We start from the raw sequence: 64,830 nt of genomic DNA on the forward strand, positions 1-64,830 counted from the left end.
ACAAGACTCCACAAGGTCAGAGAAAAAACAATTATTGAAAAAGAAACAACAACTAGAGAGTTTTATGTTGAACAATTCCTAGAGCTTACAAGGGCTGGGGAGACATTCGCATTCTGACTCTTCAGAATAGAAGAACCTTGTTACACATCTAAGGCATCCAGTGGAAATACTAGAATTAGGCCTAGAGAAAAGGTCACTCCAGACTTGCTCTATCAAATCTAATTGCCTGCCAAACAAAACTAATACTCTAAAAAGTAAGACATTCAACAACATAATATTCACAATGTCCAGCATCTAATAAAAAATTATTAGACATGTCAAGGAGCAGGAAAATGTGAACCATAGCAGTAGAAAAAATCAGCTAATAGGAAAAAAAAAAAAAAAAAAGGCAGGGCATGGTGGCTCACACCTATAATCCTAGCACTTTGGGAGGCTGAGGTGGGAGGATCACCTGAGGTCAACAGTTCAAGATCAGCCTGGTCAACATGGCAAAATCCCATCTCTACTAAAAATACAAAAATTAGCCAGCCGTGGTGGCATGCACTTCTAATCCTTGCTACTAGGGAGGCTGAGGCAGGAGAATCACTTGAACCCAGGGGGTGGAGGTTGCAGTGAGCCAAGATTGTGCTACTGCACTCCACCCTAGGTAACAGAGTGAGACTCCATCTCAAAAACAAAAACAAAAGACCCAGGATGACAAAGATGATGGAATTGCAGACAATAATGCAAACAGTTAATAAGACTATATACAGCTATACAAAGGAAAACGTGAACATGTGAAGAGAAAATATTAAAATAAATTGACCTTCTTTTAATTTTTTTTTTTTTTTTTTGAGATGGAGTTTTGCTCTTGTTGCCCAGGCTGCAGTGCAATGGCAGGATCTCGGCTCACTGCAACCTCCGCATCCCGGGTTCAAGCAATTCTCCTGCCTCAGCCTCCTGAGTAGCTGGGATTACAGGCATGCACCACCACACCCAGCTAATTTTGCATGTTTTTTTATTATTATTATTATTTTTTTAGTAGAGATAGGGTTTCTCCATGTTGGTCAGGCTGGTCTCGAACTCCCAACCTCAGGTGATCCACCTGCCTCACCCTCCCAAAGTGCTGGGATTAGAGGCATTAGCCACCATGCCTGGTCATAAATTGAACTTCTAGAGATGAAAAATAGAATATCTGAAATGAAAATGTTACTTACTGGGGATACAGGAGATTAGACACTACAGGAGAAAAGATTAGTGAACTTGAAGACTTAGCAAATCATACTGCCATGTCTTCAAGTTCACTGAAGACCTAAGGAAAAGAAAATAAATAAAAAAGATGAACAGAGTTTCAGTGACCTGTGGGAAAATGTCAAGCAATCTAACTTACATGTAATAGGAGTCTACAAAAAGGAAGAGGGCAAGAAAAATATTCCAAGAAGTAATGGCCAATTTTTGTTTTTTAATTATTATTATTATTATTTTGTATTGAGACAGAGTCTCACTCTGTCACCCAGGCTGGAGGGTAGTGATGCAATCATGGCTCACTGCAGCCTCGATTCAGGCTCACTTCAGGCTCAAGTGATCCCTCCCACTTCAGCCCCCCAAGTAGCTGGGATTACAGGTACACAACACCATGGCTGGCTAATTATTTATTTATTTATTTATTTTGTAGAGTTGGGGTTTCACCATGTTGCCCAGGTTGGTCTCAAACTGCTGGGCTCAGGTGATCCGCCTACCTTAGCCTCCCAAAGTGCTGGGATAAACTTTTTTTTTTTTTTTTTTTTTTTTTTTTTGAGACGGAGTCTGGCTCTGTCGCCCAGGCTGGAGTGCAGTGGCGCGATCTCGGCTCACTGCAAGCTCCGCCTCCCAGGTTTACGCCATTCTCCTGCCTCAGCCTCCGGAGTAGCTGGGACTACAGGCGCCCGCCGTCTGGCCCGGCTAATTTTTTGTATTTTTTTTTAGTAGAGACGGGGTTTCACCGTGTTAGCCAGGATGGTCTCGATCTCCTGACCTCGTGATCCACCCGTCTCGGCCTCCCAAAGTGCTGGGACTACAGGCTTGAGCCACCACGCCCGGCCGATAAACTTTTTAAAATGTGATGAAACTATAACCTCATAGATTCAAAAATCTCAACAATTCTGAAGCAGAATAACAGAAAGCAAATCATCCCAAGGCACGTCGTAATAAGGATGCTGAAAATCAGAGATAAAGGTAAAAGTTTACAAGCAGCTAGAAAGATGACAATTAATTTCTCATTATAAACAATGCCAACCTGGCTGGGTGCAGTGGCTCACACCTGTAATTCCAGCATTTTGGGAGGCTAAGGCAAGAGGATTGCTTGAGCTCAGGAGTTGGAGACTAACCTGGGCAACATAGAGAAATCTCACCTCTACTAAAATTAAAAAATATTGGCTGGGTGTGGTGGCTCATGCCTGTAAGCCCAGCAGTTTGGAAGGCTGAGGCAGGCGGATCACCTGAGGTCAGCAGTTTGAGACCAGTGTGGCCAACATGGTGAAACCCCGTCTCTACCAAAAATACAAAACTTAGGTGGGCATGTTGGCGGGCGCCTGTAATTCCAGCTACTTGGTAGGCTGAGGCAGTAGAATCACTTGAATCAGGGAGGTGGAGGTTGCAATGAGCTGAGATGGCGCCATTGCACTCCAGCCTGGGCGTCAAGACCTAAACTCTGTCTCAAAAAAAAAAAAAAAAAAAAAAAAATTGCTGGACACTGTGGCTCACGCCTGTAATCCCAACACTCTGGTAGGCTGAGGTGGGTGGGTCATTTGAGGTCAGGAGTTTAAGACCAGGCTGACCAAAATGGTGAAACCCTGTCTCTACTAAAAATACAAAAAAGTTAGCCGGGTGTGGTGGCCCGCACCTGTAATCCCAGCTACTTGGGAGGCTGAGGCAGGAGAATCGCTAGAACCCAGGAAGTGGAGGTTGCAGTGAGCCCAGATTGCACCACTGCACTCCAACCTGGGCAACAGAGCAGAACTCCATCTCAAAAAAAAAAAGAGTATCTCAGGTACATGAAGGATAGGATACTAAACTTGGAATAAAAAAATCCTAGCTCTGAGTGTGACTGCTATTTACTAGTTCTGAGACTTTGGATAATCCACATCCTCTCAGGTTGTCTCCTCAGTGAAGTAGGGGCTCTTTCATCATATGGCTACTTAGAATTTATTAAATGTCAAGTGTACCATAAGGGATATCAAGTCCAATGATACATGCTTCCTGCCATCTAAAGTTTAGTGGGAGCCACTAGCGGTGGCTCACACTTGTAATCCCAGCACATTGGGAGGCTGAGGGAAGAGGATCACTTGAGGCCAGGAGTTTGAGACCAGCCTGGACAACATGGCAAAACCCACCCAGTCTCTATTTTATATGTATATATATAGCGGGTGGGAGGAGGGAGAGCATCAGGAAGAGTAACTAATGGATACTGGGCTTAGGTGATGGGATAATCGGTACAGCAAACCACCATGGCACACATTTACCTATGTAACAAACCTGCACATCCTGCACATGTACCCCTGAACTTCAAATAAAAGTTGTGGCCAGGTGCGGTGGCTCACACTTGTAATCCCCACCACTTTGGGAGGCCAAGGTGGGTGGATCATTTCAGGTCAGGAGTTCGAGACCAGCTTGACCTACATAGTGCAACCCCATCTCTACTGAAATACAAAAATTAGCCGGGTGTGGTTGTGGGTTGCCTGTAATCCCAGCTACTCAGGAGGCTGAGGCAGGAGAATCACTTGAACACAGGAGGCAGAGGTTGCAGTGAGCCGAGATCATGCCACTGCACTCTAGCCTGGGTGATAGAGCAAGACTCCCTCTCAAAAAAAAAAAGAATGAATTTTTTAAAAAGTTAAAGTTGTAGCCGGGCGCGGTGGCTCAAGCCTGTAATCCCAGCACTTTGGGAGGCTGAGACGGGCGGATCACGAGGTCAGGAGATCGAGACCATCCTGGCTAACATGGTGAAACCCCGTCTCTACTAAAAATACAAAAAACTAGCCAGGCGAGGTGGCGGGCGCCTGTAGTCCCAGCTACTCCGGAGGCTGAGGCAGGAGAATGGCGTAAACCCGGGAGGCGGAGCTTGCAGTGAGCTGAGATCCGGCCACTGCACTCCAGCCTGGGAGACAGAGCCAGACTCCGTCTCAAAAAAAAAAAAAAAAAAAAAAAAAAAAAAAGTTAAAGTTGTAAATCAAAAAAGAAAAAAGAATACAATATGTGTTTAGTTTTATAAACTATATATAATATAGTAATATATATTAATGTAACTATATAATAAATGGATTTAAAAATATAAATATATTTGTTGAAGAAAGATAAAAACAAGGCCAGGTACGGTGGCTCAAGCCTGTAATCCCAGCACTTTGGGAGGCTGAGGCGGGTGGATCACCTGAGGTCAGGAGTTTGAGACGAGCCTGACCAACATGGTGAAACTCTGTCTCAGCTAAAAATATAAAAATTAGCCAGGCGTGGTGGCAGGCGCCTGTAATCCCAGCTACTTGGGGGGCCGAGGCAAGAGAATCATTTGAATCCGGGAGGTGGAGGTTGCAGTGAGTTGAGACCGCGCCATTGCACTCTAGCCTGGGGGACAAGAGCGAGACTTTGTTTCAAAAAAAAAAAAAAAAGGTAAAAATAAATCCAATAGAGAATGACTGGTTAACAATGAGGAGCACAAAACAGAATAATCAGCCAGGTGCAGTGAGGCGAGGCCCTGTTGTCTCAGCTATTTGGGAGGCTGAAGTGGGAGGACTGCTTGAGCCCAGGAGTTGGAATCTAGCCCCATCTCTTAAAATTTAAAAGCTAATAATCATTTCTATTTCTGTGTATCTGTGTGGGTGTGCGTGCACCCCTTAAGCAGGTAAAAATTAGAAAGAACATCAAAAAAACAAAAAACAAGTGGGAGGGTGTGAGGGATGGTGGGAGGTTGGTGAGGGATAAAAGACTACAAATAGGGTGCAGTGTATACTGCTCGGGTGATGGGTGTACCAAAATCTCACAAATCACCACTGAAGAACTTACTCATGTAACTAAATATCACCTGTACCCCCAATAACTTATGGGAAAATTAAAATTTTAAAAATTTAAAAATTGGCCGGGCGTGGTGGCTCATGCCTGTAATCCCAGCACTTTGGGAGGCTGAGGCAGGTGGATCACCTGAGGTCAGGAGTTCGAGACCAGCCTGACCAACATGGAGAAACCCTGTCTCTACTAAAAATACAAAATTAGCCAGGCATGGTGGCACATGCCTGTAATCCCAGCTACTAGGGAGGTTGAGGCAGGAGAATCACTTGAACCTGAGAGGCTGAGGTTGTGGTGAGCTGAGATCGCACCATTGCATGCCAGCCTGGGCGACAAAAGCAAAACTCCATCTCAAAAAAAACAAACATTTTTTTAATTAAAAAAAAAGAAAAACAACAAAAAACAAAGAGGCTGGGCATGGTGGCTCACGCCTGTAATCTCAGCACTGTTGGAAGCCATGGTGGGTGGATCCCTGGAGCACAGGAGGTTGAGACCAGCCTGGGCAACATGGAGAGACCCTTGTCTCTACTGAAAATACAAAAAAAAAAAAAAAAAAGCCAGGTGTAGTGGTGTGCCCCTGTGGTCCCAGCTACTTGGGGGACTGAGGTGGGAGGATGGCTTGAGCCTGAGAGGCAGAGGTTGCAATGAGCTGAGATTAAGCCATTGCACTCCAGCCTGGGCAACAGAGCGAGACTCTGTCAAATAAAAAAGAAAAGAAAAAGAAAACTGTGAGTATCTTAGAAGTTGGTATTTGCTGCTTTTTGGCATCTAATGAGATGATTACATGGTATTTATCTTTCATTCTATTTATGTGGGATGTCACATTTATTGATCTGCATATGATGAACCATCCTTGCATTCCAGTGATAAAAACATTTCTCAAAAGAAGACACGCAAATGGCTAACAGGTAATAAAAAACGCTCAGCATCACTGATCATTAGAGAAATACAAATTAAAACCACAATAAGATATCATCTCATACAGTGCTTACACCTGTAATCCTAGCACTTTGCGAGGCTACAGTGAGCAGATCAAAAGGTCAGGAGATCGAGACCATCCCAGCCAACATGGTGAAACCCCGTCTCCACTAAAAATACAAAAATTAGTTGGGTGTGGTGGCACATGCCTGTAATTCCAGCTACTTGGGAGGCTGAGGCAGGAGAATTGCTTGAACCAGGGAGTCAGGTTGCAGTGAGCCAAGATCATGCCACTGCACTCCAGCCTGGCAACAGAGCGAGACTCCATCTCAAAAACAAAAACAAAAACAGGGAAAACAGTATGGAAATTTCAAAGAAAAAAAAAACTAACTAAAAATAGAATTATCATATGATCCAGAAATCCCACTTCTGGGTATTAATGCAAAAGACTTGAAATAAGTTTGTTAAAGGGATATCTGCACTCCTATGTTCACTGCAGCACTATGCACAGTAGCCAAGTTATGGATTCAATCTCTGCCCATCAACAGATGAATGGATTAAAAAAATGTAGTGCATATACACAATGGAATACTATTCAGCCTTTAAAAAAAGGAGGAAATTCTGGGCTGGGTGCAGTGGTTCATGCCTGTAATCCCAGCACTTTGGGAGGCCGAGGTGGGCAGATCACAAGGTCAGGAGATCGAGACCATCCTGGCTAACATGGTGAAACCCTGTCTCTACTAAAAATACAAAAAATTTGCTGGGCATGGTGGTGTGCACCTGTAGTTCCAGCTACTCGGGAGGCTGAGACAGGAGAATGGCTTGAACCTGTGAGGTGGAGGTTGCAGTGAACCAAGATCACACCACTGCACTCCAGCCTGGGTGACAGAGTGAGACTCTGTCTCCAAGAAAGAAAAAGGAAATTCTGGCTGGGTGCAGTGACTCATGTGTGTAATTCCAGTGCTTTGGGAGGCCAAAGTGGGCAGATCACTTGAGGTCAGGGGTTTGAGACCAGACTGGGCAACATGACGAAACCCTGTCTTTTTGTACTAAATTTTGTACTAAAAGTACAAAAATTAGGCCGGGCGTAGTGGCTCACACCTGTAATCCCAGCACTTTGGGAGGCCAAGGCGGGCAGATCATGAGGACAGGAGATCGAGACCATCCTGGCTAACACGGTGAAACTCTGTCTCTACTAAAAATACAAAAAAAATTAGCTGGGCGTGGTGGCGGGCGCCTGTAGTCCCAGCTACTCGGGAGGCTGAGGCAGGAGAATGGCATGAACCCGGGAGGCAGAGCTTGCAGTGAGCCGAGATCACCCCACTGCACTCCAGCCTGGGCAACAGAGTGAGACTCCATCTCAAAAAAAAAAAGTACAAAAATTAGCCAGGCATTGTGGTGCATGTCTGTAATCCCAGCTACTCAGAGGCTGAGGCAGGAGAATTGCTTGAACCCAGGAGCCAGAAGTTTCAGAGAGTAAAGATCATGCCACTGTATTCCAGCCTAGACGACAGAGTGAAACTATCTCAAACAAAAAAAAGAAAAGAAAAAGAGAGGAAATTCTGACATTTGTGACAACATTGATGGAATTGGAGAACATTATGCTAAGTGAAATAGGTCAGGCCCAGAAAGACAAATACCACATGTTCTCATTTATATGTGGAATTTAAAAAATGAACTTATAGAAGCAGAGAGTAGAACAGTGGTGACAGAAGCTGGAGGATGGGGGAAATGGGGAGGTGATGGTCAAAGGGTATACAATTTCCTGGGGGTTTTTTTGTTTGTTTCTTTTTGAGAGGGAGTCTTGCTCTGTCATCCAGGCTGGAGTGCAGTGGCACGATCTTGGCTCACTGCAATCTCAGCCTCACAGGTTCAAGTGATTCTCCTGCCTCAGCCTCCTGAGTAGCTGAGACTACAGGCATTACAGGTATGCACCACCACACCCAGCTAATTTGTGTGTGTGTGTGTGTGTGTGTGTGTGTGTGTGTACTTTTAGTAGAGATGGGGTTTCACTGTGTTGGCCAGGCTGGTCTTGAACTCCTGACCTCACATGATCTACCCACCTCAGTTTCCCAAAGTGCTGGGATTACAGGCATGAGCCACCGCGCCTGGCCCAAAGGGTATACAATTTCAAACAGGGAGAATGTTTTCTCTTTTTATGTGTTCTATTGCACAGCCTGGTGAATATAGTTAATAATAGTGTTACAAATTTCAAAATTGCTAAGTAAAGTTCAAGTGTTCTTACCACAAAAAAATGTTAAGTATTTGAGGTGATGGATATATTACCTAGCTTGATTTAATTCTTTCATGTTGCATTCATAAATTGTAACAGTATTTTGTTTTTTTTTGTTTGTTTGTTTGTTTTGGTGACGGAGTCTCGTTCTGTCGCCCAGGCTGGAGTGCAGTGGCCGGATCTCAGCTCACTGCAAGCTCCGCTTCCCGGGCTCACGCCATTCTCCTGCCTCAGCCTCCCGAGTAGCTGGGACTACAGGCGCCTGCCACCTCGCCCGGCTAGTTTTTTGTCGTTTTTAGTAGAGACAGGGTTTCACCGTGTTAGCCAGGATGGTCTTGATCTCCTGACCTTGTGATCCGCCCGTCTCGGCCTCCCAAAGTGCTGGGATTACAGGCTTGAGCCACCGCGCCCGGCCTGTAACAGTATTTTGTATCCCATAAATGTTTTCCCCACACAACACCCTCTTCACAGAACCCGTAAGTCTATACAATTACAAGTTGTCAATTTACAATTAAAAAAAAGAAGAAAAAAGTTGGCATTTGCTATAACAAAAGTACCCTAGAAAATTATATATATATATATAAGTTGGCTTTTGCCAGTCTGACAAATGAAGGGTGAAGCTGGAGCAATGTGTACAAAGGCAAAGAGGAAGAAAACCCAAGATACACTCGGGCAAATAGAGAGTTTGGGCTGGGCGCGGTGGCTCACGCCTATAATCCCAGCACTTTGGGAGGCTGAGGTGGGCGTATCACCAGCTCAGGAGTTTCAGACCAGCCTGGCCAATATGGCGACACCCTGTTCTACTAAAAATACAAAAATTAGCCAGGTGTGGTGGCGCACGCCTATAGTCCAAGCTACTCGGGAGGCTGAGACAGAAGAATCTCTTGAACCTCGAAGGTGGAGGTTGCAGTGAGCCAAGATCGCACCACTGCACTCCAGCCTGGGTGACAGAGCAAGACTCTGTCTCAAAAAAAAAAAAAAAAAAAAAAAAAAAGTTTGGTTTACATACGGCATAGTTTTAACGGCATAACACAAGATGAACTAAAGAAAGAAATAGATTTGTGTGACCTGATAAGGAGTTTGAACTTTGTTGTACAAGAGAAAGTGATTCCAAGCAGAAGAGAAATGATCAGGTGAGTGTTTTAGGAAGGAAACTATGTCATGAGCAAAAGGTGCAGGAGTGAAGGCAGCTATGGAATCAATCCAAGTGTCCACTGACGGATGAACAGATAAAGAAAATGTAAGATACATACACAGTGGAGTACTATTCAGCCTTTAAAAGAAGGAAATTCTGTCATCTTTGATAACACAGATGAACATGGAGGACATTATCTGGGCGAAATAAGCCAGGCTCAGAAAAACAAATATCTCATGATCTTATTCATATGTGGAATCTAAAAAAGTCAAACTCATAGAAGCAGAGAGTATAATGGTGTTTACCAGGGGATGGAGGATGAGAAGGAAGATTGGGGAGATATTAGTCAAACGACACAAAATTTCAGTCAAGAGGAATAAATTCAAGAGTTCTACTATTGTACACCATGGTGACTACAGTTAATAACAATGTATTGCATACTTGCAGATCACTAAGAGGATGAAATGTTAATTGTTCTCATACAAATAAATGATAAGTATGTGAGGTGATGCATATGTTAATTAGCTCAATTTGCCATTCCACAATGTATACATATTTCAGAACATCATGTTGTATGCCATAAATATATATAATTTTTATTTGTCAACAGAGAGAGGGAGAGAAAAGGCAGGAAAATTGGGATAAGGGATACTGGTAGAGTCCATTGGGGTTATATAAACTGAGACACTGAATTCAAACTGTGCTGGCAGGTACAAAAAATGCTCAAGGTAAAGACATTTAAGAAATATAAAAGGAGGGCACCTGCAATGGTTCACGCCTGTAATCCCAGCACTTTGGGAGGCCAAGGCGGGTGGATCACCTGAGGTCAGGAGTTCGAGACCAGCCTGGCCAATATGGCAAAACCCTGTCTCTATTAAATTACAAAAATTAGGCGTGTTGGCGCACGCCTATAGTCCCAGCTACTTGGGAGGCTGAGGCAGGAGAACTGCTTGAACTCGGGAGGCGGAGGTTGCAGTGAGCCGAGATTACACCGCTGCACTCCAGCCTGGGTGACAGAGCAAGATTTGGTCTCAAAAAAAAAAGTAAAAGGGCCGGGCCGGGTGTGGTGGCTCCCACCTGTAATCCCAACACTTTGGGAGGCTCAGGCGGGAGAATCACTTGAGCCCAGGAGTTCAAGACCAGCCTAGGCAGCGCAGCACAGTGAGACCCATCTCTACAAAATAAAAATATTAGCCAGGCATGGTGGTGCATGCCTGTGTGTGGTTCCAGCTACTTGGAGGACTAAGGCAGGAGGATCACTTGAGCTGGGGAAGTCGAGGCTGCAGTGAGCTGTGATCATGCCACTGCACTGCAGCCTGGGCAACAAAGTGAGACCCCCGCCTCAAAAAAAAAAAAAAAAAAAAAAGAGTGAGACCCCCTCTCAAAAAATAAAGTTTGAAACAGAAAATAAGAAAACAAAATAAACTTGGTGTATATCATCAGGATGATCTTTAGTTTTCAGTTTTTTCCAGCAGTCCTTGTGGTACTACCACCGTTTTGTTAGATTCACCAGCCAAAAGTTTTTATTTTGTCTTAATATTTGATGAAAAGAAACTCCTGGTTCCAAACTAATATGTAAATGGAGAGTACCTAAGACATAAGATAAAATATTGATAAATTCTCAGATGCAAGAATTCTTCTTCTTTACGTCTTGCCAAGGGAGAAGTCATCACACAAAGTTTTTTTTTTTTTGAGACGGAGTCTCGCTCTGTCGCCCAGGCTGGAGTGCCGTGGCCGGATCTCAGCTCACTGCTAGCTCCGCCTTCCGGGTTTACGCCATTCTCCTGCCTCAGCCTCCCGAGTAGCCGGGACTACAGGCGCCCGCCACCACGCTCAGCTAGTTTTTTTGTATTTTTTTTAGTAGAGACGGGGATTCACCATGTTAGCCAGGATGGTCTCGATCTCCTGACCTCGTGATCCGCCCATCTCGGCCTTCCAAAGTGCTGGGATTACAGGCTTGAGCCACCGCGCCCGGCCCACACAATGTTTTTTTTTTACTGCTCAGTTCAAAGCCCTTTTCTCAGACACAGACTGGCTTCCTTTGTTCCCCTTTTCTCTTGATGCAAGTCGGCTTTCCAATCCATTGTGATCACTACCACAGAATCTGTCATTCAGGTGTCTTTTCCCTTTCCATGCCACAGTCTCAGGGTAGAACCCGGTCTGAAGGCACCCTTCCTCACTGTCCTGAAAAACAATCACCAGTCCCTTTTCCTTTAGGAACTGAGACACATCTGATCACTTTAAGGAAAAAGAAAGGACGTAAGTGTTCCAACCATCTCAGCAGAGTTGTCAGACATGCGAGAGAAGTAGCCATCTTGAACTTGGACACCAATAGCCTTCAGAAGACTTCAGACCTGGCCTCCCTCTGACCTGGAGCTGCCTGGCTGAGCCCAGCCAATCCTCAAAAAAATAGTGAGTTGTCTAAAGCCACTGAGTTTAGGGGTAATGTGTTAGGAAGCAATAGATAACTGAACTAGAGGTAGTGCTAAGAAACAGACCACAGCAAAGCAGGGGATAAAACCAGTGAGGAAGTGATTGTAATAATCCAGGTGCTCTCAGTGCTTCTTGTTCAAGGATTCCCACTGCTCTTCAGATAAAGTTCAAAATACTTAGCATAGCCTACATGGCCTTTTATGATCTCACCTGTGCCTATAAGACCGCCTCTTTTGTTTTTTTGAGATGGAGTCTCACTCTGTCGCCCAGGCTGGAGGGCAGTGGCACGATCTTGGCTCACTGTAACCTCCACCTCCCAGGTTCAAGCAATTCTCCTGCCTCAGCCTTGTGAACAGCTGAAATTACAGGCGTGCGCCACCACGCCACCATGCCCTGCTAAGGCCTCTTCTTACACCACTCCTAAAGTCTTTCTTTTTTCAATAAAGCTTTACTTAAATATAATTCACACATCTAACAGTTCATCCATTTATACAATTTAATCGTTTTCAGTATATTCACAGATATGTGCATCCATCACCACTCAATTTTAGAATATTTTCTTTTTTTTTTTTTATTTGAGATGGAGTCTCACTCTTGCCCAGGCTGGAGTGTAGTGGCTCGATCTTGGCTCACTGCAACCTCTACCTCCTGGGTTCAAGTGATTCTCATGCTTCAGCCTCCAAGTAGCTGGGATTATAGGCATGCACCACCACACCCAGCTAATTTTTGTATTTTTAGTAGAGATGGGGTTTCACCATGTTGGTCAGGCTGGTCTTGAACTCCTGACCTCAGGTGATCCACCCACCTCAGCCCCTCCCAAAGTGTTGGGATTACAGGCATGAGCCACCGTGTCTGGCCTAGAATATTTTCATTACCTCAAGAAGAAACCCTGCATCATTCAGCTATGATCCACCTATATTATTCCCCATCACTCTCTCAGCCACTTCCACTCATCGACTTTGTAGATTTCCATGTTCTGGCCATTTCATGTGAATACAATATGCAGACTTTTTTGACTGGCTTCTTTCACTTAGCATGTTTTCAAGCTTTATTCATATTGTGGCATGTTATCAGTACTTTATTCCTTGTTATGGATTAATAATATTCTTTTGTACAGATATATTACATTTTATTTATCTATCAGTTGATGGACATTTGGGTTGTTTCTACCTTTTAGTTATTATTATTATTATTGTTGAGACAGGGTATCACTCTGCCACCTCAGCTGGAATGCAGTGGCACAATCACAGCTCACGGCAGCCTCGACTTCCTAGGCTCAAGTGTTCCTCCCACCTCACCCTCCTGAGTAGCTGGGACTACAGGCACAGTGCCACCATGCCTGGGTAATTTTTGTATTTACCCAGCTAGCTACTCCCAAACTCGGGGGCTCAAGCAACTCTCCCGCCTTGACCTCCCAAAGTGCTGGGATTACCGATGTGAGCCACCAAGCCTGGCCCTTTTGGCTATTCATGCTGTTATAAACATCTGCATACAAATTATTAAGCAAATATGTTTTCGTTTCTCTTGGGCATTGGAATTGCTGGGTCACATGGTGACTCTATGTTTATTTGCCGAATTGCAAGACTGCTTTCCAACATGGCTGCACCAGTTTACATTTCCACCAGTGGTATATGAGGGTTTCCGTTTCTGCCCCCTGCTCCCCCGGCCCAAGACGGAGTCTCACGCTGTCACCCAGGCTGCAGTGGCACGATCTCGGCTCACTACAAACTCCACCTTCCAGGTTCAAATGATTCTCCTGCCCCAGCCTCCCAAGTAGCTGGAATTACAGGCATGCACCACACCTGGCTAATTTTGTATTTTCAGCAGAGTCGGAGTTTCGCCATGTTGGCCAGGCTAGTCTTGAACTCCTGACCTCAAGTGACCCACCCACCTTGGCCTCCCAAAGTGCTGGTTTTACAAGCATGAGCCACCATGCCTAGTCTTGATTCTAGCCTTTCTAGTGAACGTAAAGTGGTTTTGACTGGATTTCCCTAATGACTAATAATGTCTAGCATCTTTTCATGTGCTTATTAGCCACTTACTAATCTTCCTTGAGAAATATCTATTCACCATCTTTGCCTTTTTCTTTTTGAGATGGAGTCTCACTCCATCACCCAGGCTGGAGTGCACTACAACCTCCACCTCCTGGGTTTAACCAATTCTCCTGCCTCAGCCTCCCAAGTAGCTGGGATTACAGGTACCAGCCACCACACCTGGCTAATTTTTTGTATTTTTAGTAGACTCAAGAGTTTCATTATGTTGGTCAGGATTGTCTCGAACTCCTGGCCTCAAGTGATCTGCCTGCCTTGGCTTCCCAAAGTGCAGGGATTACAAGCATCAGTGCCTATGTCTTAAGTATGTTTTATTAAATATTCTTATTTTTTTCATTTTTTTGAGACAGGGTCTTGCTCTGTCACCAGGCTGGAGTGCAGTGGTGCTATTACAGTTCACTGCAGCCTCAGCCTTTTGGGCTCAAGTGATCCTCCCACCTCAGCCTCCTGAATAGCTGGCACCACAGGTGTCACCACATGCACCTTATTTTAAAATTTTTTTGTAGAGTCAGGGTCTTGCCATGTTGTGCAGGATGGCTTTGAATTCCTGGCCTCAAGTGATCCTCCTGCCTGAGCCTCCCAAAGTGCTGGGATTATAGGCATAAGCCACCATGCGCAGCCAGTCCTAAGTATTCTTTATATATTCTACATACAAGTCCCTTATCAGCTACATGATTTGCAAGTATTTACGGGTTTTGTTCTCATATTTAGGGTTTCAATCAATTTTTCAATTTTTGTATATGGTGTGAGGTGGGGCCTAACTTTATTATTTTACATGTGGCTACCTTGTTTCCCAGCACCACTTGTTGAAAAGACCATTATTTCTCCATCAGACGATTTTGGTACCCTTGTTGAAAATCAGCTGACCATATGCGTGAGCGTTTATTTCTGGACTCTCAATTCTATTACTCTAAGTCTATGCTTGTGCTAATACAACAGCCTTGATTACCATTGCTTCGTAGTTAAGTTTTGAAATCAGAAATGTGAATTCGACTTTGTTCAAGATTTGTTTCCAAGATTGTTTTGGCTATTCTGGCTCTGTTAAAATTCTATGTGATTTTTACAATCAGTTTATCAATTTCAAGAAATCAGCTAGGATTACGCTGAAATCTGTAGCCTAGTTTGTGAAGTATTACCATGTTAACAATGTTGTTATGGAATATTTCCCCAATTATGTGTGTTCTTTCCACAATTTCTTTTCCTCTCATTCTTTTAGTTATTTCAATAGTGCTGTGCTTCTTCAAGTCCGTTTAGAACTAAACCTTTTTAGATACAAAACATTATGTGCCATTTTGTTAAAATGTGGGCTTTGCCATGTCTTAAGTTCTAGGCTTCTCCACCCTTAGACTATTGTTATGGAACACCTGAGTGAGGTATTGCCAAGTACTTAACATACCAACTAATCAACAACCCTGCTAGGCAGCAATTCTTGGACTTAATTCTACTTACCATTTGAGGTTAAGTACACTTGCAACAAATGAATAGCCTCTCCTGGGACTTCCATGCCGTTCAGTACTTAGGCTCTTAATTGTTCCCTATGGAGTACATGATCTGAAAGTTAAATTTTCTCCCTTGCTATCAAAAAACTGCTAATCAGGCTCTTCTAATTACATGGTATACTAAGGGAAATATCCTTTCGGCCTGTGAACCTTGGTCACTGGTAGACTTGAAAATACCATGTGCTCCTTTTGCACCTTTAGGCACTGCTAAATGTTTTTGCATCATTTTCTCTCAGTGATCCTGTGAAAAAGGTGTTTTGCTGATAAGCAAACTACAACTGAACAAATTTATGACATAATGCAGCTAGGCAAATTGCAGAAATAATGTATTAGTTCTGGTAGTATGATCTCACATACCCCTAACCACTATAATATACTTCATATTGTTTTTGCCTTGAGATCCACAAGGCTTCAGATCCACAAGTGGGAAAACTAAGTATTAACAGAATTGAGCCGCCGGGCACAGTGGCTCACGCCTGTAATCCCAGCACTTTGGGAGGCCGAGGCAGGCGGATCACAAGGTCAGGAGATTGAGACCGGCCGGGCGCGGTGGCTCAAGCCTGTAATCCCAGCACTTTGGGAGGCCGAGACGGGTGGATCACGAGGTCAGGAGATCGAGACCATCCTGGCTAACACGGTGAAACCCCGTCTCCACTAAAAAAATACAAAAAACTAGCCGGGCGACGTGGCGGCGCCTGTAGTCCCAGCTACCCCGGAGGCTGAGACAGGAGAATGGCGTGAACCCGGGAGGCGGAGCTTGCAGTGAGCTGAGATCCGGCCATAGCACTCCAGCCTGGGTGACAGAGCGAGACTCCGTCTCAAAAAAAAAAAAAAAAAAAAAAAAAAAAAAAAAAAAAAGAAAAAAAGAGATTGAGACCATCCTGGCTAACACGGTGAAACGCCATCTCTACTAAAAATACAATCAATTAGCTGGGCGTGGTGGCAGGCACCTGTAGTCCCATCTACTCGAGAGGCTGAGGCAGAATGGCGTGAACCCAGGAGGCAGAGCTTGCGGAGAGCCCACATTGCACCACTGCACTCCAGCCTAGGTGACAGAGCCACTTGGTCTCAAAACAAAACAAAACAAAACAAAAAAACAACACACACACACACACCAGAATTAAGCCCAATGACTCCAAGATTCTTGATTTGGGTGCAAGCTGACCTGATTATTTAAAAAATACAAAGCATGAAAAAAATTGACCAGATCTTGGTCTCATTCCTGGGAGTAACTGTACACAGCTCCGCAAGACAAATTTCATGGGATGAGTGGATGATGTACCTTAACTCTTCCTTGGTGGCTATTTCCAATCTCAAGCAAACCTGAATTTTTTTGCTCAACTGAAGCAAAATGATTGTCTGAAATTCTGCAATACTAGTAATGAGGCCCCAAATTAAAGTCCACAGGTAAACACAGCAATACAAATACCTTTAAGCATGAGCCTCAGATCTCGTTCTGGTCCTCAACAAATGCTTTAGTGAGCACTTGCTTTGGCAGAACATACTGTAAAACTGCAATGTTTTGTGTGAGGCTGAGCGCAGTGGTTCACACCTGTCTGTAATCCCAGCACTTTTGGGAGACAAGTTGGGCAGATCCCCTGAGGTCAGGAGTTTGAAACTAGCCTAGCCAACATGGTGAAACCTCATCTCTACTAAAAATACAAAAATTAGCTGGGTGTGGTGCACACCTGTAATCCCAGCTACTCAGAAGGCTGAAGTAGAATTGCTTGAACGCAGGAGGTAGAGGTTGCACTGAACCATTTGAGATGGTGCCACCATACTCGTCTGGGCAAGAGTGAGACTCCGTCTCCAAAAAAAAAAAAAAAAAACAAGTAAATAAAAATTAGTGTACGAGACTAACAGCTTGGCAAGTTTTAATATAAGGTCTCCAAGAGTGAAGGGGACAGATAATTTGTCTACAATTTTTACTAAGCAGCTTTTATAGTCAATTCCAGATTTTTCCTTACATTTAGATATTCTCAAAAATTACCCAGATCAGACTCCATTATCAAATTTTGACTTCGAGAAATTGACAGCCCTTCATTATTACTCAGGTCAACCAAACCACAGTAGAGTCCTCCCTTGTCTGCGAGGAGATACATTCCAAGACCCCCCTACAGGGGATACCCAAAACCACAAATTATACCAAAGCCTGGCCTAGCCTACATGGCCTTTTTTTTCTTGGATGGCAAATAGCATATACAGCATGAATATGCTGTATCCAACATTCCCAGTATCCCATCCAAGGTGGGAAGGACAGGATGCCTCTCAGAAAAGCACACAATTTAAAAATTAGTAACTCTGAGATTGTGGTTAACCATGGTTGCAGATAAGGGGATACGACTACATTGTTGAGACTATGCTTGTTTGTGAAGCAATGTGTGACTATCTCATAACCATCATCTGATAGTTTGCACATACAGAAGTTGGAAATACAAAATGCTATGTCTGAAATCCAATCAAGGAGAAGTATGTAGGTAGTAATTGCTAAATTATAACATGCTAATTTTAGAAATAAAAATTACAGAGTGAAGGCAAATATCTAAAAATGACCATAAAAACTGATCAGTAATTGAGACTGAGAGCAGCACTGCCAAGTCACAATAGGATCCTGAATTATACTTAATCTGGTTCTGTGTCTGTAATACAGACTTTTTAAAAAAAATGTCACTTTGAATATGTTGAAGTCAGGAAAATTATAGAAAATAAATGAGTACTAAAAAAACAAAAACAAAACCATAGGATAATTAGGATAATGTCTTTATTAATGAGAATGAAACGTTCATTCCTCCTTCCACTCCTTCTTGTTGGTTTTCTGGACACAGCTCACCTGATCCTGCTAATTAAAGGGTATGATTACTCCAAGGATACAAGAATCAGAGTTACCAAATTCTCAAACATAACATTATATAACTGTCAAGTGAACTAATACCAAAGAAATCTTATTAATTGGCCAGGCGCGGTGGCTCATGCCTGTAATCCCAGCACTTTGGGAGGCCCAAGGAGGGCGGATCATGAGGTCAGGAGATCGAGAGACCATCCTGGCTAACACAGTGAAACCCCATCTCTACTAAAAATTAGCTGGGCGTGGTGGTGGGCGCCTGTAGTCCCAGCCACTCGGGAAGCCGAGGCAGGAGAATCGCTTGAACCCAGAAGGTGGAGGTTGCAGTGAGCCGAGATCGCACCACTGCACTCCAGCCTGGGCAACAAGAGCGAAACTCCGTTTCCAAAAAAAAAAAGGTTCCCACATTAGTAGTATTTTTGTTCCACCCAAGCGCCTTTCTTTCTGAAGACAGTTTAACAGTCTAAGAATCATTCAACTTACCTAGAAACGTTGTCAATCTAACTGCTTGTGGCTTCCCTCCTTGATTGGCTCACGCTGTGTGATGTCTTGAGAAGTATCTATCCACCTATAACAAAAAATGTAACTTGCTCACTGCAGCCTCAACCTCCCAGGATCAAGCAATCCTCCCACCTCAGCCTCCAAGGGAGCTGGGACCACAGGCACACACCATCACACCTGGCTATTTTTTTTTTTTTCTGTAGAGACACGGTCTCACTATTTTGCCCAGGCTGGGCTCAAGCAATCCTCCTGCTTCTGCCTCCCAAAGTGCTAGGAATATAGGTGTAAAGCCATCATGCCTGACCTTCTCCTACATTTTCTTTACATCTTTAGAGTGTAAGTAAAAAAAGAATCACGGGAATTTTAGATGGAGTCTAAATTGAATTGAGTATCAAGAATATGGCCTTTCCCCTTAAGTCAAGCTTTCTTTTCTGTTCTATGTTATATAACCATCCACCTTTTTTGAATTATATTGTTTGACATTTGTATAATGCCTCTCACTTGCTTTCTCACATACATCCCTATACAAACAAAAACACAGAGATATTACCTTAGAAAAGGTAAACATCTCGCCGGGCGCAGTGGCTCAAGCCTGTAATCCCAGCACTTTGGGAGGCCGAGACGGGCGGATCACAAGGTCAGGAGATCGAGACCATCCTGGCTAATACGGTGAAACCCCGTCTCTACTAAAGAATACAAAAAACTAGCCGGGCGACGAGGCGGGCGCCTGTAGTCCCAGCTACTTGGGAGGCAGAGGCAGGAGAATGGCGTGAACCTGGGAGGCGGAGCTTGCAGTGAGCTGAGATCCGGCCACCGCACTGCAGCCTGGGTGACAGAGCCAGACTCCGTCTCACAAAAAAAAAAAAAAAAAGGTAAACATCTCAAATACCAAAATTTCACCCCACATATCTAAATGAAATTATTTAAATCAAACTCAAAAGCCTCTAGGGGTTAAGATTTCTAAGGAAACTTACTTCATGTGAACGAGCACTCCAATATCAGCCAACATCAATCATTCTTACCTAAAGAATAATGAGAAAAAGTTAATATAAAAGACAAGGGTATAAAAATAAAGGTCTGAAAATGCTAGTCAACTTCAAAATTTAAAGAGTAAAATTCCAGAGATAAAGATTGGGGGTAAGTTACAGCATTAAAAAAAAAATAGGAAGAAACTTCATGGGGGGAAATCTAAAATTATTCTTACATAAAATAAGTAGACACCTGAATTAGAATGAAAACTGCATGTTCTTTAAAATGTAAAAGCCTAACTCTTATTTTCACCAGTCTGAGCACAAGTTTGACTGCAACCCAAAATATACTATCCCTTATGTGAAGGTATGTGACAACGTTGACCTCACCAAATGAGTTTTAACATCAGCTCTTTTTTCATATGAAAGCACATACCCTGCTCCCCATTCAAGTATGTCTTCCATTGTCAGGCGGGCTGACCACCTTCAGCAGGAGTCCTCCAAGAATGCCCAACTCCCCTTCCCACAGTACACAACGCTGCAGTTGTTGTCCTGCAATCCTTTGTATTTACCTCATTCTTTCCCGTCTAAGTCCTCACTGGGTTTTAAAGTTAGGGCCGGAAAAGCTATGCCTTACTGGGACAGCAAGGAACCAATTATTTTCTGAGGAAGAAGACATTCATTCACCTTCACTATATGCCTGGCAGGGCCACAGTGCACAAAACAAAGATCAGCCTTCATTCAAGTTCCAGGTTTTTCTTCCTCCCTGAATGATTACTGCAAAGGGTATATGAAATAAGAGTTCCCTGTTGCACATGTACCATCCATAAGGGATACTATATCGTTTTGCATTCTTCCCCCCATTCTCCACATTATCCTATCCTACGTCCAAGCCCTTTTCACTCTCAAAAAAAAATAAAAATAAAAAAAAAATAAGTCTTTTTTTCAGCACTGGTGTTGAAAAGCAACGCTTTTACGGTTTAATGGTTTACCAGCAACTGTTGAGATTTCCAGTTGAGTCTTAAAAATTGCCAATCATTATCTAGCAGCAATGACAGATGATTAGGAGCAGTCAAATCCTCTGAATTATTTCCCTAATAGGCAGCCATTTGAGAACTGCACTAGCTGACATCACTAAAACATTATCAGCTAAAGCCAAAACCAAATAAAGGCCCAGACCAACATCCTGGCTAAAACCTGTCCAAAATCATTAAGGGAAAGGCAGTAAATGCAGGACTGTGGATCATGTCACTGCAGCTGACAATGATTAACAATAGGAGACATGCAACCCCCATTAAGGTTAAAAGTCCAAAACTAGTCACACGCATCTCTTTATTGGGGAAAAGTGAGACTATTATGCATTCTTGGTAGGTCTGCAACCTTGCATGAAGAGCACCCATTGCATTTCTTTCATCTTTCAGAAAGCACCGGTATCTGTTCCAAGGGCCTAACAGTACGAAAATACATTCTGGCATCACACCTCTGAACCCAAGACTGCTCTCATTAAAAATAATTTTGGTTTGTAACAAGATTATGAAATACAATGCAAGCACCTCGGTATAGCATTATTACTGAAACCCACTTAATTCCCAGCTTTTTGACTGAGTTTTTGTAAAAAACCCACTGCACTAAGATTCACAATTCATTGCTAGATACAAATTAAAGCTAGTAAGAACACACTAACGTCACAAGTTTCTCATTCTAAAGTGCAAAAGCCTAATCATCTTAAAGTGAACAGGATAAGGCAAAATTAACCCCCCACCCCAATGAAGTTCCTGAAGTCCATATATTATACCAAGTACATTCTCTAAAAATTGTTACTGACTGGTAAGAAATAGGCCTGAGTTTTTATTTCTAACACCCAATCACTAAACCACGGCAGCAAGCAATGGCCACCGATTTAATGGATTACGACACAAGAAACCCCAATCAGGGTTCTACGTAATTTAGTGATACTCATGTCACTAATATTGAGCATTATACTTGATCTGCATTATATTATTGATATGCAGAAGCTAAACTAGTCATCATTTGCTCTTTCATCTATCAGTAGAGTCCAAAGTTGTTTGCTTGAATGGACTACATGTTTGTACAAGTCTGTCCCCACCTTGTGAATTGCTTGCCAACGAGTAAGCTCTTTTTCTTGATACACAGAAGAAAATTATCATAGTCATGAAGGTTTCATCAGCATTTATGCAAAGTAAACCGCTTTCCAGTTACAGAGTAGAAACATTATACATGAAAGCTGTCTCTCATGCATGCTAGCTAAAAACCAGTTCAGAGACCAAAAAGTTGAAGTGAGGTCTGGAACAACAGTTGATGCAAAGTCCTAAGCAACAGAAGAAGTGCTTTTGAAGACTTAGGTTTTCTTGTAAACATTTTGGACTGTAACATCACATCCCTAAAGCTAAGGGAAGCAAATTCAAAAAGCTACTCTGAACATATGCAGTCATCCTACAGAAACGACGATGTCTTATGATTGGGAATGATTCCCAAAATGTATTCGACTGTAGTCAAGTCAATGTTCCACACCACCTTCCCCCAGTTTAGAGTATAGACATATTTAGACAAGTCCCATAACTTGAACTATTCACATTAGATTCCCATCTAAGCCCAAGTTAGTAACAATGGTGTTTTCATGAAGCCCATGTTTCTAAAAATTTTAAATCGCATTACAAAAAAACCTGTACTTTCAGTTCATCTCAACTCGAATTACAAAGATTGCATACTGAAATTACTGATATTGCCGATCTACGGGCAGGTCAGTTTGCTACAATAAAGACTAATTATCACATGCTACACGGCCCATGTCAAGGTGCTAAAAGCACCCTAGTCCCCAAGTAGAGTTTAGTTCCCTCTCCCCCACACCACTGATGTGTTCCATGTTATCTTCAGTTACAATGCAACTAAAGGAAACCACACAACTGAGTCAGATATACCAAAGAATCAAGTTTGCACTTTTTATCTGAGAACTGCAACAGCACTGAATTCTGCCTAACAAATTACAGCTCTAACCCCACACCCACACAGTTTTGATGTAAGCTAGCTTTACCATACAAGTGTTAGGTGCTGCACTGTAATTTGTCAGAAGTGTGATGCCAGAATGCCCACGGAATAAAAGTACATAGCAAGTCACCAAGTTAGATTATATTGCTTGTTACCTACCTGTATGCAGTCGGCAATGAGAATCTTGGAGCAAGCAGGAATACTACATCCGGGTCCTAATGTCCATTGCCATTTGCGGTACTACGTTCCTCACAGTTACGCACTGCAGAAATGCTGGCTAAATGCAGTTATGTAGCAGGCCACTACTTTAATAGTGCATAATTGCAGTCCAAGAACACCAGAAGACATTCTGCCACAACTTAGTGGCTTGCCCAAGAAAAGCCAAGTATCTAAATTTTAATCTGCCATAATATGCCACTTAAAAATTGCACAGGCGTAACATTACAATTTCCCCATTTTTTAACTGTTTATATTAGTCGTACAATACATCTATAAAGAGTGGTGGGGTTTGTAGTACTTCTTAAGAGTTTAATAAATGTTCTAAGCAAAGAGGATTATGGTTTCACTAACATGAGCCAATGGGCTATGCTTATAAAATACCTACTAAATACACTGGGGTCTTAAAAGTATGTACTTTGTAAAGATTGGGAGAAGTAGTATAAAACACAACCAGTGTTCCTCTTAAAATTATGAGACAGTGGAGAAGAGGAAATGGGGACAAGTGGATTCTTTAAATGAGAAAAATGGCTAAAATACTTCAAAACTGCTACCTCCCCTTTCCCACCCCAAGTTTCAGATAAACTACTTATTAAGATTATTTAAATTCACATTAGGCTAAAAACTATCATATATACATTGAAGACTTATTGAAAGTCTATTTGAGTAAGCTTACAACCCTGGGTACATTGCTGTTTCAGTGATTAAAGTCAAATGTCATTTGAAACTAAGCAACATTATTTGCTAAACAACGTTTAGCAACTCTACAGTCCACAGTAAGGGTATCAAAAGCCACAACTTTCAGGAGATTATCCATTAGCATCCTTCACCACTCTTCAAAGGTACAGTACTACCAAAAGCTTATTTTAGGGGGTCTGTGCCAGCATCCCTTATAAAGAAAGGCATGTAATCTGAAAAATAAACTGAAACATTAATTTTATAGGCAGATTTTCCCATTTCCCAACCAGCCCCCCACCCACACATTCAAAAAGTTCACCCTCTGTGGGTGTCCCATGAACACCCCTTATTTCCTTGTCTTTAGTAGAGTCCCTAACTATATTATTCAACCAAACTGTAATGGATTCCTTTCTAATCAAGACCCTTGTTTCCATACAGAAAATCTCTTACGTATCACCAATTAATGATCTGTTTTGGGACAAAACTTTCTCATTGATATAACCATGGTAAAACTACTCATATTTCCAAGTGTGCTGGTGAATGAAATAATGAGCATTATTTTCTAATGAGATTCTCCCTTAGCACACCATGTACCTGTCAGTCATACAACCAGAATTTAGTGAGATGCTTTTATACACTAGTGTTTACTTTCAGCATTATCCTGTTTCCTATGCAGAAAGTGCTCGGATTGTTCCAACAATAGGTCTTCTTTTGTACACAGACACAATACTAAACTTCAGCATGTTAATAAAGGTTTGACTTAGAATTTTTCTTTTGCCAATTAGCACCAAGAACAGAGGTGAAAAGGAGGAAGACACACTCCATAGTAAGAGTTCTATAATGTACAGATTTGAATGGAACATAACTAAGAACAAAGCCAAACCATTCATTTACCTACTGTTAGGAAGTTGTTCCTCTAACATATTTACACTGGGAAATCAGGCTCCCATTATACTAACAGGCAACAATAAACCATCTACTTTAATAGTCAAAGTCTCTTGTTCTAAAGGAAGGGGGTTCAATGAAGTTGACAATTAACTGACAACACCATGGAAACATTCAAAGCCTTTAAGGTGGTAGGAAGGGATATTTGTACTGTGTAGCATGAGCAACTTTCTCCAGATTTAGTGCTACATCAAAAGGAAACTAAGTAAAAACAAGTTAACAAATTTACAATAAGAATGATTATCTGCAACCCTATTTGTTAACAGTCACCACTAACTCTTAGAAGAGAACCAATAGACTTTTATAGTCCTATAGATTTTGCCCAACAGAAGTAGCACAAGGAGATGTAAAAGTTACAGAGTACAAATGTATAAATAACTAAACCTACTTCAGTTACTGAACCTTTTTTTTTGAGACAGAGAGTCTCACTCTGTTGCCCAGGCTGGAGTGCAGTGGCACGGTCTCGGCTCATTGACACCTCCACCTCCCAGGTTCAAGCAATTCTCCTGGCTCAGCCTCCCGAGTAGCTGGGATTACAGGCGCCTGCCACCACGCCCAGCTAATTTTTTGTATTTTTTAGTAGAGACAGAGGTTCACCATGTTGGCCAGGCTGGTCTTGAACTCCTGACCTCAGATGATGCACTCGCCTCGGCCTCCCAAAGTGCTGGGATGACAGGCGTGAGCCACCGCGCCCAGCCCAGTTACTAAACCTTCTTATTTTCAAGTTTCATTTTTTAGACTACACCCCATCTTTATAAATCACTTGAATACATGAAAAGGCTTCATGTTTAACAATCTTTAATTCAAATGTGAAAGTTCAATACAAGCCATTTATTGGGCTTGAAATTTGTTGGTCTTTTAAAAACAAGAAATGGGGAAATGCAACAAAATGATCTTTCCACTTTTCAAAAGCTTTCAAGTAAAGGATAGATCATAGGGCCATAAAAGATCCATTTAATCAAACACACTTTCACCTACCAATTGTCTTACACCCATTCCACAATCTTAATACATATTCCTGAATGAAGATTTACAGTTCAGCTTTGCTTACATAACCATTTAAAAAATACTTAGCACCAGCGTGCTTCCTATATGCCAAACAAATCATGAAACTACTTCAATATGCATTTCTTCTTTTTAAAACAAAGGGGGCAGTTATTTGTAGAAAGCAATACTTAGCCTCCAGATAAATTTCCCAGAAATGGCATACGCCATTCAAAGGCCTAGACACTCTCATGCTTTCAATGTGGAATACCTAGCCTAATGTGCATAGAAGCATGAATGGCAAAGTTGAAGATCAATATTATAACTATTTTTCTATTTATTTGAAGCACAGTAAAAAAAAAAAATTGGTACACTTTGGAAATTCAGTGGCACAAGGTACACTGCCATAACTTGAGGGACATTATACAGTAAAAAAGGAAAAAAAAAAAAAAAAAAGGAAAAAAAATTCTCCTGTTCCAAACACTGCATTACATCATTTTACCTGCCCAAACAGACCATTTACAAATATTAGGTCAATAAACTGCTAACATCCATAAAAAGGTAGCTTTCTTACTAAAATGCAAGAATTTAAAAGATTGGTATCTAAACAAAAGACAAAACAAACTGGAATGAAAGCCTAAATATCACATCTAAAACCGGGGTTTTTTGTTTGGGCCTTCGTACTCTTCTCTCCCTCTACCATATCCTGCTGGAGTTCCAGGCCCCATTCCTCTAGGACCCTGTCCACCCACAGGCCCCGCACCTCCCTGCCCAAAGCGCTCAGTACGCTATTGGAACAGTAATTAACAGTTCATTATAAGTAGTTGATGTCCATGTGTGTTAAGTAAATATTTTAGAAGGTTCCGTAGTCAACGTTCGTCGATACAATCACCAATGAGTCGATCCACAGGTACCGGGAACATAGAAAGGAAAAAAGGGTAATTTGAAAATTAGTTTACGATAATACATGCCTTGTGGTATGTTCCCACTTGAGCCATTCTCATACACCTGTTTCAAAGAACAGATCTTCCCTGCAGTGCTAAAAAATTTAAGAATTAGTGCAGATGTGAAAATCCATTCCAAAATGAGTTCTAAGAAATTTCACATCAGATTAACCCAATGAAAAGCTTGCAAACTCTCACTTTCAACATCTGAACAGGAAATTTCATTTCCAAGTAAGCCTAACAAGCCCAACCAGAGATTCAATTCACTCAATGAAGTGACAAAGACCTACTCACCAGTTAGTGGCATGCGCTGCTTAAGAAACCTTGTGCTTTTCAAGATCTTAAGACACATCTGCTAAGTTGCAGAAAACTTAAAAGGTTGAAAGTTTTAATAAAATGCTACCAGACTACAAAAAGAAAAAGCATAAAAGACTAATAGATTTAGTCACTTAACCGGCACAATAACTTGATCAAAAAACTTGTGTTGCCAAATTCTCACAGGCATGCTACCTTCAGAGCCATCACTATAGACCCAGAGACAACTACGTTCTCAGCACTATCCTATATTGTTGCAAACTGAATGAACAAACCCCACCCACCTTCATCAGTCCATCTTTTCCCTTAGGTCTTTGAAAAGTGCAGACACTTTGCTGTAATTCCATGTTTTAGATACTTCCCAAACAGTGAAACACCAAGCTAAAGTAACTGCAATAAAGCAGTGAGTGACTTCATTATTCCCATCTAGTTTTAGGTAATTCTAGAGACAGAAGTTTTCAATAGAAACATATGTGCCTCAACAGCAGACCCCTCAGGTATGCAAACACAGCAGCCTACACTGTTTTTCTCATTCCATTTATAACAGACCAGTTATTATGAGTATTACTCCAAATAAAAAACTAAAATGGCAGCAGGGTTTAACTGTTCCTATACACAATTTCAACTTCTTTTAAACAAAATACTATAGAGCTACTCAAAATGACGAAACCGTAATCTTTTTTATAAGATTTTTTACAAAATCTTACAAATTACAGGGTTTTTGGCTCATTGTTCTGTATTCTACCTCTAAGAGCTAAAAAAAGAAAAATTTGGGGCTTTCATAATTATGTTAATTACAACAGCTGAGAACCCAGGCGCTATCAGCTACCTGTTACCTAGAATATAAACCTTTAATTGTGAGAACATAAGGTCAAATTAGATTTTACACATTACCTAACCATCGGTCTTTAAAAAGATTATTAAACCAAAATGTTACCCACATACTCTGAAAAATCTGCAGAAAGCCCATAGTATTACATTTTACCCAACCAGCCATTTATAATTCTAACTTTAATTCCCAAAGTCTTAGGTAGATTGTAAACAAGTGAAGCCCTATACTAAATCCTTATGTTTCTATTTATAAAATGAATCTTATGAGCTACACACTGCAGCTCCCCTACTTTGCCAAAAGCCTGTGGTGAACTCATCACATTCAATTCAGCTATAAAAATGCACTCTCTAAACCCACCAAAATTCAGTCCTAGCGATTTGTAAAGCCCTAACGCAGCCTCTCATACCAGTTCAACTGATTGTTCTAAGCATCTGACAGGCTGTATTTACAGCTGAAACATGATAGCATCAAGAAGGTTCAGATCAAATGCACACCGTTAGTATGCTTAAAAATTATTGTTGATTTTTGCTACTCTGTAGCAAAATGGAGATGTCAGTTGATTTTAGAAGGTATACCTACAGACAGGCCCAACAGGTGGGAAACGACGAGTCAAAACACTCAATTCCCTTTTCACAGGGTAGAAGCCACACCAAATATAGGTCAAAGTCCTACACATCACTAAAATATGCCTAAAGCTTCAAACTACAAGTCTGATTCCTACTTATGGCAAATACCAGCTTAAAGAATGACAGTTTGCCATTTGATTATTCTCACTTGGATGTAGAATAATCAGATACATTATCTAGCATCTAGAATTTGGATTTGCCATGCACTACAGTTCAAAAGCACCTAAATCTACTTATTGCCAAAGGTAATTCCACATATTACTAACAGCATTGACTCCTTGTTGGCAACCTGTTTAGGTTACCACACACCGAGTTCTTCTATGTTGCCAAAGTATTCCTCAATATTACGTATTTATGTATGAAATTGGTAGGGGAAACTAAGAGGTCCAGTCACCTACTTAAAAAAAAAAAACACACACACACCTAAGTTGTGAAAATGAGATTTTCCTTGGTACTACGTCCCACAGGATACATTACCATGTCACTTCCCATCATGGAACCACTCATGGTTGCTGGTGGAACGCCAGGATTAGCTTCATAACCTATGCCACCACCACCACCTAGAGGTGGAAATTTCTGGCCTCCTGATCCATAGGGATCTAGAAAACAAAAATAGTGGTTACAACTCCACCAGAACACCACTCTCTACTTATATCGTTAAATTTAAATTTCATACTTACCTCCCATGTTCATTGCTCCTCCGCCACCCATTCTCATGTCTCTTTCCCTCTGCAAGAAAAAAAATTCCTTTCAATATACCAGTACTACACCCACACCAAGCATTCTTAAGAACTGAAAAATTTTCAAGAGTTAAATAAAAAAAACACAGTAAAGTTCAAAAGTTCATCATCTGAATTATTTTTGAAATCAATATTCTGAAAACTAAGTTACACTCAATTATCCAAAGACCTATAAAACTTCCTATTCAAGGCTGGGAGAGGTGGCTCACACCTGTAATCCCAGCACTTTGGGAGGCTAATGCAGGCAGATCATCTGAGGTCAGGAGTTCGAGACCAGCCTGACCAACATGGCAAAACGCCATCTCTACTAAAAATAAAAAAATTAGCCAAGCGTGGTGGCAGGCACTTGTAATCCCAGCTACTCAGGAGGCTGAGGCAGGAGAATCACTTGAACCCAGGAAGTGGAGGTTGCAATGAGCCAAGATCAAGCCACTGCACTCTAGCCTGGGTGACAAGAGCAAAACTCTTTGTCTCCAAACACAAAAAACTTTCTATTCAATTAAATCCTCTGACCCATACAAGACAATCAAACATACTATACTCGATTAAAAAAAAAAAAAAAAAAAAACAAAAAAAACCAGAAAATCACCGTAATTTGCTATTTAAATTTGCAGCAAAGGTTGACTTACTGGATCCATGTAGCCCATTCGGCTGTAACTTTCCTCTCTTTGGCGCCTCATTTGTTCTTCCATCTCACGTTGACGAATCATCATCTCTTCCTCTCTTCTACGTCGTTCTTCCTCTTGCCTAGAAATACCCATCAAGCACATAACTGAAGTGTTATCCACATCTTTTAGAATTCAATGTGAAGAAACTTAGCAGTTGGCCTAAGAACTAGGTTAGAGCTAAAAAACACAAAGGCTTAGAGTGAGTCTAGGGGCATAGTACTAAAGACATTCTGGCAAAGAATGTAGGCTTTATTAAGGAAAATCAACACTGACATAATATTTAACCTTTGTATTTTACCTGACCTGAAAAACTAATAAGTACATCTTTTTCCTAAATGTCAGAATATAAATGTTAGTGCATAAATCAAGGTTTAAGACCAGGGTTGGTATTTCATGCCTGTAATCTCATAATCTCCGTACTTCAGGAGGCCATGAGTTTGACACCAGCCTAGACTCCATCTCCACAAAAAAGAAAAAAAAAAAAATTAGCTGGGGGGTGGTGGCCTGTGCCTGAAGTCCCAGCTGCTCAGGAGGATTGCTTGAGCTCAGGAGTTTGAGACTACAGTGAGCTATGATCATGCCACTGCACTTCAGCCTGGGCCCACCTCAAAAAAGGAAGAAAAAAATGACCAAGTATGGTGGCTCATGCCTGTAATCCTAGCACTTTGGGAGGCAGAGGCAGGCAAATCACTTGAGGTCAGGAGTTCAAGGCCAGCCTGCCCAATGTGGCGAAACCCCGTATCTACTAAAAATACAAAAAGAATTAGCCAGGTGTCGTGACACATGCCTGCAATCCCCAGCTACTCGGGAGGCTGAGGCAAGAAAATCACTTGAACCCAGGAAGCAGAGGTTGTGGTGAGCTGAGATTGCACCACTGCACTCCAACCTGGGCAACAGAGTGATACAGGTTTGTTGTTGTTTTGTTTTTGAGACAGTCTCGCTCTGTCGCCCAGGCTGGAGCGCAGTGGCACGATCTCAGCTCACTGCAAGCTCCGTCTCCCGGCTTCACGCCATTCTCCTGCCTCAGCCTCCCGACTACAGGCACGGGTGACCACGCCCAGCTAATTTTTTGTATTTTCAGTAGAAATCGGGTTTCACCATGTTAGCCAAGATGGTCTCCATCTCCTGACCTCGTGATCCGCTCGTCTCGGCCTCCCAAAGTGCTGGGATTACAGGCGTGAGCCACTGTGCCCAACCAGAGTGATACACTTCTAAGGAAATTAAAAAAAATGAAGTTTAAACCTTAAACACAATTTTACCTCAACTGCATTTCTTTACGTTTCTGCATTTCTTGATTATGAAGTTCTTCCATGCGTCTTAATTCTTCCTGTCGTCTCATCAGATCTGAACATTGGAAAATATTTTGGATTCTCATTAACAAGGTTCTAACAGGGTGAAAAAACAATTGACCTTAGCAGTGATGTAGCAGTAATGTTCATGCGGAGATCTTTTTACCTTGGCGCAAAAGATTTGCCTGATGTTCATGATAAGCATCTTCCATTTCACTTTCCAATTTATCTTTTGCATCCTTCATGTTTTTTTCAACTTGTTCCCTTTGCTGTTTTTCCATTTCATCCAAAGACTTCCATCGCTGAGAATATTCGTACTCAAATGTGCCATGCTGGGCAAAACGAGGAGGGGTTTCTCTCTCCCTAACAATACACAAAATTTAAACATGAACCAATTTGTGAATGCATACCAGAAAATACTTGCCCTCATACTGGTCTTTTTCCTGTTCTATTTCTTGTAAAGGGTACAAAAAGCAAAAATTATCCTGATTCATCTAAAAATATCTTCACAGCAAAAATACTCAGAATACTCAGCAAAAGAGCATACAGGCACTGGAGATAAATCCTACCTTCCTCATTTTCTAATTCTGTTTTCCTCTAGCCAAATTCCTTACTGAGGCTTATTTGTTCCACCCATAAAAATGTACTCCACGCCAGGCGGGGTGGCTCGCCCCTGTAATTCCTGCACTTTGGGAGGCCAAGGCAGGTGGATCACCTGAGGTCATGAGTTCAAGACCCATTGGGCCAACATGATGAAACCCCATCTCCACTAAAAATACAAAAAATTAGCCGGGCAGTGGCAGGCACCTGTAATCCCAGCTATTCTGGAGGCCTGAGGCAAGAGAATCACTTGAACCCAGGAGGCAGAGGTTGCAGTGAGCTGAGATCAAGTTACTGCACTTCAGCCTGGGTAACAACAGTGAAACTCCAGCTTGGGGTGGGGAAGTACTTTGGCCAGGCACAGCGCCTCATGCCTGTATCCCAGTACTTTGAGAGGCTGAGGTGGGCGACTCACTTGAGGTCAGCAGTTCGAAACCAGCCTAGCAACATGGTGAAAGCCCATCTCTACTAAAAATAGAAAATGAGCCGGGACTGGTGGCACATGCCTGTAATCCCAACTACTTGGGAGGCTGAGGCAGGAGAATCGTTTGAACCCGGGAGGCAGAGGTTGCAATGAGGTGAGATCATGCCACTGCACTCTGGCCTGGGCAACAGAGACTCTCAGTCACACACGACTTTATGCCATCATTGTAGAGACAAAACAGGATTGCATGTGAACGTACCCACCTCAGAAACAAACAGCCATCTGAGTAACAGCTTCAAATCTTTCTCAGCCTGAGATTTTTCACTAAGAAACATATCTACATCAAATAATTTTGCATATTTTAAGCAAAATTGGAAAATTACTAACACAAATTTCTCCTTTACACTTAAAAACTGCCAAAAAGTTTCATCAATCTTACTTTTGATACATTGGATTCTTCTGGGCAAGTTTTTCAGGAAGACCATCTTCATCATCTAGTTGTTCAAGTGGTTCCACGATGACTGGACGAGGAGTCCTAACAACAAAAATGGTTCCATCTTAGCTTTGTTTCAGTTTTATTGCCACCATCTCATGTAAGTCATTAGAAATTATTACAATAAACAAGACAACTTACGTTGTCAGCAAGAAAACACCTTCACTGCATCGTTCAAATGCCTTTCTTGCTGCTGGCTTAGAAGCAAATTCAACAATGCCTTTCCCTGTAGATCTTCCACGATCATCCACTATTACAACAGCCCTTTCAATAGGACCAAACTGGCTAAAGGCTTCTTCCAACAGTTCATTGGAAACGTAAGGTGAAAGATTACGAACAGAAAGGGCAGCAGCATGTGTGGCAAAGCGAACTCGAAGCTGTCTACCTCTCATGGGTGTATCATCAAGTTCCGCTTTGGCTATTTCAGCCAAAGCTCTAGATTCCTGTAAGTATCAGAGACACTCATGTTAACAACCTCAAAATTGGTTGATCTCTACTCTTAAATTGTCATAAGCCTACTTCCTACTCCTTTCCTTCTTCCAGCTCAGTGCAAGCATTATCTTTAGGCAGCACCCGCTAACATCACTTAGTTTACCCACCCTATCCCTCTTTTCTCTTGGGTAGCAACAATTATGCATTATATCGCAGGCGTATTTTTCCTGTAAGAATGGTGAAAATCTAAAAGACCAATTTACTCTCCCCAGTTTAAAAACCAAGCCTTCACCGTTTGTAACGACGACAAAAAAAAAAAAAAAACCCACCCCTTCTAATTCTACGTAAAATCAAACAATTACACTCACAAGCTTAATAAATCCGAATCCTTTGCCTTTGTTGATAAATACTTCTCCTGGTTCTCCATATTTAGCAAATAGTCTTTTGAATTCATCCTCCGTGATATCAGCAGGTAGATTCCCAACAAACAACCGACATCGCTGTGTGTAAGTTTTCTCTCCAGGCCTTCTCAAGAGAGACAAGTTGGCTTTAAACCCCTAATGAAAAAAGAAAGAAGTTTTCAAACACCAGAGACCTCTGCAAGTGAAAATCCCCAAGATAGTATTTTCTTATCTGAAACTTATCAGTTGCTTTTCTGTGACGTTTGGTCACAATCAAGGTTTTACTATGTGAGATGTCTTTTTTTTTTTTTTTTTTTGAGAAGGAGTCTCGCTCTGTCACCCAGGCTGGAGTGCAGTGGCCAGATCTCAGCTCACTGCAAACTCCGCCTCCCGGGTTTACGCCATTCTCCTGCCTCAGCCTCCCGAGTAGCTGGGACTACAGGCGCCCGCCACCTCGCCTGGCTAGTTTTCTGTATTTTTTTTTTTAGTAGAGACGGGGTTTCACCGTGTTAGCCAGGATGGTCTCGATCTCCTGACCTTGTGATCCGCCCGCCTCGGCCTCCCAAAGTGCTGGGATTACAGGCTTGAGCCACCGCGCCCGGCCGGCTACTATGTGAGATTTCTAACACGAGCAACTATCTTAACATCGAAAAAGGAGCCCCGTCATCCAGAATGCTCGAGAACAGACACTTCCCCAAAGAGCAGACGTCCATCAGCAACTCTGTCAGCCACATATGTTGAGAGTCCCCAACAAAATCTAAATCGTATTATGAAAATTAAAATAAAAAAACAGCATTAAGTCCAAATGCCACTGTCACCTACACGATATGCGCCTGCGCTTTTACGGAACTTCCCGATTCTCTCCAAAACTATGCCGCACGCTCTGCACTACGCCGGTTCCAGGGACAAGCTACCTTCCGCCGGGCAGACCACAGCGGCACTTCCTCCCGAAAGGAGACCTCCCCTAGCCTTCCGCCCGCCCAGAGAGCAAGGCGCGGCGGCGGCCAATCCCCGGCCGACTGACGAGCCCGCGACACCGCCCCGCCCCCACGGCGGCGCGCGCAGGCGCCCCTTCCGGCGGCCGACAAAATGGAAGCCCAGCGCGGGGGCGGGGGCGAGGAGGGGGCCGCCGCCATCTTAGGGGAGCCGACGCGTCGCTCCCATAGACACTCACCTCCGAGTCCGAGATCTTCTCCTCGCTGCGGCCGCCGGGCCCCCCGGGCGGGGGCCCCTGGTGGTGCTGCTGGTGGTAGGGCGGGTGGTGCTGGCGGCCCCCGCGTGGCTCCCCGCCGCCTCGATGCGGCGGCTTGGGGTGGCCGCCAGGGGTGCTTAGGCCCGGGCCGCCACCTGGCTTCGGCCCGCCAGGCATTTTGCCGCCTTTGGGACCGCCCGGACCTGGGCCCTGCTTAGGCCCTGGACCCGGGCCCGGGCCTACCGCGGGCGGCGGCGGCGGGCCTCCGGCCTGAGGAGGTGTGGTAGGGACCCCGCTGCTTGGCGGGGTGGGTGGCGGCGCCCCAGGAGGGGCCGAGGTGACTGCTGGCGGCGGGGTCGGCGTCGGGCCTGGCCCGGACCCTGGCGGGGCCCCCGATGTCGGCGGAGTGGCGGGCGGGGCCGAACTGGAGGCTGGCGGCGCGCTGCCTACTCCGGGAGCGGGGCCGGGTCCCTGAGCAACGACGGGCTTGGAAGAGTCCTGCGGCGGTGGCGGCGGCTGCTGCTGCTGATGCGGCTGTGGATGCGGCGGCGGCTGATGCGGTGGCGGCTGCTGTGGCGGTGGTTGCTGCGGTGGTGGCTGTTGCTGCTGTTGGTGTGGAGGCGGTGGCGGGATCGGAGGCTTAGGGCCGCTCTGGCCCGGGCCAGGACCCATGGGGCCGCGATTCTGATTGAGGCCCATGCCCGGCGGCGGAGAACGGAAGTCGTGGAGGCCGCCGCGGCCGCCGCCTCCTCCGCGCCTGTGGAAGCCGCCACCGCCACCGCCACGACTCCGGAACCGATCCCGAGACATGTCTGTGGTCAAGGGGCGGTCGAGGCAGAAGCGAAGAAGACGCTCAGGAAACGTGGAGGCCACCTTGCTTCTCACAAAATGGCGGATGACACAGGCGGCGCGCCGCCTTTGTCCTCTTCTTATATAGGCCAGCGGGCACGGCCCCGCCTACTCCTCGACCGACAGCTCCAATAGCCAATTGCAATTACTATACTTGATGACGCTAAGTTGCGAAACTCTGATCTTTCCTATTGGTCCCTGAGTGAGAGGCGGGAGGCATGGAGGGACTGAAGTTTCCAGTTGGCCAATGAGCGAAGAAGGCGTTGACTGTGGACCACTATGATTTGTTAGGAGAAATTTGAATGGGTATGCCAAGGCAATTTTCACTTGCAAGCAAATAACCAGGTCCCTATCCGCTCCTGGGGAGAAGCGTTGGAGGTCTCTTTTCTTTCTTGATTTCCCCTAGGAGCAATCTGCTATCCTTGCCCAGAAAAACAGATGTTTTCCGATTCAAAGTCAGAAATTTAGTGCCTGCTATCTACCCTACCTAGTGCCAAGTCAATGAAAGGAGAGAAGTAAAATCTAACCTATTTCAAAAGCACGCAGTCTTAGCTGATTTCATTATGGAACCTCATAGGAATACAGATTTGTTGTAGCAGTATAAACTTTTCAATAGGCTTTTGTGGGTGCGCTCATTGTTCAAAAAGAGGCTTTGTACGCACACGTTTACAAACACCAATCACCGGAGGAATGTAAATATTCCACTCAACACTTTACGAACAGACTAAGGTATTTAAATTACAATGTTAGGCCGGGTGCTGTGGCTCACGCCTGCAATCCCAGCACTTTGGGACGCTGAGGCGGGCAGATCACCTGAGGTCGGGAGTTCGAGACCAGCCTGGCCAACATGGCGAAACCCCGTCTTTACTAAAAAATACAAAAATTTGGGTGCGGTGGCTCACGCCTGTAATCCCAGCACTTTGGGAGGCCGAGGCGGATGGATCACGAGGTCAGGAATTCGAGACTAGCCTGTCCAGTATGGTGAAACCCCATCTGTAGTAAAAATACAAAAATTAGCTGGGCGTGGTAGCGCGTGCCTGTAGTCCCAGCTACTCGGGAGGCTGAGGCAGGAGAATGGCATGAACCCAGGAGCAGAGGTTTCAGTGAGCCGAGATTGTGCCACTGCACTCCAACTGATCTCGAACTCCTGACCTCAAGTGATCCACCCACCTAGGCCTCCCAAAGTGCTGGGATTACAGGGGTGAGCCACCACACCCAGCCTGTATTTCACAATCTCTAGTTTGTTTGAGGTCCACAGACCTTTTGGGGAATCATTCCTCCCTCAACATTATCTCCTAGCTTATTACCTCCTTTTCTGCCTCTAACTCTCTTCTTTCAATATCCAGGGAGGACTGGGCGTGGTGGCTCACGGTTGTAATCCCAACACTTTGAGGGACTGAGGCGGGAGGGTCACTTGAGGTCAGGAGTTCGAGACCAGCCTGGCCAAGGTGGCAAAACCCCCTCTCTAGTAAAGATACAAAAATTAGCGGGGCGTGGTGGCATGGGCCTGTAATCCCAGCTACTCGGGAGGCTGAGGCAGGAGAATCGCTTGAACCCAGGAGGCAGATGTTGCAGTGAGCCAAGATCGCACCATTGCACTCCAGCCTGGGCACACAGTGAGACTCCGTCTCAAAAAAAAAACAAAAAAAAGATCCAGGCAGATGACCCACCCAACACACTAATGCTCAGTTCCTTACCTCCTTCAATAGTATTTCCTTCTAAGCTGTATCAACCATCCAGTCTCCCACCCTCCCCTCATCACACTTACCCCTGTTTACTATTACCAGTAACTGCATTATCTCTGAAATCTTTAGTTCAAGCATTTCTCTTACTGATCATCACTTTTCCTTCTGGCTCACACAGCATAGTAACCTCATGATTCTTTTTATTATTATTATTTTTTGGGGGGGGGACAGAGTCTCACTCTGTCACCCAGGCTGCAGTGCAGTGGCATGATCTCAGTTCACTTCAACCTCTGCCTCCCAGGTTCAAGCTATTCTGCTGCCTCAGCCTCCCAAGTAGCTGGGACAACAGGCACGTGCCACCACGCCCAGCTAATTTTTTAACTTTGAGTGGAGGCGGAGTTTCACCATGTTGGCCAGGATGGTCTTGAACTCCTGACTTCAGATGATCCACCCGCCTTAGCCTCCCAAAGTGCTGGGATTACGGATGTGAGCCACCATGCCCTGCTCAGGTCTGAGATATCCAGCTATTTATTAGACATTGCCAACTGGAGACGACTTAGTTGATATATTAGATTTTTTTTTTTTTTTTTTTTTTTGAGACAGGGTCTCGCCCTGTTGCCCAGGCTGGAATGCAGTGGCATGATCTCTGAATCCTCACGGGTTCAAGCGATTCTCCTGCCTCAGCCTCCCGAGTAGCTGGGACTACAGGCATGTGCCACCACGCCTGGCTAATTTTTGTTTTTTTTTTAAAGAGACGGGGTTTTGCCATGTTGGCTAGGCTGGTCTCAAACTCCTGACTTCGAACAGCCTCCCAAAGTGCTGGAATTACAGGCATGAGCCACAGCACACAGCCTATTTCTTTACTTGTCTATAGTCTGTCTCCTCTGTTGGACTGAAACTCTGAGTTCTTTAAGTCTGTATCACTGGCACCTAAGACAGACACTAGCACGGAGATAATAAACATTTGTTGAGTGAATGAATAAATAAAAGCATAATGGTAAAGAACAGGCTGTTTCCATCTGAGCAGGGTATTGTCCCAAGATTCTTCACTTTTCTGACACACTTGCTTTTGGGGGACATTATAAGGATGGTGTGAAGTGTTTAGTACTTTCTAAGTGCTCAGTAAAGCCAGGTGAACTGGTTTGAGCCTGTAATTGAGCTCCTGGTCTCGAACTCCTAACCTCAAGTGATACTCCCACTTCGCCCTCCCAAAGTACTGGGATTACAGGCATGAGCCACTGCATCTGGCCAACATATCAGATTTAATATGTCCAACTCAGAGGTGTTGATTTTAATCAACTGAATCTATTCCTTCCCCCAAACTCTCCCAGCATAGTAAATAGTAACACCTGGTTGTTCAAAACAAACACCTAGAATTGGTCTTTATAAAAATCCAAAGATCGGTTCTACCTCCAAAGTATGTCTTGAATCCTCCCCCTCTACCACTACATCGTAATCTTCTCCATCTCTATGTCTCACATAAAGTCCTGCAACCACTAATATTTCAGTCTTCTGATCCATTCTTCATATGGCAGCTAGAGTGTTATTTATTTATTTATTATTTTTGAGACAGAGTCTCACTCTGTCACCTAGACTGGAGTGCAATGCAGCGATCTCAGCTCACTGCAACCTCCGCCTTCCAGGATCAAGCGATTCTCCTACCTCAGCCTCCCAAGTAGCTGGGATTACAGGTGCCCACCACCACACCCAGCTAGTTTTTGTATTTTTAGTAGAGAAGGGTTTTTGCCATGTTGGCCAGGCTGGTCTCGAACTCCTGACCTCAGGTGATCCACCCTCTTTGGCCTCCCAAAGTGCTGGGATTGCAGGTGTGAGCCACCATGCCCAGCCTATTTATTTTAGAGACAGGGTCTCAATGTCACCTAGGCTGGAGTGCAGTGGCACAGTCATAGCTCACTGCAGCCTCAAACTCCTGGGCTCAAGCAGTTGTCCTGCCCCAGGGTTCCAAATAGCTGGGACTATAGGTGGGCGCCACGATGCCCAGCAGATTTTTTCTTTTTGAATATTTTCTCTCCTTTTTTGGGTGGAATTTTTCTCCTGCTGCTCAGGCTGGAGTGCAATGGTGTGATCTCAGCTCACCGCAGCCTCTGCCTCCCAGGTTCAAGTGATTCTCCTGCCTTAGCTTCTGGAGTATCTGGGATTACAGGCATGCCGCCACCACACCTGGCTAATTTTGTATTTTTAGTAGAGATGGAGTTTCTCCACGTTGGTCAGGCTTACCTCAAGCTCCCGACCTCAGGTGATCCACCTGACTCGACCTCCCAAAGTGCTGAGATTGCAGGCATGAGCCACCGCGCCTGGCCCACATGCATCTTTTTAAATTTTTGTAGAGATGGGGTCTTGCTGGGTTGCCCAAGCTGGTCTCAAAGTCTTGGCCTCAAGTGATCCTCCTGCCTTAGCCTCCCAAAGTGCTGGGGTTATAGGTGTCAGCAAGCACACCTGATCTGCAGTGATTTTTAAAAAATAAATAAATAAATAAATAAATTCAGGCCGGACGCGGTGGCTCATGCAGGTAATCCCAGCACTTTGGGAGGCCGAGTCGGGTAGATCATGAGTTCAGGAGATGGAGACCATCCTGGCTAACGCAGTGAAACCCTGTCTCTGCTAAAAATACAAAAAATTAGCCGGGCGTGGTGGCGGGCGTCTGTAGTCCCAGCTACTAGGGGGACTGATGCAGGAGAATGGCGTGAACCTGAGAGGCGGAGCTTGCAGTGAGCCGAGATTGCGCCACTGCACTCCAGCCTGGGCGACAGAGCGAGACTCTGTCTCAAAAAAAAAAAAAAAAAAAAAAAGGCCGGGCGCGGTGGCTCAAGCCTGTAATCCCAGCACTTTGGGAGGCTGAGACGGGCGGATCACAAGGTCAGGAGATCGAGACCATCCTGGCTAACACAGTGAAACCCCGTCTCTACTAAAAATACAAAAAACTAGCCGGGCGAGGTGGCGGGCGCCTGTAGTCCCAGCTACTCGGGAGGCTGAGGCAGGAGAATGGCGTGAACCTGGGAGGCGGAGCTTTCAGTGAGCTGAGATCTGGCCACTGCACTCCAGCCCGGGTGACAGAGCAAGACTCCGTCTCAAAAAAAAAAAAAAAAAAAGAAAGAAAAAGAAATTCAAATAATGTCATTTGTTTACCCTATTTAAAGGCCGTCAATGGCTTCCCATTGTTAGAATAGAATCCAAATACTTTAGCAAGGTCTACAAGTCCTGACTTGGTCTGACTCCTGCCCGCCTTCCCAGTCTTATCTCCCTAGTTCCCTACTCCATTTGCACTAAGCCCTAGCTATTCTTAAGATTTATCAAGTTACTTTACCTGCATGTTTTGCCTCAGAGCATTTGCACTTGCTCTTTATTTAGCCTGTAGTGTTCTCTCCCCTTCGCCATGCCCCGGCTCTTTGCACAGGTATCTCCTCTTCTTTGTTTTTTTTTTCTTTTTCCTTCCCTGCTTTATGGAGTGATCTCTTCATCCTTCTATCTCAGTTGAAAATCACCCCCAAAGAAGTCTTCTGTGCTCATCATCACATCTAAAGCAGGCTCCTCCTCTCTGTTACAACATCCTGTATGTAATGTACATGATAGCTCTCTTCACAACTTGTGTATTCTTATTTCTTCTTTTTTCTTTCTTTTTTTTTTTTTTTTTTTTGAGACGGAGTCTTGCTCTGTCGCCCAGGCTGGAGTGCAGTGGCGCGATCTCCACTCACTGCAAGCTCCGCCTCCCAGGTTCACACCGTTCTCCTGCCTCAGCCTCCCATGTAGCTGGGACTACAGGCACCAGGCGCCCGCCACCGCGCCTGGCTAATTTTTGTATTTTTAGTATAGACGGGGTTTCACCGTGTTAGTCAGGATGGTCTCCATCTCCTGACCTCGTGATCCGCCCGTCTCGGCCTCCCAAAGTGCTAGGATTACAGGCGTGAGCCACCGCGCCCGGCATTTTTTTTTTTTTTTTTTTTTTTTTTTTTTTTTTTTTGAGACAGATTCTCGCTCTGTCCCCCAGGCTGGAGTGCAATGGCACGATCTTGGCTCACACACCTGGTTAATTTTTGTTTTTGTTTTTGTATTTTTTTTGAGACGGAGTCTCGCTCTGTCGCCCAGGCTGGCGTGCGGTGGCCGGATCTCGGCTCACTGCAAGCTCAGCCTCCCGGGTTTACACCATTCTCCTGCCTCAGCCTCCGGAGTAGCTGGGACTACAGGCGCCCGCCGCCACACCCGGCCTAGCTTTTTGTATTTTTTAGTAGAGACGGGTTTTCACCATGTTAGCCAGGATGGTCACAATCTCCTGATCTCGTGATCCACCCTTCTCAGCGTCCCAAAGTGCTGGGATTACAGGCTTGAGCCACCGCGCCCAGCCAATTTTTGTATTTTTAGTGGAAATGGGATTTCACCATGTTGGCTAGGCTGGTCTCAAGCTCCTGACCTTAAGTGACCTGCCAGCCTCAGCCTCCCAAAGTGTTGGAATTACAGGCGTAAGCCACCGCACGCAACCTATTTCTTCATTTGTCTATTGTCTGTCTCCTCTGTTGGACTGAAACTCTGAGTTCTTTAAGGCTGTATCACTGGCACCTAAAACAGACACTAGAACAGAGATAAACATTTGTTGAGTGAACGAATAAATGAAAGCATAATGGTGAAGAACAGGCTGTTTCCATCTGAGCAGGGTATTGTCCCAAGATCTTTCACTTTTCTGACACCCTTGCTTTTTGGGGACATTGTGAGGATTGTGTGAAGTGTTTAGTACTTTCTAAGTGCTCAGTAAAGCCAAGTGCACTGGTTTGAGCCTGTAATCCCAGCTATTCAAAAGGCTAGGACAGGAGGACCACTTCAGACCAGGAGTTTGAGACTAGCCTGGGCAACATAGCAAGACCCCATATCTAAAAAAAATAAGAAGAAGAAGAAAAATTATCTGGGTGTGGTGGCAGGTGCCTGTAGTCCTAGCTACTTGGGAGACTGAAGTGGAAGGATCTCTTGAAGCCAGGACCCAGGAGATGGAGGTTGCAGTGAGTTGTGATGGTGCCACTAAACTCTAGCCTGGGTGACAGAGCAAGATCCTGTCTCTAAATAAGAGTTAAAAGTTTGGTATGTGTACCAAAAGAGTAATTATTTACTATTATAAGTAATATCTACTTCAAAGACTAGCCAGTGTCAAAATAGCCAAAATCAACTGATCAATTTAGTTTATGTCATACAATGTAGTAAGTACTTAATATTGAATTGTTTTTCTGTTTTTGGTTTTGTTTTGTTTTTTTGAGATGGAGTCTTGCTTTGCTGCCCAGGCCGGAGTGCAGTGGTACGATCTTGGCTCACTGCAACCTCCACCTCCTGGGTTCAAGCAATTCTCCTGCCTCAGCCTCCCAAGTACCTGGGACTATAGGCACCCACCACCAGGCCCAGCTAATTTTTGTATTTTTAGTAGAGACAGGACTTCATTATGTTGGCCAGGCTGGTCTCGAACTCCTGACGTCAGGTGATCCACCCGCCTTGACCTCCCAAAGTACTGGCATTATAGCCATGAGCTCCTGTACTCAGCCTTAATATTAAATTCTTATTACAACTCTGAGATTTATAGTATTATTTTTCTCATCTTTCAGATTAAAAAACCACCATTACTGTAATCCAAGCTAACATTATTCTTTCTCTCTCTTTTCTATTTCTTGAGAGGTGGAGTCTCATTATGTTGCCCAGGCTGGTCTCGAACTTCTGTGCTCAAGTGATCCTCCCTCCTCAGCCTCCTGAGTCTACAGGCACAGGTCACTATGCCCAGCCAAGCTAACATTGTTTTGTTACATCCAGGATACACACTGAAAACTAACAATGGAACATGATTGCTCACCTAGAACTTCTGCAAAAGCTTTCTAACTGGTCATCCCAATTGCCTTCCTCCTTCCTATTTTCCAGGCAGCTAGCAAATTATCATTTTTAAAGGCAAATCTGATGCTTCAGTTCCCCTCTTTTAAACTCTTTATTGTCTTCCTATTGCCCTTAGAAGAAAAAAACAACCTCGTTAACTCCTATGATGTCCCTCCATTCCCTGGCCATCTCATTCCTCCCCAGCCTCAACCCCGACTCCTGAATTCTTTGCTGTAGTCACACTGACTGCCTTTAGTTCTTTTAAGTTCTCATGTTCTCATCTGAAATAATATCTTTCTGGTCATCGTCTCCCTCCTTTATGGTTAACTCTTATCCATCTTTCAGGACTTGACTTACACTTGCCCTTCTCTGGAGGCCTTCTGTGACCCCAAGGACCAAGCTGCCCCATTTGATTAGCATCCTGTACTTTCACTCTTAGAGTATTTATCCCACTTTATTATAGAGACTTGCAAAATTGTACACTTTAGGCTGTAAGATCATGAGGACAATGACTGAGATTCTCTTTTCAGCACCAAATCCTCAGGGCCTAGTGCTGTGATACTCTATATTTGAACAAATGAATAAGTGAATGAATCCATTAATCTTTCCTTTTCTGAACCATTGAAGAATGTCCTCAACATAAATGACTAATTTCAGATATTAAACACAACTCTGTAGCTCACATCTGTGGTAAATTATCATGCCTGAATAGTATGTAGAACAATCTTTACCTTGTAATACTCTGAATGTGGGTGAACTTACAGTTCAAACACTATAATTACAATAAAATGAAAATTATAATTATCCTCTTGTTTGAGTTTTTATAAGGCCTAGAAGGGTAGGGGATGGAAAAATATGCTTGATGAAACACACTGTTGCTCTCTAATGAATATTAATTCAATTGACTAAATTTACATCTTCAGCTGTCCCCCAGGGCTTGAGAAACCATGTTGGTCAGCATATGTTAATTTAGCTTCGTAGTTCTCTCTTCCAACTTTGCAGAAGCTATTCAGTTTTCAGACCTATCAGCACTTGTCTCTGAGGCTTCATGCACACAACAGAGAGCTCAAATTATTTTGCTGGGGGCAGAAAAGGAGAGCTAAAAGAAGGGCATCTAAGCTCCTCAAATGCACACCACCTCCCCCAAGAAAGTGGCTCTTAGATGAGCCCAACTGGCAAACTCTAACCGTGCAGTAAAACCCTCACCACTAGGTGTCTCAGTGGCCGTGCCACTTCCTCCATCTCCTTGGAAAGCAGCTAGCTGCATACACTCCATTACTCTATTGTTATTGAGCCTCCAAGCTAAGAACCTTTTGGAAAGGTTGATTTCAATACCTGGATAAATTTTCCAGTAGATCTAATCAGTATCTAGATTGTCTCTCTTAATAAGAGAAACATTGGATTAACTGCAGTGTCTTCCTCTGTTACCGCCTTCCTTTATGTAGGGAAAACGTGCTCTGCTTGTAGTACCTTTATTTACTTATTTATTTCTCCATCTAATTTATTTCTTTATTGTGTTGGGGGATGGGGAGAGGTCTTCCTTAGTCATGATGAGCGACCCCAGTTTCATCACCTCTCACTCGCACACTGAACTAAAACTAAATTAAATGTTTTTCCAGGTTTTTTCCACAGTTACTTTAGACTTGAAGGCATTTATTTTCAACTGCCCCTATGTTTACCACTTGAACTGATTTTAAAGGTAAAAAAAAAAATGGAGTTTAAAGAATCATCAAATGGAGAAAGATAGCTCAGAGGTAGGTATAAATTTTTACCATAAGTGTACTTCAGAAATTAATGAGAAAGGAAAGAAATATTCAACAAATGGCACTAAAATATTTAATTTGCTATATATGTATGTGTGTGTGTATGTATGTGTGTATATATATATATATAAAATCAAACTGATTCCAGATGGATAAAAGAAATATACATATTTTTTAAACAAACCCAGAAAGAATGAGAAGAAAATAAAAGTGAATATCAGATCTTTGTCAGGAAGAGCATTTTTTAAGATTTACTCTGATAGAATAAATCACAAAACAAAATATCAGTAAATTTCCCTGCATGAAGATTAGAAACCACCAGGTTAAAAACCAAGACAATAATAAAAATTAAAAGTTAAATTAAAAAAATAATTGCAAGAAAAAATTATAAGTGGTTAATATCTTTCCTATGCAAATGACATGTACAATGTTATAAGAAAAATAAGATCCCAATTAATAGCCAAAATAAATGAACTAACACATGGAAAATATTCATCCTCTGATGATAATTACAGAACTGGAAATAAAAATGAGAGAATATTTTTCATCTAAGTTAACACAAATTTAAACAGCCACTACTGATATAATTCTTTTGGAAAATAATTTGGCAAATTCGTTTTCTCCCTCTCTCTCTCCTTTTCTCTCCCCCCTCCCTCCCTCTCTACATCCTCCCCGCTTTCATTCATTCATTTATTTAACAAATACCCTCTGTGTGCCTGCCAGGTGCTGGAATCTAGCCTAAATTCTAACTACGGAAAAAATGTTATGTATAAATTTGTTCATCTCCACATGATTAGTAATAGCATTAAATCAAAAACATCCTACATTGTCATCCATAGGCAAGGTCTTGTTTTGCTTAAGACAATCTTAGTTTATGTTTGATATCCCAGCGTAATTAATAAATAGTGCTCCCCTATTAAGACAGCTTTCTGGCTGATAGCAGTCAAGTATCTTGAGGAAGGACCAGCTTTTCTAATTTGTACAAAAGCACCATTGGGATTAGCCACTGTCCCTTAAGTTACTAAGGTTGGATGATTTCTGGTTTCCTATTTTTCTGCAATTTCTAGATTTTCTAAAATGGATTTTACATCTGTGTGGACTTTATATGCATTAACTCATTTAATTTTCACAACCCCATAATTATTTATTTTTCTTATTTCACCCCCTTTTATTAAGATAAGGGATTAAGTCACCGAGAGTCACATAGTTATGAAGTGGTAGAACCAAGATTTACATCTGCATAGTCTATATCCAGACCTTGAAATAGCAAGTTATCCTACCCATAGGGACAACTATATCCAGTTGGACTTCTTATTCATTTATGGGGGGATAAAGATTACCTATGTTCACAAATGTTATTTGGAAAGTGCATACAAATAGTAGCCCCAAAATGTGTCTATCTCTTATAAACAAAATAGGTTCTCTTAAGTCCACTAATTATAAATACATTGTAAATACAGCAATTGATTTTTAAAAAATAAAATTCAAGAATTCATTAACAAATGAAATGTAAGAATCCCAAATATCCAATTATGAAGTCTCTTTTTAATGTATAGTTATATCTGTTTAAATTTCTTTGTATTGGCCAGGCGTGGTGGCTCATGCCTGTAATTGCAGCATTTTGGGAGGCGGATCACCTGAGGTCAGGAATTCGAGACCAGCCTGGCCAACATGGCAAAACCTCGTCTCTACTAAAAATTTAAAAGAACAGCCAGGCATGGTGGCACACACCTGTAATCCCAGCTACTTGGGAGGCTGAGGCAGGAGAATCGTTTGAACCCGGTAGGTGGAGGTTACAGTGAGCCGAGATCCAGTCACTGCACTCCAGCCTGGGGAACAGAGGGAGACTCCATCTCAAAAAAATAAATAAAATAAAATAAAATATTTATTTATTAATTTATTTCTTATTTTCACTCTGGGCTCATTTCTCGATCTGTTTAAATTTCAACATATGAGACTGGGTGCAGTGGCTCATGCCTATATTACCAGCACTTTGGGAGGCTGAGGTGGGCGGATCACCTGAGGTCAGGAGTCACAGACCAGCCTGACCAACATGTCGAAACCCCGTCTCCACTAAAAATAAAAAATTAGCTGAGTATGTAGCACATGCCTGTAATCCCAACTATTCAGGAAGCTGAGGCAGGAGAATCACTTGAACCTGGGAGGCGGAGGTTGCAGTGAGCTGAGATTGTACCACTGTACTCCAGCCTGGGTGACAGATCACTGCAACCTCTGCCTCCCAGGTTCAAGCGATTCTCCTGCCTCAGCCTCCTGAGTAGCTGAAACTACAGGCATGCACCACCATGCCCTGCTGATGTTTTGTATTATTAGTAGAGACGGGGTTTCACCATGTTGGCCAGGCTGGTCTCAAATTCCTGACCTCAGGTGATCCACCAACCTCGGCCTCCCAAAGTGCTGGGATTATAGGCGTGAGTCACCACACCTGGGCCACATACCACTTTTAAATGTATTGATGGAAAAATAATATTTTTTGTAGATCATGTGTGGTGGCTCATGCCTGTAATCCTACTACTTTGGGAGGCTGAAGCGGGTGGATCACTTGAGGCCAGGAGTTCAAGACCAGCCTGGGCAACATGGCGAAACCCCCATCTCTACAAAAAATACAAAATTTAACCGGGAGTCGTGGCATGTGCCTGTAGTCCCAGCTACTGGGGAGGCTGAGGTGGGAGGCTTGCTTTAAGACAGGAGAGCTCCCTGGACCCCTTCACAGGACTTACAACAGGGGTGTGGCTCACTTACTCGGCTGCCATCCTCAAACCCTTTGTGGGAGGGGGAGCTTGCAGACGAGTGGGTGCTGGGGCTCTGACGAGAGCTTTTGGGGTCCATCTCCATGGTAGCATCTAGGGGTATGTTACAATTAATGCTCTTTTAGCAGTTTCTGTCTGCAGACAGCTAAGTGTTAACCAGCTCAGTGGAGAGTCAGGGTAACAGCCTTTTACATCCTTCCTTCTTGGTACCCAGGTCCTTGTCCAGTGCCCAAAAAGAATCAGGTCACATGAACTTGAAGGATGGTGAATGTGGAGGTTTCACTGAGTGACAGAGGTGGCTCTCAGCGGGATGGGGACCTGGAAAGAGTATGGAGTGGGAAAATAATCTTCCCCTGGAGTTCGGACATCCCGAGCTGACCTCCTTTCTGATAGTGCAGCTGTCTCTTCAACATTCAGACGCTTCTTCTCTTCTCTCCTTCTCTGCCATGTGCCTCTGCTCCTCTGCCAGTGGAGTTTGGGGTTTTTATGCATACTGGATGGTGGGCGTGGCAAGCCAGGGTGGTTTTAGAAAAAGCAACGTTTGGGTGGGAAAATAGGGATGTAAAGTTCTTATTTAGAGCTGCAGGTCCAGGCTTGTGGGTGGGGCTTTTGTGGGGAACCATCCTCTTCTATCCAGTATTTCCCTGCCTCTGGTTCATATCAACTTGACCACAGGAGGTCGAGGCTGCAGTGAACCAAGATCACACCACTGCACTCCAGCCTGGGTAAAAATACCCTGTCTCAAAATACACACACACACACACACACACATATACATACACACAAATATACATATAGCTGTTTTTGTTACATGATTTATTGAAATTAGACATGTATCACTAATTAAATGGACAAATGTAAAAAATTATAGTTTATGAGTGTTATTAAAGATTTGTAAATACAGGCCAGGCACAGTGGCTTGCGTCTGTAATCCCAGCACTTTGGGAGGCCGAGGGGGCAGATTACCTGAGGTCAGGAGTTCAAGACCATCCTGGCCAACATGGTGAAACCCCATCTCTACTAAAAATACAAGAATTAGTCAGGCATGGTGGTGCACACCTGTAATCGCACTACTTGGTAGGCTGAGGCAGAAGAATCGCTTGAACCCGGGAGGCAGAAGTTGCAGTGAGCTGAGATCGCACCACTGCACTCCAGCCTGGGTGACAAAGAAAAACTCTGTTCCAAAAATAAAAAAACAAAAAAAAGGCCAGGCATAGCGGCTAACGCCTGTCATCCCAACACTTTGCGAAGCCGAGGCAGGTGAATCACAAGGTCAGGAGATCCAGACCATCTTGGCTAACACAGTGAAACCCCATCTCTACTAAAAATACAAAAAAATTAGCCAGGCATGGTGGCGGGCACCTGTAGTCCCAGCTACTCGGGAGGCTGAGGCAGGAGAATGGAGTGAACCTGGGAGGCAGAGCTTGCAGTGAGCAGAGGTGGTGCCACTACACTCCAGCCTGGGCAACAGAGCAAGACTCTGTCTCAAAAAAAATAATAACTAATAAACAAAAAAGAAGATTTTTTTGTTTTTGTGTTTTGAGATGGAGTCTTGCTCTGTCGCCAGGCTGGAGTGCAGTGGCACTATCTCAGCTCACTGCAACCTCTGCCTCCCAGGTTCAAGCAATTCTCCTGCCTCAGCCTTCCAAGTAGCTGGGACTATAGGCACACACCACCACGCTCGGCTAATTTTTTTTTTTTTTTTGCATTTTAGTAGAGACGGGGTTTCACCATGTTGCTCAGGCTGGTCTCGAACTCCTGAGCTCAGGTAATCTGACCGCCTCGGCCTCCCAAAGTGCTAAGATTACAGGCATGAGCCACCACACCCGGCAAAAAAACAGCTTTATAAATACAACTGTATAATGCTGCATTTAACTATATGCTAATCTAAAATAAATTATTTTGGTTGGGTGTGGTGGCTTACGCCTGTAAATAAAATAAAATAAGAAAATAAAATAAACTTTTGGCTGGCTGTGGTGCCTCACGCCTGTAATCCTAGCACTTTGGGAGGCCGAGGAAGGTGGATCAAGAGGCCAGGAGCTTGAGATCAGCCTGGCCAATATGGTGAAACTCCGTCTCTACTAAAAATACAAAAATTAGCCAGGCGTGGTGGCACACGCCTGTAGTCCCAGCTACTTGGAAGGCTGAGGCAGGAGAATTGCTTGAACCTGGGAGGCAGATATTGCAGTGAGCCGAGATCATGCCACTGCACTCCAGCCTGGGCGACAGAGCGAGACTCTGTGCCAAATAAATAAATACAAAAGAATAAAATAAAATAAACTTGTAATTAGCTGGGCATGGTGGCAGGCGCCTGTAATCCCAGCACTTTAGGAACCCAAGGCAGGCGGATCACCTGAGGTCAGGAGTTCAAGACCATCCTGGCCAACGTGGTAAAACCCTGTCTGTACAAAAATACACACATTAGCCGGGCATGATGGTGGGTGTCTGTAATCCCAACTACTCAGGAGGCTGAGGTGAGAGAATTGCTTGAACCCAGGAGGCGGATGTTGCAGTGAGCCGAGATCATGCCACTGCACTCCAGCCTGGGTGACAGAGCAAGACTCCATCTCAAAAAAGAAAAATATATATATATATGTGTATATATATATAAAATACATATATATATGTGTATATATATATAAAATACATATATATATATATATATATATCACTCATGCCATGCTTCCATTGTGTTCTTCTCTGCTTAAGCAGGTGAGATTATATATATAATACATAAAAATACATATATATAATAAATGTATAATATATAATATATTAATAATGTATAATATTATATATAACACATGTATTATATATATATAAAATATCACCTGCTTAAGCAGAGAAGAACACAGTGGAAGCATGGCATGAGTGATATTTCCTGTGAGAAGATAAGGAAACAATCTGGAAGGTCAGGGCCAAGCAGACGAAATCACCTAGTCTGGTTGGTTTTTGGCAGGCATTGTACGCACTGCAGGGGAGTGTTCGGGGCAAGCAAGATTAGCTTTCAATATTCTTCAGACCACAAAGGAGATAAGCTTCCTGCCCTCCTGACACTGTGGCGGAAGGCAGGTTGGACACTGGCACTGCAGCAAACGCAGTAAAAAAGCCTCGTTTCACCTGCTTCCCACCAGATGGGCCCAGAATGAGGCCTTAGCTCCAGGCTTACTGCCACTCTTCAAGGCTCTCATTATTATTGAATAACCTACCTTGGGCTCCATGAGCACCTTACTACACAGGGGGCATGCCTATAAATCCCTTTGTCATCCTTCATTGCCCAATTCAGGATCAAGGTTGTGAGGATTAAGTGAAACAATGCATATTTAGTGCAATGCCTGCCAAGAAACATCAGCTACTTTTTCTTCAGCACCTCCATGTTCCATGTGACCAGGAATGCAGTGGTCATGGGTTGATTAAAGGCTACCTTCCTGAGACTTCCTTGGGCAGGGCCCATCATTTGCTCCTTTGGGCTCCTAAATCTCCTATTCTTCGTTTGTCACTGTACTTACCACTCTATATTGTGTTTCAATTGTCTGCTGACTTTTGTGTTTCCTCCACATGGTTGTGAGTTCTTTGAAGGCAGAGATCACATTTATCTTTTGTTTTTGTTTTTGTTTTTTTGAGATAGAGTCTCGCTCTGTTGCCCAGGCAGGGGTGCAATGGCACGATCTTGGCTCACTGCAACCTCTGCCTCTCAGGTTCAAGCAATTCTCCTGCTTTAGCCTCCCAAGTAGCTGGGATTACAGGTGGCTGCTACCACACCTGGCTAATTTTTATATTTTTAGTAGAGACAAGGTTTCACCATGTTGGCCAGGCTGGTGAACTCCTGACCTCAAGAGATCCACCCATCTCAGCCTCCCAAAGTGCTGGGATTACAGGCGTGAGCCACTGTGCTCAGCCTGGGATCATGTTTTTCATCTGAGAATTCAGCCTGTGAATTCATGTCTTAAGTGCTTGATGGATGTTTCATGACTGTTAAATAAAGCGAAGTATGTTGAAAAAAGTATGCATTTTAGAGTGTCTTTTATTTTTTATTTTTTGTTTTTTGTTTGTTTGTTTGTTTGTTTTGAGACAGAGTCTCACTCTGTGGCCCAGGCTGGAGTGCAATGGTGCAATCTTGGCTCACTGCAACCTCAGGCTCCTGAGTAGCTGGGACTACAGGTGCGTGCCATGTCCAGCTAAGTTTTGTATTTTTTGTAGATACAGGGTTTCACCATGTTGCCTAGGCTGGTCTCAAACTCCTGAGCTCAAGCAATCCACCAGCCTCAGCCTCCCAAAGTGCTGGGATTACAGGTGTGAGCCACCACACCTGGCTACATTTTTTAGAATCTTTATAGGCCTGGATTTGAATCCCAGCCTCATCATTATAGCTGTGTAACCATAGTAAGTTACTTCTCTCAGAGTTTCCTCACCTAAAAACGGGGGCAATCATGACTCCCTCGTGGCATTGTTGTGAGGATCAACAAGGATAGAATAAGAGAAGATGTATCCCCAGGACCTGGCCAATTTTAGGTGCTCAGTAAACGAGTTCCTTTCTAATAAGCAAAAGAGATGGAAACACAAATCTGGAACCTGAGTTTCTTTCATCTGTAAAATTCTCATTGAGTAAGAATACATGAGGTCAATGTAAAGTACTCTGATGCCTTTGGCTAAGCAACGGTGCATTAGTTGAAGGAAAACTCGGGTGTTTCATTCCTGTGCTTAATGAAGCTCTCTCTGATAGTCTAACCTCACGAATGTAAATACATTCTCCTCGGAGTTCATTCAAGGAAGACCACTCACAGGAGGGAGGGCCCAGGGAGGGAGTCATCAGGGAGGCCTACGGCCAATCCCCCACCCAGGTAACTGCATTTCTTCCCAGTCCTCTATGTGGATACCAACAGACCCTGCAAAACGCATCCTCCTCCTCCCCTGGAGCTTATTATGAGCCACCCAACAAGACCAAGCCTGGAAACAGGACTCAGGGTTCACCAGGCCTGGGGGATGGCTGACAGCAGGGGCTTAGGCTGACAGAGGAGACTGCCTTTTAAACAGACACACATCTGAGGCAGAGAGTGAAAGATGAAGAGAAGGAGAAAGAAACCAGAATGGTAAGTGGAGAGATTTTCCTACGAATGCCAATGTAAGCCAGATTCCGAGGTTGCCAGTACCTCCTCTGCAGTCCGGCATCGCCCACCTTGCAGCCCTCCCCCACTGCCTTTGTACTGCGTGCTGAATTTAAACCATGAGCCACGTGCCTGCTGCCTCTTCAGAGTCCTCCAGGGAGTGAGGATCTGATGCTTCTGCAGCAGCCCGGTAATCCATTGTACAAAGTTAAACAGCCTGCTCCCTCTCTTCTCTGCAGCTGGCCCCCATTATCTAGAGTCAATGGCCTAAAACTATGAACAGCATATTCATAAAACTGTATTAAATCCCGCAGCAACCCCTTTGGGCCATCATTTCAGCACCCATCCACCACCGGCCACTGCTTTCTTTCCAAACACCTTCCCAGTGTTGCCTACTCTGTGGAGAATCGCCTCTTTTACTCCCTCTGTCTCCCTCGAGTTAACAAGTTTTTTCAGAAAATTACCTCAGCCTCACAAGTCTGAAATCCTTGATTCTGAAAAAAGCTCAAAACCCTTATTTCTAAAACTTTAGCATCTCCTACCTCTATTCTTGGGATCTCTTATTCAACTCTGTAAGAAAATTCCCCTACGCTATTTTCTCATGCTCTCAACATTCTCAAGGAATTGCCTACTTCCAGATGTCTGAAACCAGTTTATTGGTCATAAAAGAAAAAACAAATAAATAACAAAAAACGTTTCAGGCAATAGAAACAAATTTACTCTTGAGAGGCAATATAGCATCGCTATTAAGAAAGACAGAGACTCTAAGGCCAGGCAGGATGGCACATGTCTGTAATTCCAGTGCTTTGGGAGGCTGAGGCTGGGAGATTGCTTGAGCCCAGGAGTTCAAGATCAGCATGGGAAACATGGCAAGATCCTGTCTCTACAAAAAATTTAAAGATGAGCTGAGCATGGTGGTGCACACCTGTAGTCCTAGCTATTCGAGAGGCTGAGCTGGGAGGATCACTTGAGCCCAGGAGGTCAAGGCTACAGTGAGCTATGATCACATCATCACTGCATTCCAGCATGGCAACAGGGTGAAATGCTATCTCAAAAAAAAAAAAGAAAAAAGTGCATAGACTCTAGATTGTCTAGGTTTTAAATCCTGGGTCTGCCACTTACTAGCTGGTTGTAAATGTTTTGTTAAGTCTCCTTTTTTGTTGTTGTTCTCTGTGTGTATGTGTGTATGTGCGTGTGTGTGTGTTTGTTTTGCTTTTGATTTTTTAGAGACAGGGTCTTTCACTCTGTCACCCAAGCTGGAGTGCAGTGGTGCAATTATAGCTCACTGTAGTCTCAAACTCCTGGGCTCAAGGGATCCTTCTTACTCAGCTTCCCAAGTAGTTAGGACTACAGGTATGCATTACCACACCCGGCTAATTTCAAAATGTTTTGTAGAGATGTGGCCTTGTTATGGCTGGTCTTAAACTCCTGGCCTCAAGTAATCCTCCCACCTCAAGCAATCCTCCCCACTCAGCCTCCCAAAGTGCTGGGATTGCAGGCCCGAGCCACCATACCCAGCTCGGCTTTGTTAAATCTCTTAACCTCTTAGGGCTTCAGTTTCCTCAATATGAAAGGCAAGAATGCTGATAATATTTACCTTTATCATCAGGAAGATTAAACTAAGTGTTTAAAGCACATAGAACAGCAGATAGCACATAAAACATACTGGAAAAATGCATGCTATTGTTTTACTAGAATGTAGATTTGAAAACCAGTAAATAGATGGCAACTGGAACTTATATCCCAGATCTTTAATAGCTCAGCCACCCCTGTACATTCTGAGAAGCCATCATTCTCAGTCTATTTTATTTTATTTATTGAGACAGAGTTTCGCTGTGTCGCCCAGGCTGGAGTGAAGTGGCACGATCTCAGCTCACTGCAACCTCCGCCCCCAGGGTTCAAGCAATTCTTCTGCCTCAACCTCCCAAGTAGCTGGGATTACAGGCATCTGCTACCACACCCAGCTCATTTTTGTATTTTTAGTAGAGATGGGGTTTCGCCATGTTGGCCAGGCTGGTCTCGAACTCCTGACCTCAGGTGATCCACCAACCTCGGCCTCCCAAAGTGCTGGGATTACAGGCGTGAGCCACTGTGACTGGCCATTCCCAGTCTATTTAAATGCTGTTGCAACCTTATCCCGCTCTCCTATCTGGTCACCTGAATGCTTGATCTTACAAGGGTAAAGTACCTCTCATCATTGAAAAAGGCAAAATGAACCCATCTGGTCAGAACTTCTTCTTTGCTGAAACAGTAGTGGCTCAATTTCTAGATGTGAAGATATTTCAACTCATGGAGATGAGAATGTCTGCAGAGTTGAATGAAGGAAGAGCAGGCCTCAAGAAGGAGAACAAGGACTGATTCAGAGGTTAAAAGGGTTGGTAGTGTCCACAAGCACAACTAAAGATGAGCTTGAATGCCTTAGAATTTTGCCCCTGTCTCAAACACATTACGGTAGTTGTTACTCTGGAAGGTCACCGATATGCCCTTTGAGCCAGTCCAGGCCTTTCTTCAGTCCACATCCTTTCTTCAGCCTTCATCCTTCTTGCAGAGCCCAGCTGTCACTTCTTGGCTCCAAACCAAGGCCTTTAAGTCCTAAGAGGTATGTTAAGGGCACAATGGCAAGGACACAGTCAAAAGGTTGCAGGGAAGCTCTACGATAAAACAGAACCGTGGAGATAATACCCAAGCTACAGAAAATGGAGGAAAAGGGATACAACTGCACCAAAAGTGGCTGGGACAGCTTTATTGCCTTCTCCTTTTTTTCTTTTGTATTTGTTTTCCCTCTATTAGATTGGAGAGAGACTTTTCTTGGGAGGAGGTAACAGATTATAAATATAGAGAGAAGTTTATAATGTTTTTGTTTCCTTTCATGGCACTTACCGAATTTATCATTTTACTAATTGGTTTCTTGTGGTTTTGTTTTTGTTTTTGTTTTTGTTTTTTGAGAGAGAGTTTCACTCTGTCACCCAGGCTGGAGTGCAGTGGCACAATCTCGGCTCGCTGCAACCTCCACCTCCTGGGTTCAAGGGATTCTCCTGCCTCAGTCTCCCAAGTACCTAGGATTACAGGTGCCCACCACCATGCCTAGCTAACTTTTGTATTTTTGGGAGAGATGGGTTTTCACCATGTTGGCCAGGCTAGTCTCAAACTCCTGACCTCAGATAAACTGCCCGCCTTGGCCTCTCAAAGTACTGGGATTACAAGTGTGAGCCACTGCACCTGGTGTCTTGTTTTTTGTCGGTTACCCCCCTAGAGCGTAAGCTCCAGGAAGGCAAGAACAGGCCTCTCTGTCCTGCTCATCCTTCTATCCCCAGCGACCAACACAATGCCTGGCATGTTGTTATAGAAACTAACATAGAAAAAAACTATGCAAATACTAGAAGGAGATATCGGAAAACATTTATTTTTCTATTCTTGGGGTTCAAAGAAACTTTCTTAACAAAATCGAGAAGCCATGAAGAAAAAGATCAGTAGATCCTGACTACATAAAATATTTACGGCCAGGCACGGTGGCTCATGCCTGTAATCCCAGCACTTTGGGAGGCCGAGGCAGGTGGATCACCTGAGGTCAGGAGCTCAGACCAGCCTGGCCAACATGGTGAAACCCCGTCTCTACTAAAAATACAAAAATGAGCTGGGTGTGGTGGCAGGCACCTGTAATCTCAGCTACTTGGAAGGCTGAGGCACGAGAATCACTTGCACCGGGAGGCACAGGTTGCAGCCAAGATCGCGCCATTGCACTTCAGCCTGGGCAACAAGAGTGAAACTCTGTTTCAAAACAAAAAAAAATTTTAGTAGACATTCTATCTGAAGAGTAATAACATAATAACCAGCAATTATTTATCACTTTATACATGCCAGTTTCTGTTCTAAGCAATTTACATGTCTTAACTTATTTAAGCATCCTAGTGATCTTATGATGCAAGCATTATGATTTTCATCTGCCTTTTATAGATAGGAAACAGAGGCACAACAAGATTAAATACTTTGGCCGGGTGTGGTGGCTTACCCCTGTAATTCCAGCACTTTGGGAGGCTGAGGCAGATGGATCACCTGAGGTCAGGAGTTCAGACCAGCCTGGCCAACATGGTGAAACCCCATCTCTACTAAAAATATGAAAATTATCCAGGTGTGGTGGTGGGTGCCTGTAATCCCAGCTACTTGGGAGGCTGAGACAGGAGAATCACTTGAACCTGAGAGGTGGAGGTTGCAATGAGCCGAGATTGCACCATTGCATTCTAGCCTGGGTGAGGAGAGTGAAACTTGGGCTCCAGAAAAAAAAAAAAAGATTAAATCTTTTGCTAGAGATCAAATAGCTATTAAGTGGTGGAGCCCAGTTTTGAACTCATGCAGTCTGGTTCCGGGGTTCATACTCTTGACCATTACATTATAGTTGCCCCTGAAAGAAACATATGGCAAACAAAAAGGTAGTCTTTACAGTATGTATGAATTTTCACATATTAATAAGAAAATTACAAATAACCCAGCTGAAATATTTGGCAAGAAATAGGAGTCAAAAATTCACTGAAGAAGAAACACATATGGTCAATAAATATTCCTGTTTAATAAAAAGCAATTCCTAAAACTGTAACAATGGTAAGATACTACTTTTTACCCTTTAGATTAGCAAAAACTAAAATATTGCTAATATCTACTATTGGTAAGAATGTGGGGAAGAGTAAACTGGTACAATTGCTTTCTTATTTTTTTCAATGGGTTATTTTTCTTTTTTTTTTTTTTTTTTTTTTGAGACGGAGTCTCGCTCTGTCGCCCAGGCTGGAGTGCAGTGGCCGGATCTCAGCTCACTGCAAGCTCCGCCTCCCGGGTTTACGCCATTCTCCCGCCTCAGCCTCCCAAGTAGCTGGGACTACAGGCGCCCACCACCTCGCCCGGCTAGTTTTTTGTATTTTTTAGTAGAGACGAGGTTTCACCATGTTCGCCAGGATGGTCTCGATCTCCTGACCTCGTGATCCGCCCGTCTCGGCCTCCCAAAGTGCTGGGATTACAGGCTTGAGCCACCGCGCCCGGCCCAATGGGTTATTTTTCATTACACTTTCTATTGATGTTGATTCTCAAATTGTCCCAGATTTGGCCAGTGGAGCCTGTTTGAGCTGACCCATGTGTCCTCTTGACTTATGCCATCATTCTTTGAGCACTATTTACTGTCTGGCACAGGATATCCACAGGCTCATTCTGTCCCAACTCTGGAATCAGTCATTTCTCTAGGGGACCCTGTTCCTTTTGGAAACCAAGTGTATTAATTGCTATTATATGTCATTGATTTGAGGTCCTCTTGAAAGGCTATAAAATGAATGTATGTAAAAATACTTAATGATAAATTTTAAATAAAATAAGACAGAAATTGTACATACAGTATGGCAGTTTTCATTTAAAGCACACACACAGATATAGCAAATTGCTGAATTATGGTGTTTGGGATGATTTTTTTTTTTTCTTTTCAATTTGTATTCTAAAATTTTCAGTGTGGCGGGGTGCGGTGGTTCATGCCTGTAATCCCAGCACTTTGGATGGCCGTGGTGGGCGGATCATGAGGTCAGGAGATCGAGACTATCCTGGCTAACATGGTGAAACACCCTCTCTACTAAAAATACAAAAAATTAGCTGGGCGTGGTGGCGGGAACCTGTAGTCCCAGCTACTCGGGAAGCTGAGGCAGGAAAATGGTGTGAACCCGGGAGACAGAGCTTGCAGTGAGCTGAGATCACGCCCCTGCACTCCAGCCTAGGTGACAGAGCAAGACTCCATCTCAAAAAATAAAAATAAAAAAAAAATCAAAGTGTAATTTCTTCCTTCCTTCCTTCCTTCCTCCCTCCCTCCCTCCCTCCCTTCCTTCTTTGAGATGGAGTCTCGCTCTGTCGCCAGGATGGAGTGCAGTGGCATGATCTCAGCTCACTGCAACCTCCGACTCCCTAACTTAAGCGATTCTCCTGCCTCAGCCTCCTGAGTAGCTGGAATTACAGGCAGGCGCCACCACGCCCGGATAATTTTGTATGTTTAGTAGAGATGGGGTTTCACCATGTTGGCCAAGCCAGTCTTGAACTCCTGACCTCAAGTGATCCGCCCGCCTCGGACTCCCAAAGTGCTGGGATTACAGGCATGAGCCATCGTGCCCGGCCTCTTTCCCTCTCCTCCCCTCCCCTCCCCTCCCCTCCCCTCTCCTCTCCTCTTTCTCCTCTCCTCTCCTCTCCTCTCCTCTCCTCTCCTCTCCTCTCCTCTCCTCTCCTCTCCTTTCCTCTCCTCTCCTCTCCTCTCCCCTCCCTTCCCCTCCCCTCCTCTCCCCTCCCCTCCCCTCCCCTCTCCTCCCCCCAGCTCTTTCTCTTTTCTCTCCTCTCCTCTCCTCTCCCCTCCTCTCCTCTCCCCTCCCCTCCCCTCCGCTCCCCTCCTCTTCTCTTCTTTTTTGCTCTGTCACCCAGGCTGGAGTGCAGTGGTATGATCTTGGGTTACTACTACCTCCACCTCCCAGGTTCAAGCAGTTCTCGTGCCTCAGCCTCCCAAGAAGCTGGGATTACAGTCATGAGCCACCATGCCCAGCTTTTTTTTTTTTTTGGTGAGACAGAGTCTCGCTCTTGTCACCCAGCCTGGAGTGCAGTGTCACCATCTCAGCTCACTACAACCTCCACTTCCTGGGTTCAAGTGATTCTCCTGCCTCAGCCCCCCAAGTAGCTGGGATTACAGGCACCCACCACTATGTCAGGCCAATTTTTGTATTTTTAATGGAGACATGGTTTCACCATGTTGGCCAGGCTGGTCTCGAACTCGTGACCTTAGGTGATCTGCCTGTCCTGGCCTCCCAAAGTGCTGGGATTACAGGTGTGACCCACTGCACCCAGCCAATTTTTGTATTCAGGGTTTTGCTATGTTGGCCAGGCTGGTCTCCATCTCCTGGCCTCAAGCAATCTGCCTGCCTCAGGCTCCCAAAGTGATGGGATTATAGGCATGAGGCATCACACCCGGCCTACTTTTTTCAATACATTTTTGATTTTAGAAGAAATTTAGGTTAAAGATAAGTTGCAAACATATAACATAGTTCCCTTATACCTCATATCCAATTTTCCCTACTGTTAACATATTTTGTCATAATTAATGAGCCAATATTAAATGATTACTGAATCATTATTTTTTTTTTGAGATGGAGTCTCACTCTGTCACCCAGGCTGGAGTGCAGTGGTGTGATTTTGGCTCACTGCAACCTCTGCCTCCCGGGTTCAAGCGATTCTCCTGCCTCAGCCTCACGAGAACCTGGGATTACAGGCACTTGCCACCAAGCCTAGCTAATTTTTTGTATTTTTAGTAGAAATGGGGTTCACTATGTTGGCCAGGCTGGTCTCGAACTCCTGACCTCAAGAGATCCACCCGCCTTGGTCTCCCAAAGTGCTGGGCCTGAATCATTATTGACTTAATAAAAGTCATAATAAAATAAAGATATTTTATATTATTGTATACCTTATAAAATAAGATAAAACAATGATTGACATTTATTAATAAATAAAAGTCCACACTTTATTCAGATTTCTTTGGTTTTTAACTAATGTCCTTCTTCTGTTCCAGGATCCCTCAGAGGACACCACATTACATTTAGTTGTCCTGTCTCCTTAAGCTCCCCTTGGTTGTGAGTTTCTTGGACATCCTTCTTTTTGATGACTTTCATAGTTTTGAGGAGCACAGGGGTAGGATAAACCTCAATTTGGACTTATCTGATGTTTTTCTCATGATTAGACTGGAGTTATGGGTTTTGGGGAAGAAGACCACAGAAGTAAGGTACCACGCCCATCACATCATATCAAGAGTATTGCTGGTAGGTTTTTTTTTTTTAATTTATTTTGTTTATATTTATTTATTTATTTATTTCCAGAGTCTCACACTTTCGCTCAGGTTAGAGTGAAGTGGCGTGATCTTGGCTCACTGCAACCTCCTCCCCCTGGGTTCAAGACATTCTTCTGCCTCAGCCTCCAGAGTAGCTGGGATTATAGGCGCCCACCACCACGCCCAGCTAATTTTTGTATTTGTAATAGGGACGGGGTTTTTCTTTTTTTTTTTTTTTTTTTTTTTTTTTTTGAGACGGAGTCTCGCTCTGTCGCCGGGGCTGGAGTGCAGTGGCCGGATCTCAGCTCACTGCAAGCTCCGCCTCCCGGGTTTACGCCATTCTCCTGCCTCAGCCTCCCGTAGCTGGGACTACAGGCGCCCGCCACCTCGCCCGGCTAGTTTTTTGTATTTTTTAGTAGAGACGAGGTTTCACAGTGTTAGCCAGGATGGTCTCGATCTCCTGACCTCGTGATCCGCCCGTCTCGGCCTCCCAAAGTGCTGGGATTACAGGCTTAAGCCACCGCGCCCGGCCAGGGACGGGGTTTTTCGATGTTGGCCAGGCGGGTCTTGAACTCCTGACCTTAGATGATCCACCCACCTCGGCTTCCCAAAGCCCTAGGATTATAGGCTTGAGCCACCACGTCTGGCCAGGTTATTTTTATAATGAAGAAATAAATGTGTTTTTTTTAAAGTTCTGCTCAAGAACAAATCCAATGCATTTTCTTATATATTAGCTTAGGTTGGAAGTTTGACTGCAATAACAAAAAGAAACAAAACCAAATTTCAAACATGATAGAAGTTCTTTCTCTAAAAAGAGTATAGACAGGCCAGTTCCGTTGGCTCATGCCTGTAATTCAAGTGTTTAGGAAGGCTGAGGCAGGAGGATCACCTGAAGCCAGGAGTTCGAGACCACCCTGGGCAACATAGTGGGACCCCCCCCCCCATGTCTACAAAAAATTTTAAAAATTAATGGGATGTGGTGGCATGTGCCTGTAATTCCAACTATTTGGGTGGCTGCAGTGGGAGGATCTCTTGAGCCCAGGTGTTCAAGATTACAGTAACTTGTGATTTCACCATTGCACTCCAGTCTGGGGACAGAGCAAGACTCTGCCTCTAAAATAACAACAGCTGGGCGCGGTGGCTCATGCCTATAATCCCAGCACTTTGGGAGGCCGAGGTGGGTGGATCATGAGGTCAGGAGATCAAGACCATCCTGGCTAACACGGTGAAACCCAGTCTCTACGAAAAATACAAAAAATTAGCCAGGCGTGGTGGCGGGTGCCTGTAGTCCCAGCTACTCGGGAGGCTGAGGCCGGAGAATGGTGTGAACCCAGGAGGCAGAGCTTGCAGTGAGCTGAGATCACGTCACTGCACTCCAGCATGGGCAACAGAGTGAGAGTCCATCTCAAAATAATAATAATAAAAATACATACATACATACATACATAACAACAAAAAAATAAAAACAAAAACAAAAGGTCTAGACAAAGCAGTTCGGGCCTGGTTGGGCAATTTGCTTCACAAGATTAGTAAGAGGTCCAGGTTTCTTCTATCCTATAGTTCTGTATTCCTTAGAAAAGTAGCTTCCCTAGCTACTATGGAAGTTTCTGTGGTTGCATAGATATAGGTACTCTAGCACCTGCCATCATATCCACATCCATCGGGAAAGGGAGGATATACTCTTTGCTTCTAAAGACACACCTGTAAGTTGTACATTTCACTCATCCTGCTCATATTCCATTGGCCAGAACCTAGTCACATGGCCACGTCTAGTTGCAAGGAAGGCCGAAAAATGTCGTCTTTTACTAGGCAGCTCTGTGCTCAGCTAAAATTTCTGTAACTATCAAGGAAGAGGAGGCTGCCTTTGGGGGAGCCAATCAACAGTCTCTGCCAAAGCTGGGTTGCAATTATCCAACCATGAAAGATGGACATGGAAAACCCAGAAATCTCACACTCTAGTGGCTATTAACTATTACCTCCATGTTACTATCAAAAATGTCAGTGTGAACACCAGACATTCCTTTCTGTTTTTTTTTTTTTTTTCTTTTTTGAGACAGAGTTTCGCTTTTGTTGCCCAGGCTGGAGTACAGTGATACAATCTCAGCTCACTGCAACCTCCGCCTCCTGGGTTCAAGCAATTCTCCTGCCTCAGCCTGCAGAGTAGCTGAGATTACAGGTGCCCGCCACCACGCCCAGCTAATTTTTAGTATTTTTAGTAGAGACGAGGTTTCACCATGTTGGCCAGTCTGGTCTCGAACTCCTGACCTCAGGTGATCCACCCACTTCGCCCTCCCAAAGTGTTAGGATTACAAGCGTGAGTCACCGTGCCTGGCCAGACATTCCTTTCTAATGTCATCTGGCTGCCCACTGCTAAGGATTTTACACCAACAACTTTCACTCCACAGAGTCACCACCTTCATGCCATTTCCACCTTTCTTTGTCCAGTCCCACTCTCCATTACCCTTCCACTCAGGAGAAAAACTAAACTTCTCAACTCACTTGAAGTAGTTTAGCCACAGTCATGCCCTTAAGGTTTCACCTTCTACTCCAAGAGGATTTTACCAAGATATTTTTCCAAAGAAATACCTTCCCTTGGCCAGGTGCAGTGGCTCACGCCTATAATCCCAGCACTTTGGGAGGCCGAGACGGGCGGATCACAAGATCAGGAGATGGAGACGATCCTGGCAAACACGGTGAAACCCCATCTCTACTAAAAATACGAAAAAATTAGCCGGGCGTGGTGGCAGGCGCCTGTAGTCCCAGCTTCTCGGGAGGCTGAGGCAGGAGAATGGCGTGAACCCGGAAGGCGACGGAGCTTGCAATGAGCAGAGATCGCACCACTGCACTCCAGCCTGAGAGACAGAGCGAGACTCCGTCTCAAAAAAAAAAAAAAACCTTCCCTTGCAAAAATGGTTTGTTTTTTGAGATGGAGTCTCACTCTGCCTCCCGGGTTGCAGTGCAGTGGCAGGATCCAGATCACTGCAATCTCCACCTCCCGGGTTCAAGCAATTATCTTGCCTAAGCCCCCAGAGTAGCTGGGATTACAGGCATGTGCCACCATATCCTGCTAATTTTTTGTATTTTTAGTAGAGATCAGGTTTCACCATGTTGGCCCGGCTGGTCTCAAACTCTTGACCTCAAGCGATTCGCTCACCACAGCCTCCCAAAATGCTGGGATTACAGGCATGAGCCACCACACCTGGCCACAAAAATTGTTAACATTTTCAGCACCTCTTCACTAAAACGTCCTCTCCACCAACAGACCCCTTGTGTTTCTTCACATGGCCACCAGGAGCACAGGCTGAAAATTATTTTTCACAGCAGGCTTCCTGGCCCCATATGAGACTATAAACGTTTGAAAATGTTGTTCTCCAGTGCCTGCAGTTTTTCTCCTACATCCTTCTCCTGTCCCTCAACCTCTTCCCCCTCTCCTTTCCCACCATAGACTGCTCACCCCACAAGCCTTCTTCTTGTCTTTGCTTTCCCAAAACAATTCAGCAACTACATTTAACTAAGATATAAATAACAGTGGGATGTCTGGTTACTAATTTCAGAGCCATATACATTTTAAGAAGAACTAAAGACTGAAGCCTAGGAAGTGAATGTCTAAATGGGAGAATTCCATGGTTCTTGGGGGAAATTCCTTCATTTTTCATATCATTCAGGCAAAAGAATGAGGTAAAAATGGGCTTTTACTGAACAGCTTTGTATGGAAAGCCTGTATGCACTAGCATTGTACACAAGACTTTCACATGTCAGTGTATTTAATTCTCACAATAATTATGGTGGCATTATTATGCCTATTTTCCACATTAATTGAGGCTCAGAGCGATTAAACAATTTGAACCCAGATCTGTCTGATTTCTCAAACCTGTATTGTTTCCACTATAGCAGCTGTTAACATTTATCTAAATAAAAGAAATTAAGGATTGCTACAATCTCAAGACCTCTAGAACCACCTCCAGACAGAGTGGTTGCAAGAGATCAGTAAAGTTTTTTTTTTTCAGATGGGATCTCGCTCTGTCACCCAGGCTGGAGTGCAGTGGCAAGATCGTGGCTCATGGCAGCCTCTACCTCCTGGGCTCTAGTGATTCTCCTGCCTCAGCCGCCCAAATAGCTGGGACCACAGGCATGCACCACCATGCCCAGTGAATTTTTATATTTCTTTGTAGAGACAGGGTTTTGCCAAGTTGCCCAGGCTGGTCTCAAACTCCTGAGCTCAGGCAATTCGCTCGCTTCAGGCTCCCAAAGGGCTGGGATTACAGGTGTGAGCCACTGCTTTTGGTGAGATCAGTAAATTCTGTACCCAGACAGACCCAGTCATTTTTTTTTCAGTGTTTCTCAAAAAGTGGCCTACAACCAGAATCACCAGGGTTCATTAATAAAAATGTGGCTTCCTGAATCCTTTCCTAGACTACTGAATCTGACCTCTGGTGGCAGAGCCTGTGAATCTGGACTTTAAATATGACTTTCTAAAACACACTAAGTTTGCAAATCGCTGCTTTAGTGAATAAACAGAAAAGAAAAGCTGTCATCCTACTTCCTACGACTGCCCATATTTTTGTAATTTTACAGCTTATTCACACTCTTGTCAGAGGCTGGGA

General features: G+C 43.9%; 1 protein-coding gene across 7 annotated transcripts; it reads right to left on the reverse strand.

The window, feature by feature from the left end:
- Positions 1–18,026: 18,026 nt before the first annotated feature.
- SFPQ (splicing factor proline and glutamine rich) lies at positions 18,027–35,289 on the reverse strand. 7 transcript variants are annotated; one of them, XM_030941808.1, is made up of 13 exons: positions 34,361–35,278; positions 33,154–33,342; positions 32,495–32,796; positions 32,300–32,395; positions 31,003–31,199; positions 30,807–30,891; positions 29,509–29,626; positions 28,820–28,868; positions 28,617–28,738; positions 22,759–26,210; positions 19,600–19,647; positions 18,608–18,692; positions 18,027–18,118 (listed from the first exon to the last, which is right to left on the reverse strand). In XM_030941808.1, exons 1-10 carry the CDS (start codon positions 35,186–35,188, stop codon positions 26,073–26,075), a joined length of 2,124 nt encoding a protein of 707 aa, XP_030797668.1. In that variant the 5' UTR covers positions 35,189–35,278; the 3' UTR covers positions 18,027–18,118; positions 18,608–18,692; positions 19,600–19,647; positions 22,759–26,072. The 7 variants fall into 7 exon arrangements, with proteins under 7 accessions (XP_030797668.1, XP_010383455.2, XP_030797667.1 ...); XM_010385153.2 differs by having other exon boundaries at positions 18,027–18,121; XM_030941807.1 differs by having other exon boundaries at positions 18,027–18,121; positions 20,281–26,210.
- Between the last annotated feature and the right edge of the window lie 29,541 nt (positions 35,290–64,830).

The sequence above is a fragment of the Rhinopithecus roxellana genome, chromosome 12 (assembly GCF_007565055.1).
Source record: "Rhinopithecus roxellana isolate Shanxi Qingling chromosome 12, ASM756505v1, whole genome shotgun sequence".
Classification (NCBI taxonomy): domain Eukaryota; kingdom Metazoa; phylum Chordata; class Mammalia; order Primates; family Cercopithecidae; genus Rhinopithecus; species Rhinopithecus roxellana.

Bases quoted from the DNA above. Each gene is read 5' to 3' on its own strand.
- SFPQ (XM_030941804.1), bottom strand. From the start codon at position 35,188: ATGTCTCGGGATCGGTTCCGGAGTCGTGGCGGTGGCGGTGGCGGCTTC. The intron at 33,343-34,360 runs GTGAGTGTCTAT...TTTTTTCATTAG, and splicing joins AGAAGATCTCGGACTCGGAG to GGGTTTAAAGCCAACTTGTC. The intron at 32,396-32,494 runs GTAAGTTGTCTT...TTTTGTTGTTAG, and splicing joins GGTGTTTTCTTGCTGACAAC to GACTCCTCGTCCAGTCATCG.